This window comes from Stegostoma tigrinum, unplaced genomic scaffold, assembly GCF_030684315.1.
Source record: "Stegostoma tigrinum isolate sSteTig4 unplaced genomic scaffold, sSteTig4.hap1 scaffold_57, whole genome shotgun sequence".
Taxonomy (NCBI): domain Eukaryota; kingdom Metazoa; phylum Chordata; class Chondrichthyes; order Orectolobiformes; family Stegostomatidae; genus Stegostoma; species Stegostoma tigrinum.
Window position 1 is genome coordinate 2,186,401 of NW_026728505.1, and position 57,206 is coordinate 2,243,606.

The 57,206-nt window shown below is 43.2% G+C and overlaps 2 long non-coding RNA genes and 1 pseudogene across 4 annotated transcripts; 2 read left to right on the forward strand and 1 right to left on the reverse strand.

Moving 5' to 3' along the window:
- The first annotated feature begins 12,514 nt into the window (after positions 1–12,514).
- Positions 12,515–12,674, forward strand: LOC132208917 (U2 spliceosomal RNA; annotated as a pseudogene).
- A 1,662-nt stretch (positions 12,675–14,336) lies between these two features.
- On the reverse strand, positions 14,337–31,172 carry LOC132208910 (uncharacterized). Of its 3 annotated transcripts, none has more exons than XR_009445026.1 (4): positions 30,979–31,172; positions 27,301–27,342; positions 22,098–22,198; positions 14,337–16,518 (listed from the first exon to the last, which is right to left on the reverse strand). It is a non-coding gene; the product is annotated as an uncharacterized LOC132208910 (long non-coding RNA). The 3 variants fall into 3 exon arrangements; XR_009445025.1 differs by having other exon boundaries at positions 27,257–27,342; XR_009445024.1 differs by having other exon boundaries at positions 27,178–27,342.
- Positions 30,797–54,404, forward strand: LOC132208911 (uncharacterized). The gene is made up of 5 exons (XR_009445027.1): positions 30,797–31,521; positions 40,090–40,148; positions 43,008–43,081; positions 47,075–47,274; positions 50,473–54,404. It is a non-coding gene; the product is annotated as an uncharacterized LOC132208911 (long non-coding RNA).
- Positions 54,405–57,206: the final 2,802 nt, after the last annotated feature.

Sequence of the window (57,206 nt, forward strand, 5' to 3'; positions counted from 1 at the left end):
CATCATAGTTTGAGTAAATTTGTTTTGATCATAAATATGTTGTTTTCGCAGATTAAAGAAAACTGCCTGACTTGCTCCTTACACCGACCCTGACGCAGTCTGAGCCCTATATCATCGGCCACATCACCAACCTGGTTACATATAAAATTTGCTGTGACCAGTGGAGGAGTGGGACTGGAAAAGGAAACAGTGACCAGCCAAGCCAGGGAACCATAGACCAGAGAGGCTGACATGAGTACTGGGTAAGTTGTTGGAGGGGATTCTGAGGGATAGGGTTTACAAGCAGTTGGAAAAGTAAGTATTGATTAGGGATAGTAAGCATGGCTTTGTGCAGTGAAAATCGTGTCTCACTAACTTGATTATTTTGAAGAGGTGATAAAGAAGGTTGATGAAGGCTGTGTGGTAGACATTTTCTATATGGGCTTCAGGAAGGTGTTCGGTAACGTTCGGAATTGTAAACAGATTAGTAATGGTGGCTCACGTGGGATCCAGACGAGTAGCTAGCCAATTGAATTCAAAATTGGCTTGAATGCAGAGGATTGTTTCACAGACTGGAGACCAGTGACCAGCGGTGTGCCGCAAGTATCAGCTCTGAGTTCACTGCTTTCTATCATTATACAGTCAATGCTGGGGCCCTGGGGACTGTTGCTGAATAAAGAGACCTTTAGTGCACACACATAGTTCCTTGAATGTGGAGTAGCATGTGAGACAGGGTAGGGAAGGACACATTTGTCATGACTGCCCTAATCAGTCAGAGCATTGGGGATAGGGGTTGGGATGGCATGTTGCTCCTGTACAGGACATTGATGAGGCCACTTTAAGAATACTGTGCACATATCGGTTGGCTCTGCTAAAGGAAGGATATTGTTAACCTTGAGAGGCACAGAAAAAACAGATTTACAAGGATGTTCAAGGACAGGAGGGTTTGAACTGTCAGGAGAGGCTGAACAGTTTGAAGTGTTTTCCCCTGGAGTGCTGGAGGCTGAAGGGTGACATGACAGATGTTTATAAGATCATGAGGGACATGAATAGTCTGAATAACCAAGGTCTGTTTCCCAGGAGAGGGGAGGCCAAAATTAAAGTGCTAAGGTTGAATATGAGAGGGGAACGACCTAGAAGGGAACTTAGGGCAAAGTTTTCACGCAGAGAGAGATGTGTGATCAGAAAGTGCTGTCAGAAGTGGTGAAGGTGTGTGCAATTACACAGCTAAAAAAGTATCTGGATTGGTACATGAATAGGAAAAGTTGAGGGGGATATGGACCAAATATTTGCAAATGGGAATAGATCAGATTACATATCAAGTCAGTGGGGGAAAATAATCAGTTTCTGCGTTGTGTGACTTTCTGATTCCATCAGGTGGACGAGAAGAAATTCTAAAAGGGCATTTGGAGTGGGAAATCTCTTCCCCAGAGGTCTGTGGTGCCTTTCTGTTGACATTTATTCAGAGATACGTTAATGAAATAGTTGACAGATGTTAAACAAAACATGATTTATTTAAACACTGTAGTCAAAGTAGAACCAAAAAAGAGGAACTTAGAATAACCTCGCTCTGGTGGATAACCTAATAGTATAATAGCTACAGCAAATATTACTAATTAGCTGTTCCAGCATAGTAACAGCCCATAAACAGACACTTTGGTAAGAAATAAAATTCATTCACAGGTTCTCACATGCAGTTCTCCAATTCAGGATGAGGAACCAATCATCCAAAGAAAATTCTGCAGCCAGGAGACATTCACTGAAGCTTCCAACTCCATTGAGACACCAGTAGCTTCTGATGCAACTGAAAAGCAAAACTCAGAAATTCTGATCCGTGCGAGCTCGTCACACTCATTCAGGCTGCATTAAAACAAAAACCCAAAGCCTCTCAAGACTGTTTACTCAATGGTCTTAACTAGACAGCTTTGTGCCTCTCGTTCAATCCTTCTCTTAAAAGAAACCAAAATAAAATAATCTCTCACAGTTACAGCAATGTCACATGAGTTCACACATCCAACTGTTCCTTAGGAACCCAGGGTGGATCAATTCAGCATTTGGCCCTGCTCTACAGCCCCTTGAGCCCCTACATATTGAAAGGAAAAGGCCATTGAGACCCTACAGTCACTTACATGAAAACAGACTGAGGTAACATGACAAGCAAATGGAGCTAGGCTGTACAGATAGTCTGCTTCACGCTGTTCAACGTGCCTCCATTGTTCATGGTACACATGCAGTACTTTAATGCAGCTTTACAGTTGTGTGGTGGGAAGCCTAATGCTTTGTGCAAAATCACAAGTGGCATCCTCTGAAAAGACATGCTTGCGTTCTCTATGGAGATCAGAATCTGGTTGGTCTGGGTAATGTCACAAAGAGGGTATTATGGCTGCTGTCAGGATTGTGAACAACATGGCGTTCAGTGTAGGGTCACAGATTAATGTGGGGAGAGTTCATTCAGAGCCTGCGCTTCTCTCTGAATCACTGTGGGGCTCTATGTCATTTTACATGTAAAATCCACATGTATTTACATGGGTCACGTATGGGATTTCTCACCCTATCAATTTCTTTTGTGGATATAAGAGTTCATCACCAACTTTGTAATTTTAATGCAGTAATCTCTGATTCTCTCACAGCACAACATATTAAACACTCACTTTCTTCACTCGCTCCTCATGGTACCATCATCTCAGGGATTAGACTGGTGATGACCATTTGTACCGTGTCTGTGGCAAGGAGTTCTTTCATTACAAAAGAGATCAAGCCTGTGCACAGTGCCCATAAATACTCTTTCATCAAGGCTGTACATGTGCAGACATATGGTTCTATTCATGTACATGAATCATCTTACAATGAAGGACAACATACCATTTACTTCCCTCATGACTGATACCCCTGCATGTACTAATTTTGGTGACCTATGATCAAGGACATACAGGCCCTTTCGTGACCACAACACATCCCAACCTCACATCATCTAATCATTACAAAATGAGATGTATGCTGTTGCTGGCCACATTCAAATTGTTTGTATGCCTTTTAAATTACTGTGGTCCAAACACTGATTCATGTGATACCCTAAATGTAGCAGCATTCAGCCTGGAAAAGGGCTCCATTCTCTGTAATGTCTCAACTAAACAATTCTCAATCCATGTAGTATATTCCACCTTACCTCTCAACTCTAATTTTATTCACTCACCTCTGTGCAACCATATCAAAATTATTCTGTAAATTCAAATACACCACTCCCACTGGTTCTCATGTGTGGATGCTTCAACTGTTATATACATATTACTCAGTCGTACATGCACTGGGCAAAGGATCACAACACACAGGAATTGCCAAAACAAATAGGAAAGTACATCAACTTCAGTCGATAATCTAGTTTTCTCTATTTTTACATCTCATCACCCATATTCTCTCTCTCTCTTTCTCTCTATCTCATACATACATGACATAAATAAAGTTAATGAATACTCCAATCTTTCTCCATGTTTTATCTCTCAAAGCTCCCTCTTTCAGTTTAAATGTATTGTTTGCATTTGGATGTGACATGATGACAATTGAGTAATGAAACTAAAAAAAACATCATGAGGAAGGAACTGGCTAGAGTTAATAGGAATAGAATCTTAGGGAAGATGGTGGACTAGCAATGGAAGACATTTCCGGGGATAATTTGGACACACATCTGAAATTTTTGGATGTTTCAATTAACATAAACTGCACAGGTTTACCAAATATAACTTCCATTTCCTGAATCTAAGTTGACTCTGCCAAGTCATATCATGATTTCCCAAGTGTCTAGTTTTTAAAGCCCTCAAAAAAGGTTCCATATTTTCCTCATAACAGATACCAAGTTGTCCAAAATGTATTTTTATTTTGATTTCCCTCTCAGTCCAGTTTTTTTTATGTGCGTTACAACAGTTACTTCCAACTGGCAATTCCAGAATCTGAAGAATTCTGAATGGTAATCAATAATTCTTTCTCGTAGTTACAAGTTTCAAATGACATTTGGACAAGTTCATGAACAGGAAACAGTTGGAGAGATATGGGCCAAGCCCAGGCAGATGGGACTAGGATAGTTTGGGATTATGTTTGACATGGACTGGTTGGGCTGAAGAGCTGTCTGACCCTGTAACTCCTTCACAAGCTTTTTCCCCACCTCCATGTATTCTCTGGGACATACCAGAGCAAAGTACCAAACTTCAGTTCAATTAGTTTTGAGCAATTCCTCTTTATTAATTCTAATCTCCCACAGTTTCTCATTTTCACAGTCACTGTCCTGTAGAATTTCTGAAAGATTTCCTATATCTTATTCTGTGGAAACAGAATTAATGTATTCACTCAGCAGTGGGTCAGTGGGGGTTGGGGTGAAGAGAGATGGCCTCTGTCAACAAGTGAACACATCAGAGCACTGCACTTAGGAGATGATGGACATGGCACCACTGCTACTTGGAAAGTTCTAGAATCTAAACAGTTCAAGGAAACTGTCATTTGATGGCCATCGACGGGTTATGCTGAAACCATTGACACAAAGCTGTAACCTCCTCATTTTAGAATCAAACTGGCTCCACACTTTACAACTGACATAGTTCGAGGTAGAGATAAGAATAAGTACACAATCAAAATATTAGTAACTGCAAGTGTGGCCAGAAGAGAGCTGCAACTGGAAAGGAGCAGATTATGATTTATTCATAAACAGCACTGAGGCAGAAGTGAAGACTGGGAATATTATTGGTGATAAAGGGAATACTGTGATATAAATCAGCTCAGGACAAAATGGGCCAATGGTGGTTATGAACACTTTTATTCTTCCTCGGGGGTTTGTAAGTGAAGGTGAAAAAAACCCTCGAATAAGAATTGAGTTTGTAACTGAAAGTGAATACAATAGTTTCCTTCTTTGCCAAATACAGAGCTCAGAAATTGAGTCGCTGGTCACAAAGGCTTACAGAATAAATGAATGGACAGAGATAGAGAGACTTACCGGGAACACCAACAATAGCGAGGATGGGATAGTAACCCGCCTGAATAACCATCAGTACAGCTTCTATCGACAATGTTAATGGCGCCCAATTGATAGAAAGATAGTAAAGGCCAGAGGATAAACCCCTGTCCATTGTTGGAACATTCCAATCTATTCCTCTCAGATTCTTATACATTGTTGTCACATTCCCGGCTGTGGTTCTGAGATTCTGATCCATAATTTGGAACATCCCAATCTGCTGGTCACAGATTCTGATCTCTCCACATCTCTGGAGCTGCTGATCCCAATTGTGTTGAATATGCCACAGCCACAGATACTGTGGGATAACGCATTGGGAGAAACCCCTTATTAATAGAAGAGGAAAACCCTCCAGTGACACAGTTAGTATCCATGGAGACTGACATTAATTCAAGTCACTGAACAAACAGCTCCCGTTAACCCCTTCCACTCTGACACTTTTAATGTAACAACAATACCTGGTTTGGGTGACATTGCCTACTGTTGGACTCAATGCCCATCTCCAATTCATCTCACAATGATAGAGACAGAGGAGAAAGTTGATACTTTCTCTGCACAGGCTCGATGATTCTGCCGTGTTATCCACATGTGATGACGTATGTAACCATTTTCCTCAGAGCCAAATGAGAGGTTGTTATTTCACCGAAGTCTCCTCCACCACAACAACTGCCAATCCAAACACATCTCTGGCCACAACTGCCTGGAGAAAGGCAGGAAATGTGGGTTTTGCTGAACTTTCCTCTCACTGCACTAATAAATGAACATTTTATCCTTAACACAATATTTTCAATAATTTGCTTCTAAAGTTGCAAACAAATTTTTTGCAGTTTATACAGCCTTTCCTGACCAATTTTTTAGCCTGAGCCCAAAACTAAACATTACATTTCCAATTGCTTTGCTTATTGGGAGTAAAGGGTCAGAGACAATATCTATGTGAGTGATTAAGGAACAGTAAGGAAGAGGGGACAGTGGCTGTGCAGACTGGACAGGACTAACATGATATCGCCCATTAGGCAATTTCTTCTTCATAGATGGAATAAAATAAAATGCAGAGAAAGAGACAGAATAAATTTGGCTGAAGGAATGGCGACTGACAAGGTGAAAAAAACACGATAGGTTGCAACGGAACGGAGGAGAAATGATTTTATATACACTGTTTAATCAGCGTATGTGTGTAGACATATAAGATTGTTCACATATGCTCAACACATTCAGGGTTATTATTGGAGATATGATGAACACAATATGGCACAGACGATGTGACCTTGTCTTGTTTGTGTCTTGTTAACATTGCATTCAGTGGAGGGAACCCATCTCCCCCATTCACAACTTTATTTACTCTCATTGTACATCTGCTTCTCTTTCAACACAATTAAAAGCCCATTTGTATTTTGCACCGCATCCCAACACCCTCTGTTTTCTGTTAGCCCTCCTCCACCTCTGGTAAGGTATTAAAAAGGCCATTTTCTGAACCTGTTCAGTTCTGAAGAAGGGCCTCGCTGGACTTAAAGCCTTAACTCTGTTTCTCTGTCTCCAAAGATGCATCTAGACCTGCTGAGTTTCTCCAGAAATGAATCAGCACTGATTGGATTTTCAGCAAAACAAAGAACCATGCGTGCTGGAAATCTGAAAAATGAAAAATTGCTGGAGAAACTGGGAGCTTTGAAAAGGCATCACTGGATCCAACAGCTTAACTTTGCTTTCACTCTATAGACGCTGCCAGACCTGCTGAGTTTTTCAGCAAATTGTGTTTTTGAATAAATCCCAAAATCGTGTGTCAAAGTTGCTCAAACGCCCTGTCCAACATGGATCCCCAAACACTGAGAAGTGAGTGACAGCGCAAGGTGCACAAATGCATTGGTTCCAAACGACATAACGCTGGCATCACTGACACTACAGAGCTCTTAATCATGGTCAGGGAGAGAAACATTCACTTTAAAAACCTTCCAACAGAGTGGAAACAAGCCCACCAGCCTAACAAGTCCACACCGACCCTCAGAGCACCCCATCCAGACCCGGCCCCTATTACTCACCTAATCCACACAATGGGCAATTTAGCATGGCCAATTCACCTCGCCTGCACAGCTTAGGTCTGTGGGTGGAAAGTGGACCACCTGGAGGAAACCCACGCAAACACCAGAGAATATGCAAACACCACACAGACAGTCATCTGAGGGTAGAATTGAGCCGACATCACAGGGGCTGTGAGGCAGCAGTGTTAACCACTGAGCCACTGTGCCACCCAAAGATGTCCCTACTGGAAATGAAAAGGTTCAGATGAATATGTTAAAGGGTTTTGAGCAATGTGACAAATTGGAGACATGACACCATGAAGAGACTGTCAGAAGAATGTGAATATTAAAATGGAAGTGTTACCACATCAGAAAATAGAGTAGGTCACTGCATACAAGGGCAATGGGGACTCAGTCTGAACTGGGGAACATGACAATACACTTATTGCAGCTCAAAACTGGGCATCCATGTGGTGACGTAAACCACAGCAGCAGCAGCAGCAGCAGCAGAATTGTATTCCACCAGAATCTGTGACTCTTTGTCCCGGATAATCCCTCAGTCTATGATTCCCATGAAGCTGATCAATGGCTCAGTGACGAGTGCGGGCAAACATGCCGGGGTCAGAACCATGTGTACCTGAAACTGATGCCAACCCGTTATAGCTACTGCATTCAACTGCTTGCATTACAAACAGCAGAACTGAGACATTACAGACAGGGTGGAATGATTGCAAGATCAACAGACCAACTATCCTGCTACAGCCAGTCATAAATGGTGATGGGGACAGCAGGAACTGCTGATGCTGAAGGCTGAGATAACAAGCTGTGGAGTTGGATGAACGCAGCAGGCCAGGCAGCATCAAAGGAGCAGGAAAGCTGATGTTTCAGGTCTGGACCCGTCTTCAGAAAAAAAGTAGGGGAACAGAGCTCTGAAATAGAGAGGGGGGAGGCAGTGATAGAAGGTAGATAGTGGAGCAGATAGGTGGAGAGAGGATGGACAGGTCAAGGAGTTGGGGATGAAGCATAAAGGTGTGCTAGGTGGGGAGATTTGACGGGGGTTGGTCAGTGAGGAGGGAGTGTAGGTGCTCCACAAAGCAGTCTCCAAACATGCGAGATAACACAGTGTGAAGCTGGAGGAACACAGCAGGCCAAGCAGATTCAGGGGAGCAGGAAATTTTGACGTTTCAGGTCGGGACCCTGATTCAAAAATGGGTGAGGGGAAGGGGATTCTGAAATAAATAGGGAGACAGGGAGGCGGATAGAAGATGGATAAAGGAGAAGATAGGGTGAAAGGAGACAGACAGGTCAAAGAGTTGGGGTTAGAACCAGTGAAGGTGACTGTAGGTGTGGAGTTAAGGGGAGATAGGTCAGTCCAGGGAGGATGGATGGGTCGGCAGGGTGTTGGGTGAGGATAGTGGATAGGGGATGGGGAAGGGGCTTGAGATGGGAGGAATAGTTGGGGAGGCAGGGACTAGCTGGGCTGGTTTTGGCATGTGGTTGAGGGAGGGAAGATTTTGAAGCTTGTGAAATCCACATTGCTACCGTTGGGCTGCAGGGTTCCCAAGTGAAATATGAGATGCTGTTTCTGCATCTTTCGGGTGGCATCATTGTGGCAATGCAGGAGGCCCAGGATGGACATGCCATCCGAGGAGTTGGGGGGGGGTGGAAATTGAAATGGTTCGCGACTGGGAGGTGTAGTTGTTTGTTGCGAACAGAGCATAGGCGTTCCGCAAAGCATTCGCCAAGCCTCCGTTTGGTTTTCCCGATGTAGAGGAGGCCACAACGGGAATAGCGGATACAGTACATAACATTGACAGATGTGCAGTTGAACATCTGTTTGATGTGAAAAGTCTTCCTTGGGCCTGGGATGGGGGTGAAGGGGGAGATATAGGGGCAGGCATGGCACTTGCTTCGGTTGCAGGGAAACATGCCGGGGGTGGTGGGGCTGGAGGGCAGTGTGGACCGGACAAGGGAGTCACAGAGAGAGTGGTCCTTCCGGAAAGCAGATAAGGGTAGGAACAGAAAAATGTCTTTGGTGGTGGGGTCGGATTGCAGATGGCGGAAATGGCGGAGGATGATGCGTTGGATTTGGAGGTTGGTCATGTGGTATGTGAGGACGATGGGTATTCAGTTTTGGTTATTATTGCGAATATGGGTGTGAGGGATGAGTTGCGGGAAATGCGGGAGACATGGTCGAGGGTATTTTTGATCACTGTGGAGGGGAAGTTGCGGTTTTTGAAAAAAGAGGACATCTGGGATGTTTGGGAGTATCATAGACCGAGACATCTTTGTCAAAGATCATCAGTCTCCTTTGCTTTGTGCAGAACATCTTCAGTTTCTCCAACCTGACCTTACAACTAATATCCCTCAGTTCCTGAATCATTCTGATCCATCTCCTTTCAATCACTCCACAGACCCTCACATCCTTTGTGCACACCACCTGTTTGTGCAGACCCGAATGCTCTGTGTTCAAGTGGGTGATGTTGTCACACACGGGCAATTGCTCAGTGACATCACCCTGAATCCTGGGCATTTCATGAACTGTGGGTTTCTTCTGACCCCAGTGGTTCTGATATCTTTTGAGCTGCAGACTCCAGCATTTGATTTTAACGTTGAAGACAATGAAATTATTTCAGTATTTTTAACCAGTAATGTACACATTTTGTATCAGAGATAATAGGAACTGCAGATGCTGGAGAATCTGAGATAACAAAGTGTGGAGCTGGATGAACACAGAAGGCGAAGCATCATCTTAGGAGCACAAAAGCTGACGTTTCGGGCTTAGACCCTTCATCAGAAAAGCGGAATGGGGAGAGGGTTCTGATATAAATAGGTAGCGAGGGAGAGGCGGATCAAAGATGGATCGAGGAGAAGATAGCTGGAGAGGCAAAGGCGGCAGAAAAACTGCTCAATGTCCTAACGTGACTGCCATTCATGGATGTGTGGGTGAATGAGGACAAAGGTAATCCCCTTACTGAGGACTAACCGTTTGACCTCAGTCAGTGGGAGGTCTGGGGGGATGGTGAAAATTCGGCAGGGCTCAGCGTGGCTGTCTCCTCTGGGGCTGCTGACTGTGGACTGTTTGGCCTGCTGTGTTCATCCAGCTCCACACTTTGTTATCTCATGTACACATTTTGCTTCACATACTGTTCTCAGTCATCTGACTCTGGTGTTGGTGTGATGTAAATCATATCCCACTAACATGAGGATTTTGCAGAGGTGACAAAGAAGATTGATGAAAGCAGAGAGGGTAAACATTGTTTGGATGCACTTCGGAAAGGTGTTTGAAAAGGTTCCTCATGGTAGACTGGTTAGATCACATGGAATCCAGTGGAAGCTAGTGATTTGGATCCAAGACTGGCTTGAAGGCAGGATGCACAGAGTGACGGTAGAGTGTTATATTTCGGACTGGAGACCTGTGACCTGTGGTGTGTCACAAGAATCAGTGCTGGGACACTGCTTATCCATAACTTTATATAAATGATTTAGATGGAAGCACAGAAGGGATGGTTAGTAAGTTTGCAGATGGCCCCAAAATTCATGTTGTTGTGGATAGTGAAGAATGTTATCTCAGAGTACAACGGGACCTTGATCAGATGGGCCAATGGGCCAAGGAGTCTCTGATCGAGTTCAGATAAATGTGATGTGATGCGATTTGGTAAGGCAAACTAGGGCAGGACTTATAAGTTAATGGTAAGGTCTTGGGGAGTGTCACCAAACAAAGACATTGGGGTGCAGATGCATAGTTCCTTGAAAGCGGAGTCACAGTTAAGACAGGGTGGGGAAGAAGGCATTTGGCATGCTTGCTTTTATTGATCAATGTACTGAGTATCGGAGTTTGGACGTTATAATGCATGTGTACAGAACATTGCCACTTTTCGAATACTGCACTCAGTTATAATATTCCTGCTACAGGGAAGTTGTTTAACTGAAAGTTTTCAGAAAAAAAAACATTTACAAGAGTGGTGCTTGGATTGAATGGTTTGAGCTACAGGAAGAGGTGGCTGAATAGGCCGGAGCTGATTCCCTGGAACGTTATAGGCTGAGGCGTGACCTTACAGAGGTTTGTAAAATCATGAGAGGCTTGGATGGGGTGAATTGTCAATATCTTTTCCTCAAGGAAAGGAATCCAAACCTGACAGCATGGGTTTAAGTTGAGAGGCGAAGGGTTTAAAAGGGACCTGAGGGACAGTTTTCCACGTAGAGAATGCTGCATGTATGGAGGAGGTGGTACAATCACAGCTCTTAAACAGCATCAGGATTGGTAAATGAATAGGAAGGCGACAGAGGGATAGGGGCCAAATGTTGGCAAATGGGACTAAAATAACTTAGGATATCTGGTTCGAATAGACAAGTTGCAGCAATCAGTCTGTTTCCATCCTTTATATCTCTACAGCTCTTGGATCTTAATTTACAATTCTAAATTACCAGATTGTAATTGGAATGTTTGGAGTCGAAGCCAAACCATTTGTGACTTATTCAATGTACTGAACTTAATATCCAGCATCACGCTGCTCATTTCCATGAAGGGCGGGGAGTGACGTTAGGGATGTTGGAGTGGTTTGGGGACCAGATTTCATATATTCCAGGTCAGATGGATTAGTCTAAGAAATTCTGTTTTGTAACTGTGACCCAGTACTTCCTGACAGGGATATTACTTGATCAGAATTAGAATTTGTTTCAAGTATTTGATTTGATTTGGGAAGAGGCAGGCATTTTTACGCATTGCTAACAGTTCAGTTTGCTTAGTGCACAGAATAGAACGGCACAAAAATCAGACCCTTTTAGCAACTGCAGGCACATTGACACTGCAGACAGTTACACATTCCAAAGAAACAGACGGGGTGGGATGGGTTTGGAGGGCAGGGGATGGTGATTCGCCTTTTTTTTTGTAACAAAGAGTCACATTTATCAAGGGAGGTAGATCCACCATTTTCAGCGAGTGGTTCCTTCCTGCCGGCTGTACACTGCCTGAGAGGGTGCTGGAAGCAGAATCATTCATGGCCCTCAGGAGAGAGTTGAATGATGACAGATTTACAGGGCATCGGGAAGAGCATGGTGGGTGGGACTGGTGAAGTTACCCACACAGACAGCTGATGCAGAGAGTGACAGGCTGAAGCACCTTCCTCTGTGCTGGGACATTCTCTGAGTGTGCGGTTCTGCACCGATTGTTGCTGCAATCTCACTGACCCGCTGCTGGTCATGGAGCTGGCTGATGAGGCTTGTTGGTGACGTCAGCTCCGCCCTACCTCATCTGATTGGTACATTTCCGATGACCTACATTCACTACGAAGATTTTTTTCTAGAAAAGTGATGAAAAAGCACTGGTGCAAACTGACTTGTTTGCCCTGGTTAAGAAGTCCAGGAGTTTGGGAACAACAGTAAAAACTGTAAGCAGTGATTTACAAGTCTTTGCACACAGTCAGGCTGATGGAAAATAGGATCAAGTGTGTGTTATATCAAGTGTTCAGAGTTAGTGGCTATCACATGTGTGGAACCGTGGCCTGGGTTTCAATGTGGAGAGGACACTGCTGAAAAAGCATTTGTTTCTCTCAGCTGTAATATCTTATATGTCCTTTACCTAGGGACCCTATATTAAACTGATTTTTGGAGCAGGGAGTTGGAATATGAGCTTTCTCCATGCATTATTGTGGTATTGCAGTGTTCCCAGGAATGGTGCAGTCTTATTAAACCAATTTTAAAAGCGGACTGATCAAAACTTGAGAAATCCGAGGTGTAAACACCTTGTTATCTCAGATTCTCCAGCATTTGAAGTTCCTACAATCCTTGAAGAATGCTGGGATATGCTCAATGCTCTGGAACCGTAATCATGGAATTCCTACAGTGTGGAAACAGGCCCTTCAGCCCAACAAGTCCACACCATACCTCACAGCATCCCAGCCAGAACTATAACCTTCCTAATGTACCCCTCCCTGAATACAACAGGCAATTTAGCACAGCCAATCCAACTAACCTGCACATCTTTGGACTGTGGGAGGAAACTCACACAGACATGTGGAAAACGTGCAAACTCCACACAGGCAGTCACCCAAGGCTGGAATCGAACCCGGGTCCGAGTGCTGTGAGGCAGCAGTGCGAACCACTGAGCCACCGTGCCACTAAAATGCTTTCTCTCAGTACTTTCACCCAACTTTCTCTAAATATGCTTGTTTCAAGGTAAACGTTAATCTCTCCTTTTCTGCATGTTCAGCACTTGCTCTGAAAGTTATCACCTCATCCCTGGTACATGCTGCACCTTCCCACCAACACCCTCCCTGAATATTCACACATGACATCAGAAGTAAAAGAAAATCACCTGCCAACACTACCTCACTACAAATAGCATTTCAGAAAAAAATGCTATCAAAGTGTTCACTAGTTTTGAATTTGATGTTGATGACTTGGATGTATTGAACGAGAGATTTTGGGAACACTGTGAGCCAGGAAAGGATATGGTGTATACAACGCACGTTTTTCAAGTGAGTGCAAGAGCAACCAATCAAACAGGTGTGCATGTGACTGCTTCATTTTTCTCAAGTCGAGGCCTGTGAGTTTCATCAGATTACTGACTCACTGATGTGGAACACAACTGCGAATGACCAAGTCAGGTGGCATATTACACCGAAAGCCAATTCTCAAATTAGCCAGACCAATAGATATTTGCAGATCTAGCAAAATGAGCCAGAGTGAAATAAAAATGTTACATCAAGATGCAGAATTGCCTGTCCACAAAGTACATTCTTGCTGTCAGAACTCTACATGCTTTTCAGCACCTGAGGCATGTTCTGCTTAGGGCCTGCCACAATATCTCTGCCTTTCCCTGGCATTTTAGCACTTTGATGTCTCAACTAGAACCTAATGTCTCACAGTGCTCCTGTCTTGCCTGGCTGTTTACTGCAGGCATAAGCCATGCAGCTTATCACTGTTATTACCAGCAGTCAGTCAAGGGCGAGTCAGCAGATGGTCACCAGTTACATCTTCAAAATGCTCCAGCAGATTTGTTGAGCCTGAATTATGATCATCAATCCAAGCTGACCCTGTCCATTCCTGCCATTGGAGGTCAGTTTGATGAAATTCTCAAAAAGTGTTCGGGAGTTTGGGAGGTTCAAGTCCATAGCTCTCTGAAATTGCAACACAAGTAGATAAGATGGTGAAGAATTTTGCTTTCGTGGTACACAGCATCAGGATATGGTCAACGTGGATGTCTGGTTCATAAGTGGCATGTCAGAGCATGCACTGTTTGTACGAGAATAACTATGGTTTCAACTATGAAATGGCCACAACTTGCTCAAAAGAGAAAGTGACCATCAAGCAGTTTGAACTGTCAGCTGTCAAATAAATTAAGACAGTTTAACGTATTTGCAGGAGTTTTTAATTTTTTTTAAAAATTCATTCATGGGATGATCACATCACTGGATAAGAATGGCAGTTTCCTTCCCTGTAGGCCATCGGTGAACAGATGGGTTTTTCCAACAAAGACAATGGATTGACAGTCATCATCACATTCTTATTTCCAGATGGATTCACACCTAGGTCCCCAGACCAGTATCTCAGCCTCTAGGGAAGTGATGGACAGAAGACTAAATAGAAAATATGTACTAGAAATCACACAATGTTTTGGTTTATGTTTCCGTCATGAGATCCATCACTGCTATGGACACCAGGTAAAGAGCTGAAGAGACTGCAATGCTCCCAGGCAGAATCACAGCGGTCACCAGGTTTCATAGCCGACGGGGAAAATGCAAATCAGGGATTATAGGACATGACTCAACCCAATCCTATGTTTGGATTTAAAACATTCCTTTGATTTTTATCCACAAACTGAAAGATTACATTGTTTCCAATAAACAAATGTCTGTGGGAGAGCAACAGAATCTGTCATTGTAAAGGTGTGCAGACCTATCTAACAAATAAAGGGCCATCGAGATCATCACAGAATTCCTACAGTGTGGAAGATGGCCATTCAGTCAATATCAACCCTGCAAAGAGCATCCCAACCAGTCTCACACCCTACCCTATCCCTGCATTTTGCACACAAGATACTATGGGCAATTTAGCATAGTGAATCTACATAATTTGCACATTTTTGGACTGTGGGAGGAAACCAGAGCATCTGGAGGAAACTCACGCAGACAGTGTCTGGGTAAGACAATCTTCGTCAGGTCAGTGCGGACTTGATGGGCTAAGTGGTCTGCTCCCACAGTGGAGGGATTCTATGATCTCCAGAAACAAGCCCAAAACACACGGTTTTTGAATCGACTATAACAAAGTGTGGAGCTGGATGAACACAGCAGGCCAAGCAGCATCTCAGGAGCACAAAAGCTGACGTTTCAGGCCTTGACCCTTCTCTAGGCCCGAAAAGTCAGCTTTTGTGCTCCTGAGATGCTGCTTGGCCTGCTGTGTTCATCCAGCTCCACACTTTTTGTTATCTTGGATTCTCCAGCATCTGCAGTTCCCATTATCACTGATACTATTTTTGATTCTACTGTTAGCTATATTCAAACCAATCAACTTATTCAGAAATTTGCTGGTCATTAACCAGGAACCAGGAATGTACCAGGAAATCCCTTTTCACATATCATGCAGGTGGATAGGCTTTAGTCAGTGTGAATGTGTCGATGTGTTGTGACAACGTGACTATTTCCAAGCTCTACCTTACACAACTGTTAGTGTGACATTTTATTCACAATACCAGCACCTTTAATTGAGCAGGTATCGGTAACATCTGTACAAACAGCCCAACACCATGGTTTATTTGATAGTGAGAGTGACAGCAATGTTCTTCAACTGTGGTTGTCTGCGAACTCGCTGGTGTGTTAACAGTTTGGATGACAATGAATCCCTTCCCACACAGAGCTCATGAAAGGTCTCTCCCCAGAGTGAACTCGCTGGTGTATCAGCGGGGAATTCGAGTCAGCAAAGCCTTTCCCTCACGCAGAACAGGTCAATGGTCTCTCTCCAGTGTGACTCTGGTGGTCAGTTTCTAGCTGGGATGGATGAAGAAATTCCTTCCTGCAATCTGCACATTTCCACACTGTCTCCCAGTGTCACTGCACTGGTGTTTGGACATTTCAGATGAATCTTCACAGACTCTTCAACACACACACCATGTGCATTTCTCCCCAATGTGAGTGCTGCTTTTTCCTTCAATGTTCAAAATCCTGAGAAAATTGGGTTGTGATAAACAAAGTGACCGTCAGACCTGGATGTGGGCCTGTTTAAATTCTCCAACTGCAGACTATACTTTCAAAGAGAAAGTAAGTAAGAAACCAGAAGGACACAGATTGTGAAACTGAGAAATTCTCTGGACATGTGTGCAGCAACACTTGGGGAATATGCTGGATCACCATTAGAACAAATTCATTCATAAATATCCTCCAGGTAAGGGATCCAGTCAGTGTTTGCATCAAACTACCAAAAGAGAGAATTGGGAGAGCCAGCGAGGAAGGACAGTCATTGTATAGATCTGTAACTCCACCTTTCAATCCCTCTGAAAGAGTAAGAGCAGTGCAGAAGTAAAATTGTGGAAATCTGAAATGAAAACAAAAAAAATGCTTCATCAGCGTTGTACAGCACAAAACAATCCCTTTGGTCCCAGTTGTCCACGCTGACCAGATATCCCAAATTAATCTAATCCCATTTGCAAGCATTTGACCTATATTCTGCTACACGCTTCCTATTCACATACCTTTTAAATGTTGTAACTGTACCAGCTTCCTCTGGCACCTCATTCTGCACAGGCACCACCCACTTTCCCTTTAAAAAAAGGAAATTTGCTGGAAAAGCTCAGCAAGCCTGGTGGCATCTGTGGAGGAGGGGGAAAAAAGTTAACATTTCGGGACCGGTGACCCTTCCTCAGAACCCGAAACTCTTCTCTCCTCCACAGATGCTGCCAAACCTGCTGAGCTTTTCCAGCAACTTTGTTTTCTTTTCAGATTTACAGCATCTGCAGTTCTTTTGGCTCCCTTTTAAAGACTTTCCCTCTCAGCTTAAGCCAATGTTATTAGTTCTAGTCTCTAATTCAGGTTAGTTCTTCCCTAACCTGGGAAAACAATCTTGGCCATTCACCCTACACCCACCATAATTTTATTAACCTCTAATAAGGTCACCCCTCAGCCTTCAATGCTCCAGGTAAAATAGCCCCAGCATATTCAACCTCTCCCTACATCTCAAAACTTCCACCTCCTGCAACATCCTTATAAATCTTTTCTGCACCCTGCCAAGTTTAACAGCATCATTCCTATAGCAGGGAGACCAGAACTGAACACAATATTCCAAAAGCAGCATAATCAATGTCTTGTTCAGCCTATAACATGACCTCCCAACTCCTACACTCAATGCACTGACCAATAAATGCCAGCACAGCAAATATCATCTTCACTACCTTCTGTACCTGCAATCCACCTTCAAGGAACTGTGCACCTGCACCCCAAGGAGTCTCTGTTGCATAACAGCCCCGAGGGCCTCATCAGTAACTGTTTAAGTCCTGCCCTGATTTGTCATTGCCATAATGCAAATCGCTCACATTTATCTGAACTAAGTGTATTTCTATCACTCCTTGGCCCATCAACCCATTGATTACGTTCCCATTGTACTTGGGAAGTAAACTCCTTTGCTGTCTACTACAACAACAATAATTTTAGTGTCATCTGCAAACTTACTAACCATTCCTCCAATATTCATTCCACATGATTTGCATCAATGATAAAAAAAGCAGTGGACCCAGCACCAATCCTTGCAGCACACTGCTGTTCATAGTCTTCCAGACTGAACCCGCTCCCCGCCCCCCACCATGATCCTGTTTCCTACCTTCAAGCCAATTTTGTTTCAAATAGCTAACTCTCCCTGGGTTCCATTTGATCTAATCTTGCTAACCAGTCTGTCATGTGGAGCTTTGGTGAATGCCTTGCTGAAGTCCATAATAGACAGTGTCCACTGCTTTGCCTTCTTCAATCTTCTTTGTCACTTCTTCAAAAAACTCAATCAAGTTAGTGAGACAAGATTTCCTACTCACAAAGCCATGTCTACCATCCCTAATCAGTCTTTGCTTCTCTAACCACATGCAAATCCTGTCCCTCAGAATCCCCTCCAGCAATTTACCCACCACTGACATCAGGCTCAACGGTCGATGGTCCTCTGGCTTTTCCTTAAAGAATGGCACCACATTAGCCACCCGGCCTTCTGGCACTTCACTAGTGTCAGTGATACAAATACCTCAGCAAGGGGCCAGCAATTACTTCCCCAGCTTCTCCCAGAGTTTGTGGGTAACACCTGATCAGGTGCCAGGAACCTATCCACCTTTATGCATTTTAAGACATCCAGCACCTAGATCTCTGTAATATAGACACTTCTCACGACTCATTATTTATGATTCCAAGCTCTCGCACTGCCATATCCTTCTCTGCAGTAAATACTAATGCGAATACTCATTCACTATCTCAGCCTGCAGTTCCACACAGACAGCCTTGTTGATCTTTAAAGGGGCCCCTATTTTTTCCCTTGTTGTTTTTTTGTCCCAAATGAAGTTTCAGAATCTCTTGGGATTCCCCTTAACTCAATTTGCCAAAGATAGCTCATGTCTCCTTTTTGCCGTCCTGATTTCCCTCAAGTATACTCCTACTGCCCCTATACTTTGAAGGATTGACCCAAATCCTGATGTCAGTACCCAACATGTGCTGCCTTCTTTTTCTTGACCAGAGCCTCAATTTCTCCAGTCAGCCAGTATCCCCTACATTTACCAGCCTTGCCCTTCACGTGAACAGGAACATGTGCCTGGCTCTCCTTATTTTAGTTTTGAGGGCCTCCCACTTTCCAAGCATTCCTTGACCTACATATTACCTCTCCCGATCATCTTTTGGAAGTTCTTGCCCAATAATGTCAAAGTTGGCCTTACTTCAATTTAATGCATATTTAGAATTTTGAAATGTATAAGTTTTATATGTAAACTGATCACATCTGCCTGCATCTGGCATATACTCCTCTAAAGCTCTCTTATCTATGTCCCTATTCAAGTGTCTTTTAAACAATGTGACTGTACCTGTATCTGCCACTTCCTCTGAGTTTGTTCCACACGTGGACAAGTTCGTAAAAATAAAAAAATCCATGTCTTTTTAAATATGTATTTCTCCTCTCACCTTACATACATGTCCCCTTGTCTTGAAATCACCCAACCTTGGGAATAAACCCTTGCTATTCGCATAATCTGTGCCCTCATGATTTTATCAACCTCTAAGGTCACTCCTTAACCCATTATACTCCAGTGAGAAAAGTCCTAGCTTTGTCTGTCTATTTGATAATCAAGCTCTCCAATCCTGGCAACATCCCAGCAAGTCTGTTCTGAACTGTCTCCAGTTCAATAATAATGTCCTTCCTGTAACAGGGCAACCAGAGCTGCACACAATACCTCAAATGAAGCCTCAATGTCCTATACAACCTCAACATAACATCCCAACTCTGAGACTCAGAGGTCTGAGCAATGAAAGCAAGTGTGCTAAACAACATATTAACCACCCTGACTACTTGTCTACATAAACTTCAAAGAATTATGTACCTGAATCTCAGCATTTCTCTGTTTCACAACTCTACCCTGGGTGCAACCATCAATTGTTGGTCCTACCCTGTTCATTTTACCAAAATACAATATCTCACATTTATTCAAATTGAACTTCATCCTCCACTTCTCAACCCATTGACATAATTGATCAAGATCTCACTGTCATCTTAGATAACCTTCACTAACCACTAATTCTCGTATCGTCTGCAAACTTACTGATCTTGTCCCTTAAATTCGCATCCAAATCATTAATATAAATGAGAAACAAAAGTGGCCCCTGCACAGATTGCTGTGGAACACACTGGTCACAGAACTCCACTCTGAAAAATCCCCCAACACCACATTCTCTCCGACAACTAAGCCAATTCCGCTTCCAATAAGCGAGCTCTTCCTGAATCTCGTGTGATCTAACTTTACTCATTAGTCTACCACGTGGAACCCGGTCAAAGGCTTCACTCTCACTCTGGGAGGTGCTGCAAATCTGACCCAATTCCCCCGCTATTTGTCCATCATTCCTTGAAAAGTCAAATCCCAACTCTCTTCTGAGAATAACTGCTAAATCTGCATCCAGCTACCATTCAGACTGTTCCAGATCCTGGGAACTTGCTGAGTCAAACAAACAATCTTCACATTTTCACCCTGCATTATTTGCCAATTAGCTGAATGTTGTATTCTACGGTTACCAAACATTGCTACAATGGAGAATTATCTCGGCTTCTGTTAGCTCTCTCCAAGCCAGAGACCCACCATAATTTTAATTGACTTATGGGATGTGGTCTTTCCTGCACAAACTAATATTGATTGCCCATTTTTATTGGATTTGGAGAAAGTGGTACTTTCTATGACTGCTGCACTCCATGTGCTGTAAGTACACCACTGTGTTGTTATGATGATAATCCACCCTGGAGCCTCACTACCCTCCCGATTGCAGGAATCATACCTCAAACTTCACTACCCACCTGATCATGCCCTCGAGCCTCACTACCTGCATTACTGCAGGCATTACCATCGAGCCTCAACACGCTTCACATCTCTGGAATCCCTCCCCAGCCTCACTACCTGCCTATCGTTGGAATCCCCCACTAGCCACATAACTCACACCATCTATTCAGATTCCTCCAGTCTCACAAACCACCTCATCTCTAATCTCCTCCAGCCCACAAACTTCTTTAGCTCTATAATTGTCTTCAGCCTCACAAACCTCCCTTTGTCTGAGGTCTCCTCCAGCCTCACAATCTTCCCCATTTCTGTAATCTCATCCAAGCTCACTTTTCCCTATTTTTGGAATCTTCTCCGGTCTCAGAACCCTTCCTGTCTCTAATATCGTCCAGCCTCACAAATGGATGATACAAGAATGATATTTCTTTCCTCTAATACAATCCTTATTTTTATACATCCACTTGATGGCGGTACTTTCAATTTCCTGGGCTTCAGGCCCCTGAATTTCGAGGTAAACCGCATTACGTCTATACCTCACTTTTCTCCCGAAAATACTGACCAATCATGAGTCATTTGTTCTAATATCTCATATTCTGAAATGACTTGACATATTGCTGGGTATCCTCCTATGTGAAGAGTCTCGGAGGTCTACAGCACAGAAAAAGTCTTTGTGGCCCATCCAGCCTGTGCCAGTTAAAAACCACCACCTAACTATTCTAATCTAATTTTCCAGAACTTGGCCCATAGACTCTGCATTGGCATCACAAGTGTGCATCTATATATATCTTAAACGCTATGAGGATCTCTGTGCCTACCACCCTCACAGACAGTGAGGTTCAGTGCCATTGTCACAGCATGATGACATTACAGACAGGAAAAGAGACGAGCTGAGTCTGTGCAAACCAAAGATCCCCCACACACTGTGAAAGACGGGAGGGTGCCTGATCGGAGGCAGAGGAGATTTAACAGAATGGTTTGTAGGGAGAGGGTTTTTAGTTGCATGGTTAGGGCTGTTTTTATTATAATTTTGTGTGACTTAGACATTTCTGGTACATATTGAGAATATCCATCTACAATAGATGGACTTCCTCTCAATCTCTCTCCTCGCCTGGGGTGCAGTAATCTTCAGGTTAAACCAGCCCTATGGTCAGGTAGGACAATGGTGACTTTACCTTAGGCATAGTGATGCCACTGTGCCTCGGTGGTGTAGAGGGGAATGTTGCATGTGGTGGATGGGACACCACTCTGACACTGCTTCATCTGGAGGATGTTACCTTTCTTTAATATTGTTGGGGCTGTACTCATGCAGGGAAGTGGAAAATGTTCCAACACAATCCGGATGAGTTCCTTACACACAGGAAACAAACTGTCATTGGGTAATCAGGTGCTTGGGGAAACTAAGATTGATCTCCTTGTAACAAAGGATTTTGAGGGGACCTTTGATAGGAGGTGTTTACAAAAGATAAACATTAGGACGGCAAAATGTACACTCAACTGGCCATAAAAAAGGGCTACAGGACATATATTAAAAGTCGTAGGAAAGATCTATTGAGAGAATGGGGTAATAAGAAAGAAATTTTACATGGCAAATGGGAATGAGCAGGAACACAATACTCACACACAATGCGAATATCCAGGTCCTGATTGAATTGAGTAATTCTGTCAGAGTTTGGTGTTACAATTATTGAGCTTCCTACCTGAAAGTCCACTTGTAATATCCTGTAACACAAATTCATAAAATCCATCACTGTCAGAGTAGGAATCCACAACATCCCCTCCTCCTGGCCGAGGGTAACTGTGCATTGTTCCTGCTGCACATTATTCCTTGTGGGAGTCAGCAGCTGATTCGAGGGATTTCTATTTGGGTTTCTAGGAATTTCCACATTGGGGCTTCATGTCACTGAACAGAACAACAGGTGTTTGACACAAGGCAAAGAATGGCCAAGATTTAGTGAGATGCAGGCAGCAGGATTTGCTTCCTTTTCTTTCCTTCTGTGCTGCTGCACTGCCACAATGAGACATCAGCTTTTCCGGCCCAATGCAACTTGATGAACAAGTTGTCTCGATTCTGAGAAATGGGCAGTAAGCTTCTCCCAGTCATTTGAAAAAACGCCCCTTAAAAAGGCAGCAATTACGTATGTGTCATGTTGCCCAGTGCTCCCAACAAAAAGATGAGAAGAATGAGGAAGGATCTCATAAAAAGGGATAACAGTCAAGTTCCATGAGGGTTAGAGTTTATGGAGAGATATTGATAAATGGGCGACAAGTCGGCAAATGGAGTATAATTTGGGAAAACGTGAAGTTGCTAATTTTTGAGATGACCAAAGAACAGTGTTATTTAAAAATGTAAAAACTGTGGAAAACTGCAACACAAAAGGGATTCAGGAATAATTGTGCAGGAAGCATGAAGCGAGCATACAGTTGCAACAGGTAATCGGGAAGGGTCATGGGATGTTATCCTTATGTCAAGGTGTTTGCAGTAGAAGAGTTTGGAATACATGTCTTAGGACAAATGTACAACTTGCTGGCAAGACCACATCTGGAAGAATGTGAGCAGCTTTTTTGGTCCACTTATTTGAGCAAGTATATAACTTCACTGGAGGCATTTCAAAGAAGATGAACTAAGATGATCATTGGTTTGGAGGGATTATGTTTTAAGCTAAGACGAAACAGGTCTGGAATATACTAACTAGATTTTTTTGAAGAATGAGAGATGTTCTAATTAAAAATAGAGGATTCTCAAGGGAGTTGACAGGATAAATGCTGAGGAAATATTTCTCATCGTGGGAGCAGATTCTCGATAAGGCAGAGAAGAGAGGGTTCTCTTTTGGAATTGTCAAGCTTAAGGCAACACAGACATGGGAAAGGGGTTTCAGTCGCGAATGAGCTGGAGTGAGGTGGAGAGAAGGAGCATTTTAGAGATTGAAATTTCTGGCATTTGTGATTGAAATGTACGGTAAGATGTTCATCTTGAGACCAGATATGACAGCATTATTGAGAAGGGTGCAGTTCAGCCTCAGACAGTTCCCAATGAGAGGGATGGATTCAGTACAATAGTAAGGAAAAATAATTTGTAATAATAACTGAAGGCAATGTGTTTTACTATCACAAAGTGTTATTGGAGGAAATTTCAACTAATCAAGTAGTGGAAGCATGATAAGCAGTTTTATAACTGAGTAACAGTGGAGCAAAGTGATGGAGACGAGTTAGATCTGAACATTGTAGAATACATGTGAAAGTTAACACAGTGCTTGTGGAAGATCTCACCTCCTGGAAGTATGTTGGTGAGAAACAGCATGGGCCAAGGATAGATCCTGGAGGGACATTTACGACATGGATTTCAGACAGGAAAGAGAGATGGAGTGGGATTTTCCAATGACGGTGAGGTCGAACATTGGTTTTAAACAGAATGGGTGAGAAGGACATAACCGGAAAAGAGAAACAGACAGAACAAGTAACAATATCTGTGAATTGGCATGGGGGAAGAGGCAGGGAGGAGGAGGAGGAGGAGAAATAAGAGTTGGAATATTTGTAGTTTAGTGAGAATAGGGCAAAGTGTTAAGATGAGCTCTGATAAGGCTTGACATGAAACTGGACAAAGATGCAAGTTTAAGCCTAAAACGAGGAGCAACATGCTAAGCAATTTGGTTTGGTGGGCTTGTGGAAGAGAGGGAAGCAGCAGAGGCAGCTGATTGGATTGTCTCAATCTTAGTGACATAGAAACTGCATGTGTCTCCTTCACTTGCTGTTGGAGCGGAGGATGGAGGAGACAGGATGATGGACAGTGTTTTGCAAAGAAACAATGCCTGTGTTAGTGATATTTAAAAATGAGTGAACAAACCTGATGACTAACTTTTATCCAGAATGTTAAAATGTACAACAGAAGTCCAGGTTCAAATCCTATCTCAGCAGATGGTGGAATTTGAATTCAATAAAAAAAAACTGGAAGAATCAACTGGTTGCCATGGCAACAATTGCTGATGACAGAGTGAAAAAAAAATCTAATGTCCTTCGGGGAAAGAAATTTGCCAACCTCAGCAAGCCACTCAGTTGCAAATCACTGCAAAGTTTCAACAAAGGAATGAAGCTGGGTGGCCCATTTGGCATCTACCAGGGAACTAGGAAAGACAACTGCAGAATCAGCCCTATCGGCCCCCCAAACTCCTGCTTAATAATATCTGGGGGCTAGTGGCAAAATTTGGAGAGCCGCTTCAAAGACGAGTCAAGGAACAGTGTCAGACTCATGGAAACATACCTGGCAAACAATGACACACACCACTATCATTGTCCTTAGTGAAGCCCTGTCCCAGCAGACGTGACAGCACAGTGCTATTCTGACCAGATTATTTGACCTGGGAGTACTCAACATTGACTCTGACGCCTGGAAGTCTCATGGCTCCTGCTGATTACCATGTACCATCCTCCCTTGGTTGATAAATCAGCAGTAGTATTATCGCTAGATTATTAATCCAGAGACCCAGATAACATTCTGGGGACCTGGGTTCGCATCCTGCCATGGCAGATGGTGAAACATGAATTAAATAATGATCTGGAACTAAGATTCTCATGATGACCATGAAACCATTGCCAATTATCAGGAAAGACCCATCTGGTTCACTTATGCCCTTTCCGGAAATGTGCCATCCTTACCTGGTCTGGATGACATGTGACTCCAAACCCATAGTGATGTGCTTGACTCTTAACTGCCTTCCAGGTAATAAACGCTGGTCCAGCCAGCGATTTCCACATCCCAAGAGGGAATTTTAAGAAACAAAAAACTCCATCATGTTGAACAGCACTTGGAGAAAGCACTGCGAGTGTGAATAGCACTAAATGTACTCAATGTCCACATCAGGAGTAGTTTGCAGGAGGATTACCAATCAGGCTGGTCGGGTCCTGAAGGACAAAGCTGCTTGGCTGGGACTGCAGCAGGTGCTGACGCACCAAACGGGGAAAATATAGCTGATCTCATCACCACCAATTTCCCAGCTGCAGAGGCATCTGTCCATGACAGGATTGTTAACAGCAACCACCGCACAGTCCTGTGGAGACAAAGCCTCATCTTAAACTTGAGAATACCCCCCATTGCGTTGGGTGGCACTAACTTCGGCTAAAAGGGACAGACTTGGAACAGACACAGGAGCTCAAAACCAGATATCTATGAGGCTTTGAGAGAGACTGCAACAGTAGCAGACCTTCTCCAGCACAATCTGTAACCTCATGGCCCAGCATATCCTACAGACAGCCATTGCCATTGATCCAGGGGACCAACACTGGTTGAACGGAGAGTATTGGAGGGCACGCCAAGGGCAGCACCAGGCATACCTAAAAAATAAGGTGCCAACCTGGTAAAACCAAACAGGACTATCTGCATGCCAAATAGCATAAGCAGCAAGAGTTAGAGCTAAGCCACCCCATAACCAATAGATCAGATGCAAGCTCTGCAGTTCTGCCACACCCAGTCGTGAACAGTGATGGACAATTAAACAACTCACTGGAGGAAGAATGCCAAAAATCCCCATCTTTACCCGACACAGGAGCCCAACCTATCCATGCAAAAGACAAGTCTGCAGCAATCTTCAGCCAGAAGTGCCAACTGGATGATCCAACTCAGCCTTCTCCAGAGGTCCCCAACATCAGAGATGTGAGTTTTCATCCAATTTGATTCATTTCACATAATATTAAAGAAATGAATGAACAGTGCAAAGGTTATGGGCCCTGGCAACACTCTGACTAGTGCTCTACAGCTTGCTAGCATCCAAGCCAAACTATTTCAGTCCTGCTACAGCGCTGGCATCTACTAACAATTTGGGAAACTGCCCAGGTCTGTTCAGCACAAAAACATTGAAAATCGAACCCGACCAATTTCCCCTCAAGCAATCTACTCTCTATCATCAGTAAAGTGATAGAAGGTGTTGTCACAGCAGTATTAAGCAGCACTTACTCAGCAGTAACCTGCTCAGTGACACCCAGTTTGGGCCATGGTGGGCACTCGGTTCCTGATCTTATTACAGACTTGATCCGCAAATTCACAAACAGCTGAATTCCTGAGGTGAGGTGAGGGTAAACAGCAGAGCCCTGCACAAAAACCACTTATTTCCACTTCAGTGACAATGACTGACAGTGACACCTTAGTTTCAGCTCATCTGCTGAACCTCTCATCTATTCCTGTGTTATCTCTAGACTTAACTACCCAAATTCACTGCCAGTTGGCCTCCCACATTCAACATCCCTGCAATCTCAAGAATACCTAAAATTCTGCTGCACACAAGTTCATTTGTACCAAGACCTGTTCACCATCACTACTGTGCTCCCTGAACCACAAAGGCTCCTATTTATAAGCAACAATTTAAAATTCTCACCCGTGATTTAATTCCTGGCTGTGATGAGCCCTATCTCCCTGCACCAAACAACCTTCAAGACTTCGATAACTCATTTAGTTCCAGACTCCAACAATGCGTTTAATCATCCCTTCACTATTGGAGGCTGTTTCTAAAGTTGCCAGAAAACGTGATCTGGAATTCCCCTGATAAACCTCTTAGGTTTGCTTTCCTTGAGAGAGTCAGGAAAACCTGTAGATTTGGTAACTTTTTGGTCACCTGACCTAATATGGCCTTACGTCAAAAGTTTGTTGATAATATTTTTGTGAAATTATAAAACATGATAAAAATACAAATAGTTTGTTGATTTGGACATACACCATTAGCTCTTCAGTAGCTCTTCAGTATCGCTAGATGAATGATCTGTAACTTCTCAAATGGAGCATTGTGAGAGCACCTTTATCATACAAACTGCAGTAGCACACGAAAGTTAAACATCACCTTCTCCACAGGTGACAGGGCTTTGGCAACGATCGCTGGTATCTGTGGAAGGAGAAACACACAGTAAATGCTGCAGAAGTGCAAAATGAATGACACAGATAAAAACGCTGTAGAATTTGGTGGTCTGAAATGGAAGAAAAATACACTCTCTTTCTGGGAAAATATTTCCTGACTGTGAAAGATACCATTCAAAAATTAATCTGGTAAGAGAGCAGCACATGGTCAGGGGGTGGGCAGCAGTGGAAAATTTATTTACAAAAAAGGTACAAGGAAATTACAGTAAAATACTACAGAGATCAAATCTATCCATCATTAGAGACTGAAGAGATTAGACACCGACAAAGGTGATCAGGGAGCACAGAAGTGAGTAAGAGCAGTGTGAGCTGCTATGATCCAACAGTCTGGGAAAAAAAATCCATAAGAAACAAACATTTCTCTTGGATAAGAGATAATAGGAACTGCAGATGCTGGAGAATCCAAGATAACAAGGTGTGGAGCTGGATGAACACAGCAGGCCAAGGAGCATCTTCGGAGCAGGAAAGCTGACGTTTTGGGCCTGGACACTTCATCAGAAATGGGGGAGGGGAAGAGGATTCTGAACGAAATAGGGAGAGAGGGGGAGACAGATCAAAGATGGAGAGAAAAGATATTTGGAGAGGAGACAGACAAGTTAAAGAGGCGGGCATGGAGCAGGTAAAGATGAGGAGAGGTGGGGAGGTAGGGAGGTGATAGGTCAGTCCAGGGAGGACAGACAGGTCAAGGGGGTGGGATGAAGTTAGTAAGCAGGAAATAGGGGTGCAGCTTGAGGTGGGAGGAGGCGATAGGAGAGAGGAAGAACAGGTTAGGGAGGGAGGGACAAGCTGGGCTAGTTTTGGGATGCAGTTGGGGGAGGGGAGATTGAGGCTTCTGAAATCCACATGGACACCATTGGGCTGCAGGGTTCCCAGGCAGAATATGTGTTGCTGTTCCTGCAACCCTTGGGTGGCATCATTGTGGCACTGCAGGTGGCCCAGGATGGACATGTCATCTGAGGAATGGGATGGGGAGTTGAAATGGTTCGTGACTGGGAGATGCAGTTGTTTCTTGGAAACTGAGCGTAGGTGTTCTGCAAAGCAGTCCCCAAGCCTCCGCTTGGTTTCCGCAATGTAGAGGAGGCCACAACGGGTAGAGGGGATGCAGTATACCACATTGGCAGATGTGAAGGTGAACATCTGCTCGATGTAGAAAGTCTTCTTGGGGCCTGGGATGGGGGGGGGGGGGAAAAGAGGGAGGAGGTGTGGAGGCAAGTGTAGCACTTCCTTTGGTTGCAGGGGAAGGTGCTGGGAGTAGTGGGGTTGGAGGGCAGTGTGGAGCGGACAAGGGAGTCACGGAGAGACTGGTCTCTCCGGAAGGCAAGCAAGGGTGGGGAGGGAAAAATGTCTTTGATGGTGAGGTCGGATTGCTGATGGCGGAAGTGTCAGAGGATGACGTGTTCGATCCGGAGATTGGTGGAGTGGTATGTGAGGATGAGGGGGATTCTTTTTCAGTTGTTATTGCAGGGACAGGGTGCGAGGGAGGAGTTGTAGAAAAATGCAGGAGACACGGTCAAGGGTGTTCTTGACCACTCTGGTGGGGAGGTGGGGAGTGGAGTTGCGGTCCTTGAAAAACAAGGGCATCATAGATGTACGGGAGTGGAATCCTGGGAGCAGATGCGGCAGAGGTGAAGCAATTGGGAATAGGAGATGGCATTTTTGCAGGACGGTGGGTGGGTGTGAGATGTTAATGTGATAACATCCCATTAATTTAAAGAAGTATAGAAATCAAAGTCTTTCATCTGCATTTGATTCCTATACAGAGACTTTGATTTATAGAAGTAAAGTCTTTTATCTACTCACATCGGTATGCAGACACTGCCCTGAAGCTTCCTGCCCAGCTAGGAATTCAGTGTAAAGCTTTTGTAACTCCTTATCTTCTCACACATCGGCATGCAGACACTGTCTTAAGTTTCCTGACTGAACTGAAATTAGAATCAATCTGTATCAAATAGGGTTAGTTGGGGAAATTTTGTAAAGGTGTGAAACCTCTAAAGCATGTAACTTCTGTCGCTGACTAAGGGGCCAGGGCACTGACTTTGTCCTAGCCAGACATACTGGCAACTTGAAATCACAATCTGTCCCGGACAACAACTCAAAATCACCTCCTGCCATGAGCAGCTACTTCACAAGCAATCGATACTATATCCTGGTCTTTTATGTTATCGATGTAATAATTGCTTGGTATCCTGTTTTTGTCTGTTGTAGTAATTGTTTTATGTATCATGTCATTGGAGGTTGTGAAATCGTTTTCTGTATCATGTCTTTTGTAAAGTATAAAAAGCAGGGACTGTCCGGAGAGAACTCCTTGTGAGACTTTGCACTGTGTGCCGGGTTGAGTACAGTGATTCTTCACAGCTTGTACTTGCTTGGTAAGAAAATGATTGGTGTTTTTCTAAACAGGTCAGTGTCTTGTTATTGCAGCACGTCCGTGAGGGTCTCCGAAAACAAACTTGACAGGTGGGAGGTGGTGTATTCTAGGTAGCTGTGGGAGTCAGTGGGCTTGAAATATATATCGGTTTTGAGATTGTTCCCCAAGATGGAAATAGAGGACCAGGAAGGTGAGAGAGGTGGTTAGAGATGGTCCAGGTGAACTTAAGGTTGGGGTGGAAGGTGTTGGTGAAGTGGGCGAACTGTTCGAGCTCCTCATAGGAGCACGAGGCAGCGCCGATACAGTCATCCATGTACTGGAGGAAGAGGTACGGAAGAGGGATTGTTCCAACAAAGAGGCAGGCAAAGCTTGGGCCCATGCAGGTACCCATGGCCACCCCCTTTGTCTGTAGGCAGTGGGACGAGTTCACCGAAGCACATAATGGCGTCAGTGGAGGGGAACTGGTCAGACCTGCAGGACAGGAAATAGCGTAGGGCTTTGAGGCCATCTGTATGGGGTATGCAGGTGCTAATGTGGTATACTGCACCGCTGCACCCGTTCTGGCCTCCTCTACATCAGGGAAACCAAGCAGAGGCTTGGGGACCGCTTTACAGAACACCTACACTCAGTTCGCAATAAACAATTGCTCATCCCCACCTCCCTAACCTGCTCTTCCTCTCACCTATCCCCTCCTCCCATCTCAAGCCACACCCCCATTTCCTACTTGCTAACCTCATCCCACCCCTTTGACTTGTTGGTCCTCCATAGACTGACCCATCCCCTCCCCACCTACACTCACCTTTACCTGCTCCATCCCCACCTCTAACTTGTCTGTCTCCTCTCCACTTGTCTCCCACTCTCTCCCTGTTTGTTTCAGCATCCCCTTCCCCTCCCCCATTTCTGAAGGGTGTGGGCCCGAATACGTCAGTTTTCCTGTTTCTCTGATGCTGCCTGTCCTGTTGTGTTCCTCCAGCTTCACCCCCGGCCCTTTTAAAGTTTCAAAGCTGTCGCGCATGCGCCCCGCGGATCACTGCCCCCAATAAAGATGGTGACGATCACACGGGCCTATCGCCATCGGAGGCGTTGATTTGTTTTCTGCAAACGTGAGTCTGGGAGTTTCAAATGGGTGTGTTTTCCGACGTGCACTAACTGTTTGTAAAACTTCCAAACCCATACGAATATCACTTCCCTCCAGCTTTCTACCGTTTTGCTTTCTTTACTGTGGCCTGCTCTTACCTCAATTGCACAAATCTTGGTCTCAGCGAGGGATCTAGGCCCGAAACGTCAGCTTTCCTGCTCCTCTGATGCTGCTTGACCTGCTGTGTACATCCAGCTGCACACCGTGTTATCTCGGATTCTCCAGCATCTGCCGTTCCGGTTATCTCAGCGACTCTGCACCGCACTCGTGGATGATCACGTGGTTTTCACTGATCCCGCCCTCCCTTCATTCTGATTGGGCGACATCCGTCCGGTCATGCACGGCACACCTGTGCTCCTATTGGTCGCGCACTGACATCAATCAGCCAGACTTCACTGTGAGCTGGAGCATGCGCAGTGCTTTGTGTTATTGTTCGAAGCAAATGAACGTCGTCGCAATGTTTCATTTTGAGACGAATGAGACTGAAAACTGGATCTGTCTTTTTACCTTCACAGATGCTGCCAGATCTGCTGAGCTTTTCCAGCAACTTTGCTTTTGTTCCTGATTGACAACATCCCAGTTCTTTTGTTATTTTTTAATAAGTCGCGATTGAAAAGGCTTCCTGCAGCTCAAAGCTAAAGGTACTCTTGATACCGCTCTGTCAGCCAATAGAGAAATAGCGGTGAAATAAGGGTAATAAATACAGGTCTAGCAGTCCTCAGGTAAGATGTAAAGGGAATAATTATGAATATGAAGAACATCACGTGGTGAAGTGAGGTGAGTGTTGTTCATATGAACTGTGATTGGGCAGAGAGGGAGGTTAATCAAAAAAGAACAAGCAGAAAAGAGATTCTCAAGAAAGGTCTGTGCAATGGAAAGCAACGAGAATCAGAAGATAAAAGCCCAACACAAGAAAAAGTTTGAAGACCGCGGCTGCAGAAACTCCAATAAGTTGTTTCACTGCTCTACTGCCTAGTTATTGACTTAAGCAGTATAATCCACATTCAACTGTAAGTAGCTATCTGAGTTTGTCACTGTAGTTTACTTCATAACAGATAAACTCCACACTTTGTCTCAATAAAGCTGACAGTTGGTTCACCAATTAGTTCTGCTGCCAAGTCCGTTCTTGTTTGAAAAGGGGTATAGATCACATTTAAATAGACAATGAAAAATGTCAATCCAGGCTGGGAGCAAAATTCTACTCCCTCGCCACTGACTCCATCCCTGCCCCTGGTAACTGGCAGGTAACACACTGGTCACAGTCAGGGTGCAATATTTCACCCCAAGATGAGCTTCTAACCACATTACTCACCCCCACACTCATTATCACAAAGACCACATACAATTTCAACCTCAACAGCATCTCAGGTCATCTGCTGCTGAAACTCTCATCCATTCCTTTGCTACCTCTCGACTTAACTCCCCAAACACACTCCCGGCCGGCTTCTTAATACTACTTCCCTGAAATCTTGAACTGATCCAAAAATCTGCTGCCCATGTGTTTATTTTCACCGATTTTAACATCTTCAAGTTTTGCCATTCTGTGCTCACTAACATAAACATTTTCTGAGTGGCAAAGCACCAAGGTTTTGAAATTCATATCCTTATTTTGAAATTTTGGCATCACACCACTTTCGTTTGATAGTCCGTCCAGCTGCAAACCCCTCTGAGATATATCTGAAGAAGGGTCACTGGACACAAAACAGTAATGCTGCTCTCTCTCTCCACAAGCACTGCCAGATAAGCTGAGTTTTACATCAATTTCTGCTTGTGTTACAACTTTCAAGCATCTACTGTCCTTTTGCTTTTTCCTTCAAGACATTTGTTCTCCCTGACTTCCAACCTCCTGTGGATTTCTGGTTTTAACTCCCACCTTTTTCATGTTTTCAGTTCCTAAGGCCATAAGCTCTTGAATTTACTCCCTAAACATCCGTGGTTTTCAAAGTCCCCTTGTTTGTTCAGGATATTCCTTGAAACCTACTTCTTTGGCCAGTTTTGGGTCACTTGTCCTAATAAGTACCTGGTATCAAATATTGTTTTGTGACAACCTTGTGTAATATGTCAGACCATTGGATTGAATCAAATATGTGAAAACATTTAAATTGTTCTTTTGGAAAACATCACTAATCCTTCACGATCATTTGGTAACTCCTTACCTAATAGCATTGCAAGTGCGACTTCACCACATGACCTGCACTGGTTCAGAAAGGTCAAACATCAAGTTCTCCAGATGTAACTGAGGATTGGCAATAGTACTGATACCTTTGGAGAGTGATCCAACGTTCATGTATCTGGATATGGTGAATGAATAGACAATAGGTGCTGGAGTAGGCCATTCGACCCTTCGAGCCAGCACCACCATTCATTACGATCATGGCTGATCATCCACAATCAGTATCCTGTTCCTGCCTTATCCTCATAACCCTTGATTCCACTATCTTTAAGTGCTCTATCTATCTCTTTCTTGAAAGTATCCAGAGAGTTGGCCTCCACTGCCTTCTGGGGCAGTGCATTCCATATATCCATCGCTCTCTGGGTGAAGAAGTTTTTCCTCAACTCTGCTCTAAATGGCCTACCCCTTATTTTTAAACTGTGTCTTCTGTTCTGGACTCACCCATCAGCGGAAACATGCTTCCTGCCTCCAGAGTGTCCAATCCCTTAATAATCTTATACGCCTCAATCAGATCCCCTCTCATCCTTGTAAACTCAAGTGTATACAAGCCCAGTCGCTCCAATCTTTCAACATATGATAGTCCCGGACGCCATTCCAGGAGTTGAGCTCGTGAACCTACGCTGCACTCCCTGAATAGCCAGAATGTCCTTCCTCAAATTTGGAGACCAAAGCAGCACACAATACTCCAGGTGCGGTCTCACCAGGGCCCTGTACAGCTGCAGAAGGTCCTCTTTGCTCCTGTACTCAATTCCTTTTGTTATGAGGCCAGCATGCTATTAGCTTTCTTCACTGCTTGCTGTACGTGCATGCTTGCTTTCATTGACTGATGTACAAGAACACCTAGATCTCGTTGTACTTCCCTTTTACCGAACTTGACTGCATTGAGATAGTAATCTGCCTTCCTGTTCTTGCCACCAAAGTGTATAACCACACGTTTATCCACATTAAACTGCATCTGCCACGTATCCGTCCACTCACCTAGCTTGTCCAACTCACCCTGTATTCTCATAACATCCTCCTCACATTTCACACTGCCACCCAATTTTGTGTCATCAGCAAATTTGCTGATATTACTTCTAATGCCTTCGTCTATATCATTAATATATATCGTAAACAGCTGCGGTCCCAGCACTGAACCTTGTGGTACCCCATTGGTCACTGCCTGCCATTCTGAAAGGGACCCATTTATCACTACATTTTGCTTCCTGTCAGCCAGCCAATTTTCAATCCAACTCAGTATTTTGCCCCCAGTACCATGTGCCCTAATTTTATTCACCAATCTCCTATGTGGGACTTTATCAAAGGCTTTCTGAAAGTCCAGGTACACTACATCCACTGGTTCTCCCTTATCCATCTTCATATGGACATGTTGCAGAACCTGTTGGGTAAGAGAAGTTCAGAAACAGAACAGCGATGGCTTCCTTCTGACTCGAGAGGGTCTAACTTTACTTTTTAATTGAAAAATCTTCAGGTTCATTTATAGTTCTTCACGGAGTATGAATTGTTGAACTTATTCAGCTGCATGTGTACAATAAATTTCTTCAGATGTGAGGTCAAAGAAATTCAAAACTATTCCTCATCCTCCCTCAGACTTTCTCTCACTGTTAAGGTGCCTACTCATGGACTTAGGGGATCCAGGTACATGATTATTTGAAGTTTCCATCCCATTTAGACAGTGGTTAAACAGTCTTTTGGCACGGCAGCCTTCATTGCTCAATTGTTTCAGTTTAGGAGTTGGGAAGTCATATTGAGGTTGCACAGGATGTTGATGAGACCTCTTCTGGAATACAATGTGCGGTTTCTGTCACACAATTACAGGAGGCATATCATGAAGCTGGCGAGCGTTAAGAAGAGGTTTACCAGGATGTTGCCTGGTATGGAAGCTTTGATTTATAAAGAAAGGTTGGATAGACTTTGACTTTTCTTGCTGGTGCTTAGGAGGTTGAGAGGCGGCCTGTTAGAAGTTCATAAAATAATGAGACATGTAGATAGTATGAATTGTGGTCGTCATTTCCCAAGGATGGGAGATTTCAAGACTAGGGAATGTTTTTAAGTTGGGAGGAGATAATTTAATAAAAAAAAATGCAAGGCAGAACTTTGCAGTGACTGTGAACAAAGCAATGGCAAGTTCCAGCAGAGAAACAGGTGGCAAAGAAACAGGTGACAGCCAGGCATGTGAGGGCTAATGTGTTTCGTTTGCCAGTGACATTCACCGCTTCACAAAGTGGAGAACGTTGAAGTGCGGCAGCGACAGTGATTATTTTGCAGGATATTCACCTTGCAAATGGGTTTTCCGCCAGTATCCCTGATTACATCGCAATCGACAGGATGAAAGCTGCAGCAAGACGTGTGGAGCCAGTGGTGTAATTGATACGGCATCTGATTTTGAATTGGAAGTTTGGAATATTGTATCCTCTCTCACTCGAGTGAAGTTGACAGCTTTTCTACCCTTGCAAATTGACAGACACTCCCGAAGAGGAATGTCTGGCCAACGCTGTTTTTGTCAGGTTCCCAGCAGCTTAAGTGAATGGATTGCTGGGTTTTGGAAATTGAAAATTGAAAGTAAAAGGTAAATGAGTAACTTGAGTGTGGGGCTACTTCAGCTCATTGTATATTTCATATCCCAGCTCATGGCAACAGTACCTATTGTCAGGAGAAACTGCATGTGTTCCACACAAAGCTGCCTTTTGCTGGGAAACCTTGTGTACAGCAGGAGAAGCGGGTAGAACACTGTGTGTATAAGACTGACACTGAGCCACACATTAAACGGTAAAGATAACAAGTAAAGTTGTAAACTTGCTCGCCCAGCTGGCTTGTTTTCGTTCAGACTTTTCGTCACCACGCAAGGTAACGTCATGAGTGAGACTTCCGAAGAAGCGATGTTGTTCTCCTCCACTTGAAATTTATACTGCCCGGTCTGTTCCGGCAACTTGTGTCATTTCGCATTCTGTTCTGTATGGGTTGCATATGGGGTCCAATTCTATTTGTATGCCGACTGCATTATGGATTGAGAACCATGCCTCTAGGAATTCCCATGTGTGGCTATGTTTGGATTGCACTACTACGGTTATGTTGTCCCAGTTAAACTGATGGCCTTCATTATCCGGGTGTACTGATATTAGGGAAAGTTTGTCATGTCATTTTGCTGCCGGCTGATGTTCAAAATTAAAATTATCCGAGCCCCTCAAGGCACTGACCCGAGTTGTGATGTGCAAAGGACAACACACAAAGGAGGATCCTTGTGTGATTGATCCAATGTGATCTGTATGCCAGGGTAACAGTGAAGACTGGTCTTCAACACCCACATTGAACCTGGCTCCACTTGGCCTCCAGTCACCTCTCACAAACTACCATGGCACTTCACTTTTCCTGACCTCCCCTCTATTCTTGTTTTAAACTGATTGCATGCCAGGCAGTTTCAGCTGGCATTGCTGCTGTGGAACTGTAACATGGAGTGAATCGATTTTGACTGATCAATGACATAATTCTCCTTCTCAAGATCAGTCAGTATTTCAGATTTATTACTTTAAATGATAACCATGAACAGGCTACGACAGTGAAGGCACTGAATCGTAATCACTGGACCAGCAGGAAAGATCAGTTTATGGCACTCAGGACACTGTCTGATTCGGCCTTGCATTCTCCCAACCTTCTGCACATGATGCCCCTCTGCTCTGTTTCGGTTTTGTTACGTCTTGATATATAATAGTCTCCAGTTATCTATTCTTTTGTTATTTCCAATACATGAGACCCTCTTTCCATGTCTTGTGCCTGGCTGCACAGCTCAGTGGTCAGAGCACTGGTCTCAGAAACAAGTGGTTGTGAGTTCGAGCCTGTGATAGTGTTTGTACACCCCCTGCTTCAAAGGTCAAAAAGAGCCCTTTAAAAATTATCTGAAATTATAACAGTATCATTTCCTCCACAGGTCGGAAATGTGTTTGAATTTCCACATTGCTGTTTGTCCTTCCACTTGAGGAGGAGCATTTGGAATGGCAGGAAGCAGCTGACATCAGTGATGTTTGGCTGGAAGTACAAGGTGAAGCAGGAAAACTGTAGGTGAGCAATGGGGGAGGAGCACAAACCCAGGGCATCCATCAAATACTTCCATTTGTTGCTGTAAATAGGTTCTAGTTTTGGAGTCTGGAATGGGACAGTAGAGCCAAGTGAGTGACGTTCTGCTTTCTGGGGGTTGCTCTCTCCGAAAGCCTCTGGCACTCTCGGTGGAAGGTGTCCTTGTTAGTTTCCTTCTGTGGGTGAAAATGAGGTTCACTTCCCCGAGGGGGCATGAGCACAGTCTTCCCACCTCAAACTTCAGTTTTGCTTGTTGGTTCCTCAAAGTGTTGACCCAGAAACCCGCACAGCACACACTTCATTGGGGAGACAATGGCCTGAGGTTGTTATCACTGGACACTTAATCCAGAGACCCAGATACTATGTTGGGGACTTGTGTTTGAATCCAGTTGCAGCAGACGGCAGAATTTGAATTCAATACAAACCTGGAATTAAGCGTCTAATGATGAGCATGAATCTGTTGTCCTTTAAGGGAAGTAAACTGCCATTCTTGCTTACATGTAACTCCTGACCCACAGCAATGTGGTTGACTCTTAACTGCTCTCTGGACATTTAGGAATGTGTAATAAATGTTACCCTGGCCAGTGATGCCCTCATCCCGTGAATGAATTTAAAAAGTACGTCAGGAATTCCTCCTGTATGCAATGATAACTGATTTGCTTTGCCCAATCTTTATGCCAACTGAAGTCACCTGACTCTTGAAGTCAGTGACCTTTCATCGTAGTAGAGCTCTCCCTTTCTGCTGGTGTCTTCAATTTCCTTTTTAGTGCCTTCTGCTAAAAGTACCACGCGAGTTGACTGGGGTGTATATACATCGACCACTGTCAATTTCTGTCCCTTGATGTTTCTAAACTGTACCCAGACTCCATTTCACCAGAACTAATATCCATTGTCATTACCATATTAATTTTATTCCGTAACCAGCAAAGCTGACCTACCTCCTCCTTCTTGTCAGTCCTTCCAAGAAACTGAATACCCCTGGAGCCCAGCTTCAGACATCGCAGATATTTTGGTTTCTGGTTTTCCAAAACATCCTGGATTCTGGAAAAGTCTGAGTTCAGTAGAAATTAGCAGTTGTAACACTGCTATGTAAGAAAGAAGGAGGAGCAAAAATAAGGAATAAAGCCAGTTAACATGATTTCAATCAGTTGGGAAAGTGCTTAATAATGTCTCTTCATTAAGTATGTTTTAGCAATGCTTTTAAAACAAAAATCGTATCATCTGATTAAATCAACGTGGTCAATCCAGAAGAAGACTTTCCATGATGGAGACAGGGCAGTTGCAGGTAAGTTCAAGGTCACCCTGGGGCCAGGCATGTTTGACAATTTCATTCCTTTTTGATAGTCAAACAAGTGAGGTCGCAAAGAGGAAACCAACAGCTGCATAGCACTTGGATTCCCAAGAGGCACTTTGTAGGGTGTCACACTGGTGGCTAATAGATAAGGGAAGGGCTCTGGAACTGAAGGTAATGTATGAGCATGAATAGAGAGTTGGTGAACATGCAGGACATAACAGTAAGTGTTGTTGTGACTGTGATGAGAGGAGTGCAAAGGATTCGAAGGTCAATGTAAACATTGAATTAACCTCCAGGATGTTTTTAATGGACTTTCAGGACAGATGAGACCATCCTTCCTCTTGACAGCTGACCAGCCAGTCTGGCCACCAAATAAATTAATAGACGGATTGGTCACATGTGGGCAGGCCTCCTGGTGCCTTCACCTCCATGGGCAATATACCAGGAAGGCTGTTCAGGGAAGATGGTGAAGATGGGAAACTGCATCCATGACATGATGCCCACGTTTACAAACAAGCCCTCCCCACATGACAACCGCGTACACGGAGATGAAGTGGAAAACAGCAGGTAACTGCTCGAACAGGTTTTGTGTTCTTTCTCAGGAAGGTTTTCTTTTAAAAAAGAATAAGCCCAGTGACATCACAATGGTTTGCCTGTGATGTCATAAACACAAACAAGAATAAACAGTAACTGCTGTGTGTCTTCACTTCATGTTGAGACAACGTGAGGTGAACATTGCAGACTTGTAGCTCTGCAGTTTCAAGTGCGAATCGCTTATTTCTTTTCTCTCCCTCATCAGTGTAATTAGAACTAACACGAATTGAAGCGGAGGGAAAGGAGCAATACCTTCGTGGTATCACTCTTGGTTGTGAGAAGAGTTTTGAGGTAATTTGAATTCAATATATACTGGACACTATTTGTAAAGAAATTAGATTTTAGTACGAATTTCAAAGACGGGAAAACTGGAAAAATGATGTGAATGTGGGGTAACCCGATTGAATTGATGCGTGTATGTTGTGGGTCACAATGGTTCCAGTACTTGCCAAAACCAAAATTATATTGGCCACATTTTTGTGTCCACTCTTTGATGGAGCAAAATGTTTCTTCTGGTCTTTGCTGAAGGTGATATTAGCAGGGAAAATGTTCATCTCGGATGACCACAAGATCCCATTATCACAACAATTCGCAAAAAAAACAAGAATGGAATTCTCCCGTATAAATCATCTACGATTTATCCCTCAGTGAATGTTGTTTCAATGGAGAAACTAGTCATTACCAATTGTTATTCATGAAAACGTGCTTTCTGCACATTAACCAGTGCCTTTCCTACATTACAGCAGCCAAAAAATAGTATTTGGATGAAAAAGGCCCTTTGGGAAATCATTCCCGATGTTCAAGGAGTTGAATTAGAGCAAAGCTTCGTTGAGTTTCATTTTGAACTGAAGTATCTGAAGGGTGATGTCCTGGCTGCTCAGTTGACAAGTTAAAATGTTAAATTGTTGAAGGAAGACCAAGTAGACAGTGAAGGCGCAAATGAATATTTGACATATATAATGAGGCTGAAGTCAGCAGTTGATATTTTTTGGTCTAGTATTTAAGTGTGATCGTACTCTTTCTCTTTTCATGTTGAATTTGGCTTTTACTTTTATGGTGTTTTCATTTGTCTTTTAGGTTTGACGATACTTCACCTTTCTCATTCCTCAGACTCCAACCCACTTTGATTCTGAAAGGTATGAGTTATCATTAATTTTTCACAAAGCACAAGCTTCAATCCAGTTCCTTGTCTCCCTGTGTTCAGTCAGGCATCGACTCACTTATTCCAGACCTCACATGGAAATTTGCCTTTCGAAACAATGGGAACTGCAGATGCTGGAGAATCCAAGATAACAAAGTGTGGAGCTGGATGAACACAGCAGGGAACTGCAGCAGAGATAATGGGAACTGCAGATGCTGGAGATTCCAAGATAATAAAATGTGAGGCTGGATGAACACAGCAGGCCAAGCAGCATCTCAGGAGCACAAAAGCTGACGTTTCGGGCCTAGACCCTTCATCAGAGAGGGGGATGGGGGGAGGGAACTGGAATAAATAGGGAGAGAGGGGGAGGCGGACCGAAGATGGAGAGCAAAGAAGATAGGTGGAGAGGGTGTAGGTGGGGAGGTAGGGAGGGGATAGGTCAGTCCAGGGAAGACGGACAGGTCAAGGAGGTGGGATGAGGTTAGTAGGTAGCTGGGGGTGCGGCTGGGGGTGGGAGGAAGGGATGGGTGAGAGGAAGAACCGGTTAGGGAGGCAGAGACAGGTTGGACTGGTTTTGGGATGCAGTGGGTGGGGGGGAAGAGCTGGGCTGGTTGTGTGGTGCAGTGGGGGGAGGGGATGAACTGGGCTGGTTTAGGGATGCAGTGGGGGAAGGGGAGATTTTGAAACTGGTGAAGTCCACATTGATACCATATGGCTGCAGGGTTCCCAGGCGGAATATGAGTTGCTGTTCCTGCAACCTTCGGGTGGCATCATTGTGGCAGTGCAGGAGGCCCATGATGGACATGTCATCAAGAGAATGGGAGGGGGAGTGGAAATGGTTTGCGACTGGGAGGTGCAGTTGTTTGTTGCTTGGCCTGCTGTGTTCATCCAGCCTCACATTTTATTATCTTGGAATCTCCAGCATCTGCAGTTCCCATTATCTCTGCTGCAGTTCCCTGCTGTGTTCATCCAGCTCCACACTTTGTTATCTTGGATTCTCCAGCATCTGCAGTTCCCATTGTCTCGAAAGGCAAATTTCCATGTGAGGTCTGGAATAAGTGAGTCGATGCCTGACTGAACACAGGGAGACAAGGAACTGGATTGAAGCTTGTGCTTTGTGAAAAATTAATGATAACTCATACCTTTCAGAATCAAAGTGGGTTGGAGTCTGAGGAATGAGAAAGGTGAAGTATCATCAAACCTAAAAGACAAATGAAAACACCATAAAAGTAAAAGCCAAATTCACTGCATCCCTAAACCAGCCCAGTTCATCCCCTCCCCCCACTGCACCACACAACCAGCCCAGCTCTTCCCCCCCACCCACTGCATCCCAAAACCAGTCCAACCTGTCTCTGCCTCCCTAACCGGTTCTTCCTCTCACCCATCCCTTCCTCCCACCCCCAGCCGCACCCCCAGCTACCTACTAACCTCATCCCACCTCCTTGACCTGTCCGTCTTCCCTGGACTGACCTATCCCCTCCCTACCTCCCCACCTACACCCTCTCCACCTATCTTCTTTGCTCTCCATCTTCGGTCCGCCTCCCCCTCTCTCCCTATTTATTCCAGTTCCCTCCCCCCATCCCCCTCTCTGATGAAGGGTCTAGGCCCGAAACGTCAGCTTTTGTGCTCCTGAGATGCTGCTTGGCCTGCTGTGTTCATCCAGCCTCACATTTTATTATCAGGGAACTGCAGCAGCTTGGCCTGCTGTGTTCATCCAGCCCCACACTTTGTTATCTTGGAAATATTCCTGCTCCTTTGTTCCATTTGCTCATACTCATCTGTGACATATTAAATTAGATTAGATTCCCTACGGTGTGGAAACAGGCCCTTCAGCCCAACAAGTCCAAACCGCCCCTTGAAGCATCCCACCCAGACCCATCTTCCTTTCACCCACACACCCTTCAACACTACGGGCAAATTAGCATGGCCGATCCACCTAGCCTACACATCTTTGGACTGTGGGAGCACCCAGGGGAAACCCATGCAGACACGGGGAGAATATGCAAACTCCACACAGTCAGCCTGAGCCTGGAATCGAGCCCGGGTTCCTGGCACTGTGAGGCTGCAGTGCTAATCACTGAGCCACCGTGCCTCCCATATCCGACGAGATTAAAACAGCAGCGGTCCATTGACACCTCTGAAAAGTAGTAGTTGTCAGCCTTGCATCAATGACAGCACCCTGACCCTGGAGTCAGACAGTTCTCAGTGTAATATCACTGAGCACAATGAGGACTGATGTGGCAGCCCCCTTGAGCGACCTTGACAGACTGAGCAATAGGTGACCCGACATCTAACTGATGTCTCTACAGTTTCCCAGCTGTTTTCTCCCCACTCCCCACACTGGGTTCAGTCTCCCACTGGGCTGACTGAGTCCCACTCACTGGACTGCAGAGGTGTGGACTCTGAGAAGCTGACTGCCTCGGGTGTCCATCTGGCAGTGCCCATTACCCTGTATTAATGCCAGAGACTGCTCTTGGTGAACCTATCCTGCATGAAGGCAGCCTACCTTGCCTCGACTGTGGGTTACTCCCTTTAGATTCTGAGACAGTGCTTCCAGGGTGTGTAGAGTGATTTTTATTTATATATTGATGTGAAAGCTTTGTTGATTTTTATTTTGAGTGGCCTAAAAAGTCTGAAACCTGACGTCCGTGTTGGCTTAGTTAGGATTTTAGAGTTGTGTTTTCTAAGCAAGAGCAATGTGATATCAGAAGAGCAAACAGATCATGGACAGATGTAACTACACTGAAGTCAGCATTTTATCTTTTTTGGTCTAGTATTTAATTTTTATGGCAGTCTTTCTCTTTACATGTTTAATTTTGTTTTGTCTGTCATGATGTTTTCATTTATCTTATAGATTTGACTGTTATTTCCGGTCAGTCAGCTTGCCGAAGCAGTCAGATTTCCGTCATACTACTCTGAATAAAAATGGTTTGTACTATCCTTGGTTTTTTACACATGACAAATTCCAATCCCCGATTACTTATTCTTCATATTCCAATATACCATCCAACACTCACTCACTCGCACGTTCTTCCACGATGTGCAAGATGTTTTATATATTTGGTCACAGGTTTGTCCCATTTCATTCTGAGGGAGCTGAAATATTTGAAGGCTGATGCTCTCGTCTGCTCACTTGGCCTTTTAAAGTTTCAATTGTTCTAAGGAAGAGCAAGATGATATTGAAAGAGTAAACAACATTTGTGTTGACCATGAGGGATTGTCCTTCTCAACTTCTCCCCGTGCCTGACATGCTGGTTAAACAACCACCAGCTGTCTCTCTCTCTCACTCATGTGAGCACAGCCCTATGATGTGGTGTGATAATGGTGACTTTTTTTTTCGAAAGGTGGGTCACTTTGAAACAGACAAGCGGGTTTTTCTTGTGATAATCACTGACTGTTTATGTCAGGAAATATCTATTGCTGCACTTTTCAAATCCAAGCTATGTCCGTTGGGTGTGAAATCTGGCGACAGACGTTTTTCCAAAAATGTTGTCCGTTGGAGCTTCTGAAGTTGGAGTCTGTTGGGTTCATTCAGAACTTCAAGACTGCCATTTATGTTATGCCAGTGTATTCACGGTAAATGGATAAATGGTGGATAAATGGAGTTAAGAGAGAAACACATCATGATGTGATACAATGGAGCAAGCTCAAGAGACCTTATTCCTATGAATTCAGAAAATATCGTTTAAGTTCTGAGATATTCAGCAAGCAAACTGTAAGACAAATGGAGTAACAAAAGTATGCTGTGTACTAGGATAGAGATCTGTTCAACTTTTCTAATTGGTATTAATTAAGTAAGCGACGTGCAAATTCTTCTTTTCAATTTAAGACTGAGATAGAATAGTCACCCAATTTACATTCATGATGAACATAGAACAACGACATAATCATGAAGAGGAATTGTGTCCCTTGATGTCGTGTAGTGGGGGTGGTGAAAATAACTGTCATGTTTTTCGTAAATTTTTGACAATCATCATGACTAGAACTAACTTATAGCCACAAACTGGAGTGTGTTAATAGGAGTTAAGTGTGGACATTAGATGGTGTTTCAATCACTGCCCACATTCCACTGCTCTGCCACATGCTGTGCCTGGCAACCTTCAGTTAACAAAGTCCAAATTTGAACCAGATTTGCAAACCAGTTCCTGAATTTGAAACAAGAAGAGAACATGTCATCTGTCAGGCAAGCTAGTGTGTTGTGGCATTTTGACTACGAGAGGTAAATAAAACAATGTTCATGTGGAACTCTACTTAATATTTGAAACCTGAATGTGCACACTTCAGTTGATTTTCTCCACTGCATAATTAACTTCAACTCTTCCATCCTGCTTTTATTGACATGTTAATATCTGCTTGAGAGATTTCCTCCATGCCTGTTGATTGCTTACTAATTGCATATGTTCAATATGCTGTGAAAATGCACCAGTTTTGAATTATCGCCGCAAAAACTGTGCGTTGAGGGACTGTGATTTACTGTGCTCGATTATTTTTTTTTCCTTTTTGCTGGCATTGTGAAAACTTAGAACACTGAAGGGCACATCCTTCCATAGATATCCTGCCCTTTCTTCTGTTACACCGTGCGATGAATGGGAAGGAAAGGAGCGGGAAGAATGATTATGAAGTAAATTTGAGTAGGGGAGCTGATAGCCTGGTACCACAACAACAGAACAGATGGAAGGAATGAGAAGTAGGGTGAGAGAGGAAGGAACAGAGATTTCACCATTAAAAATGGTGAAAGCAATGTATTGACAGCTGGTAGCCTTTATTTTAGTAACGTATTGCAACCATTCAATAGTTTTGCTCTTGTAATATTTAAACATGGACATTACGTAATTTCTCTTGCTGAGATTGTCAGCATGGTCATAAAACATCAATTTATTTTTAATGTTATTTGTCTTACTGGATCAAAATATGGTGACACATAAACAATTTGAGCTTCAAAATCTCCCCTTCCCCTACCGCATCCCAATACCAGCCCAACTCGTCCCCGCTTCCCTAATCTGTTCTTCCTCTCACCTATCCCCTCCTCCCACCCCAAGCCACACACCCATTTCCTTCTGTCTAACCTCATCCCGCCCCCTTGACCTATCCGACCTCCCCAGCCTGACCTATCCCCCCCACCTCCCCACCTACACTCACCTTTACTGGCTCCATTCCTGCCTCGAAACTTGTCTGTCTCCTCCCCACCGAACTTCTCCTCTATCCATCTTCGATCTGCCTCCCCCTCTCTCCCCATTTATTTCAGAACCCTCTCCCCCTCCCCTTTTTCTGATGGAGGGTCTAGGCCCGAAACATCAGCTTTTGTGCTCCTAAGATGCTGCATGGCCTCCTGTGTTCACCCAGCTCCACACTTTGTTAGAGATAATGGGAACTGCAGATGCTGGAGAATTCCAAGATAGTAAAATGTGAGGCTGGATGAACACAGCAGGCCAAGCAGCATCTTGTGCTCCTAAGATGCTGCTTGGCCTGCTGTGTTCATCCAGCCTCACATTTTATTATCCACACTTTGTTATCTTTGTTTGAAGGTTATGCTTTTCTTCAGTCATGCTTTTTTATACTTGTGTGGGGTAAAGTTCTTAAAACGACAACTTCATTTAATTGAAACACATTTTGTACAATTTTCTATTACTTGGAACAAGTCTTGGAAATACATTTCCTGTGATTACAGACAATTCATCATTCTGACTGAACCGGCCAGCTACTCTGGCAAAGTTGAGAGGTTCACATTGGATTTCAAATTTCAAATCAGGCTCCTTAAAGAGTGCTCCAATTCCCTCCTTTGCTGACATGCTCCACCCTGACCCCTGCCCAATCCCAAAGGTATATTCATCTGCTGACATGAAGGAAACTGAATTTGATATAGGGGTGCTTGATGCGATTTGAACTATGAAGTTCTTTGTGAGAGTTCTTAATTTCTTTTGCACACTCCACAGCATCAAGTATGATAACCCTTAGGCAGCACATTGGAAGAAACCTTGCATGGCATGAGTTGTGGAACAAAAAAAAACAGAGGTTTCCTTTTTCTTCAGTTTCTCCCTCCTTCTATTTTCCGCCAAGTCAGCAAACATTTTACACCTCTCTGTTTTCCTACCAGTTATGTAAGCTTGCTTTCAAGAGTAATTAGATTCCTAAAAACAATATTGTTCAGAAATGTGAAGTCAGTGATATTGTTAGCAGAGAATTCAAACAGGATTGAAGCCAGACTGTCTAATTTCCGGTAGCTTGCTGTGGCCTCGAGCTGTAGACAGAAGTTGCTGTACATAATTCCACATTTACTCTGTTGTGGAAACTTGCTGGCCCATCTGATGACTGGATTGAAGTAGAAATTGAGAAATAGTGGGTGGTCAGCTGAAGGGATTTAATATTAAATGTTTATTTACTTAAAATGATGGTTTAATATTCTTGAGATCGATACAAAATAACTCCAAGGCTCAAATTTCTGTTTTATATGAATCTAGCTGGCCATGTTTCTGTGATGTTTTGACTTTAACTTTGTATTTTCTTTGAATGGTTCAAGTAATACATGAAGTGACCAGCTGCTTTATCATTGGATTGAACATATTGTATCTCCTCATCAATGGTATTCCCCTCCAGCCCTTCAATGCTCATATCTTTGCACTTCTAATTCTGGCCACTTTGATTTTCCCTGCATGCTTGATCTTCTTTATTCTGTCATTGGTGTGTTCAGCTACCCAGTTCTGCGACACTCTTCCAAAACATCTCCTCTTTGTCCTCAAAACCAATCTTTCTGACCAAGCTTTTGGTGGCCTGTCCTAGTTTTAGCTTCATGAATCTTGGAGTGATTTTTAAATGATTATGTAAATGTGAAGCATTTTGAAATGTTTCTACCATGTCAGAGATCTGTACAAATAAACGTTGTTCCTGCATCACATTTACTTTTTAAATTCGTACTCTCTGTAGGCATCAGGAGATGAGCTTCCATCACATCTCACTGTCGATACCTCCAACGTTCAAATTCTTAACTCTGAGACCTCAAAAAGACTCGTCGAAAATTTTGTAATCGCTCTCATGAACAAGGAGCGTTTCTACATCTGCACATTCTTTTCGACATACCAAGCATATACCACTGCTGAAAGTGTGTTGTACATCCTCCTGGACAAGTGAGCATAAATCTAATGAGCATCTCCTTTGTTTAATGGTAATGATCGAAAAGTATGTTCTTTCGAGTAATTTTTGTTATTAATCCTTCTGGCAATGAATCGCTGAAACTAGCCATATGGAAACAACTCTCAGGAAACTGAGAATCTCCATCCAACCCTCAGTCAGGGAGACGATTTTTTGTTCATTGAAGACATGAACTTACCTGCACCCAAATCCCTCGGACGTTAAGCTCTGCAAATTTGGGCTTTAACTTTCATCCAGTTTCATCAGAAAAGTCCACATTTTTTAAAGTATTCTGGAGGATTTTATCCTCCACACAGATGGTTTTATCCTACACCTTCTGCCCAAAAGGTCCAGATTCAAATTCTATCTCCTATGTCATGTGCCATAATAAGTTTGAATAACTTGATTAAAAGTAATTAGACTTGAAGTCCTTCATAAAGAGAGACTGCAGTGGGACTGATGAGCTTGTTTGTTTACAACAAGGCAAAGCAGTCCTTCAGCTCTCCTGTTTTGTGCCCCCATCGCTTTCCAATATCCCTGATCCCAAATGGTGGCACAAATCATGTTTAAGCACCCGGCTAGTGATTTGGGACAGAAGTGAATAAAACATACTCACAAAACATAATGCTGAGACAGGTGCCAATGTATTTTTGATTATTTTTTCGCAATAATGAAGCGATCGAGAACCAGTACAATACAACGATTAAAAAGTGTGGTGAATGTATTAGGACAATGTCTAGACCTTGGTATTAAAGATAAACAGTGACGTTGACTTCCTTCAATGCTTTTTATGTAGTTTGGCGCTTCCTACAACTATGTTTGGAATGTTTAAGTTTCTGCATGTAGTGAATGGAAAAATGTTACTTTAATTGAAAGAAGCCTATCAATTGTCTGTAATAACAAAGTGTGGAGCTGGATGAACACAGCAGGCTCTGCAGCATCTTAGGAGCACACACGCTGACGTGTCAGGCCTAGAGCCAGCTTTTGTGCTCCAAAGATGCTGCTTGGCCTGCTGTGTTCATCCAGCTCCACACTTTGTTAATTCGATTCTCCAGCATCTGCAGTTCCCATTATCTCTGATCAATTGTCTGTAAGTCTGTGTTGGGCATAACAATCAAAGTTTGGAAGCTGAGTCCAGGGTGAGGAACCTTCATTGCAAAACTAAAATGTTGGTCAAATGAATGTCTGCTTCCAACTGAAATATGCAGGAATACCGCAATTCTGTAATAATGGGTGAAATGTTTTTCAAATGACATCAGTGATGGTTTCTCTCGTCACCTCAGTTTTTATACATTAGTTTTTTGCACGTTGGGTGAGCATTGAACAGTTTATGTACTTCACAAATGATGTTTTGGGGTAACTTATCAAAGCTCAGTTCGGGTACAAAGCGATTCTCACCACTGCTGACCTTCAATTGATGTACCTCTGACATTAGAGGGATATCCCTGGGTAGGAGAAGTTTCCCAAATGTGCTATGGTTATAAAATTTGAGAAAATCAGCAAATAACCAGAGATGATTAGATTTTTCTTCAAAGCAGTAAGCTAATGAGCTGGCTTTCATGAACCCAATGGGTTGCAGAAATCGATCCAGCTGGACCTTTCAAAAGTGAATTTGGGTTTCTCTTTTTGCCTGTTGCCAAAATATTCTCTTTCTTTGCCCAACTAAATAAATGTTCCAGCAGAATAATTCCAGCAATAAGCTTCTGAGTTTTTAAAAAAGGGTGACCCATTCTTGCCGTAGAATTTGAAACATCACAGCTCACTCATGTGTCTCATGTTATCTCTCAGAGGTGAGATAGTGGACAACGATTCTTCGCAGGTTATTACTTTCTTATTTGCTTTTGTGTTAGGCCGGTGGTCATTCTTAGATGATGGTATTCTTTGAAAGGTAAAACGAAAATTTCGTAAAACCAAGGAATCTCAGCAAACTGTGGTTTGTTGAAATTTGAGGAGTTTGGTTCTCATTAAACTCTAAGGTAGCTGTGGTTAAGACAGTCATCTGTTATATTTACTGTCTCCTCCTTTCACAATGTAGCTGTTTATTACTTTGGCTGCTTTGATCTCTAACTTGTCCATTGTCTTTTGGTGAAAGTCTCCATCTGCAGGGAGATTCTTGGAGTTTTTAAAAAGTCAACAACAAAATGGCTTCCATGCCATTCAAATTTCAAACCCATTTTACCAATTGGACAGATTTTGTGTTTAAGATTAGTGTTTGAGTCAACCATTTTAATTCGGCTAAAAGATCATCATAATTCAACGGATGTTTATAGCATCCGTTCACCTTACACGCACCCTACATTTCAAAATTTTCCTTTATCCGTGGTGAAAGGGAGAAACAGTCTGACTAGATGCTACAGTTATTTTGGTGTTCTGTAATTAGATCCAGGGAATTCATCTCTTTTTACTTAAGTGTTCTCATTTACTGAGGTTTTTATTTGAGACAGAGAATTAACTTGAGTTCAAAATGGTTAGGATCGTATAGTATGACTATAATTTTAAAAATCTGTTCCTGCCCAAGTTTTCCAAGTGTTGACGATCAGTCCATGACTTCTGAAGGAATGAATTTGTGACTGACAGATTTGGTGACGTGACAAAGATGCGCTAAAAAATTAACCTTAGAGGACTTCGGAATACTGCAGAGAAATATAGGTTTAGCAAGTCGTCAACGATCTGACAAATAGAGTTGTATATGGTAAATTTGAAGTCCATTTTGGCAGAAAGAATAGCAGTTTTGTTTTTATTGAGGGAGATTGCATTGCTCTGAGATACAGTGGAATCTGGGTATCCTCGTGCATGAATCACAAAATGATCGTGTACAGACATGTTAAGTAATTTGGAAAGCAATTAAATGCAGAGCAGAGCTCTGGAATATTGTAAATGCAAAGATAAACAGATACTTGTTGAGGGAGAGGAGGTGAAAGGTCATTAGGAGAGGCAGGAATGTAGATTTGAAGTTACGATCAGATGAGACAGAACCACATTGAATGCTTTACTCTTCCCTCCTTGTATGGGAAGTGGCAGGTATGCTGTAAAATGCCAAATTGGAGTTTCAATGCAAAGTATTAACAAACTCGGTAATCAAGGCTTCAAATGCCGAAATCCTGAACCTTCAGATGTTTTTCAGTGGCTGAATGCAAATTGTAGATTCAAGCTTGTTTAAAATCACTTAGTTTGTGCTGTCTGACCAATTGCAGATATGGAAGCTTTGACACCTCAGAGGCAGAAGAGATTCCAGTAATCGATTCAGTGAGCACAAAGTAAGATTTAATCTTATGTGTGACTTAATTAAGTTTCATCCAAAATACAACAATGTTAAAAAACCTGCTGGCACTTCCTGTAAGATCTATGGAGGGCCTTCCTCCCACAGCAATGCAGCAAACACGAGACAGCAGCAGTCACATTAACAAAGTTGCTTGATTGTATCAAAAATCTACACAGATTTTGTTTGTTTAAAAAGAAAAGTTGTATCAACAGAAAAGATCCAAAAGTGTTCAGTGAAAAATTGCTCATCCATTCACTATTCAGATCTCCATTTGTCGCCAAACATTTAGATAGCTGAGCTCTGAATTAAGGATACAACATGAAGAATTGAGGTTCCCACCTTCTCCCCTCCCCTCAGTCTGCCTGTGGTGTCTTTCAAATCTCCTGTGAAGGTTTTGAAGAAAAACCTACTCGCAGTACATCTGGAGGGTGATCTATTTTATAAAAACAGTTGACCAAGAATGAAATAGAGGCAGAGCTGCAATCTTTTCTTTGCTGTCATTACGGTTGGTATTGCTGAGCTTATACAAAGGAGATCTGCAGGCCAATGTCCACTGTAGGAGTTGAGGAGCTCCAATATTTGCCAGAGAGACAGACATGTGCAGCTCTCAGCTGGTGACTTAATTCATGCCCAGTGCGTCGTTAAGCCGGCTACTTTGCCCACCACTGACAATACAGTATAATGGTGCAGAAGAGAGTTCAGCTTTCCTCCTGAACTCCCCTCCACTTTGCCAAGAATGTCATGTCTCAGGCCAAGGCCAGTTGACTTGGGACATTCAGCCCTGTATGTACAGACAGTATCTGAAGTTCTTCATTGGAAAGTTGGTTGCCCTTCTATATTTGGGCCAGGAGCTCTTTGTTTGAGATATTTTTAGACTTTGCAACAAATATAAAATGTTGAATATATGAATCTGTTACATCCTTCTGTCCCTCTCTCTGTCTTTACAACCACACTCCAGTCTCACGGTCTTATCCTGTAAACTATTGTTCAGGGTTTTGGGGAGACCAATCACCATATTCTGTAGTTGCGTCTTGACCCGTTGTTAGAAAATTAGCTCTCAATGGCACGAAATGCCGACTCAATGTCTTTCAGGTGTATGGAGATAATTTTCTTGTGGATGTGGATGTTTCCTCAAATTTACTTGATAACACTTTTCGGACCATTTGCAGATCACCTGACGGTGCAAACTACAAGGTAGATGGGAAACCATGCTCTCTAAAATCTGTCATGAAAGAGTAAATTTGAATACAATATGTGGTTAAGGTTTGCTTTATTCAGAGCACAAGGAATACAAAGGAAACTACCGATGAGCTAAGAATTACTGGGTACAAGTGTTTGTTTAAAATGACATTCTTCACAACTAATTTCAGCAGCGGAAACAATGCTAACATTCCGAGCTGTGAGGAGCTTGAAAATCCAATTCCTCTAGAGACAGTTGCTGAGATCAGAAAGTAAGTATTGATCCAATGTGTGAGGAAATGATGCTTTAATCAGAATACAACTATGTGAAGGGCAACCTCTGGAGGCCGCCATTTTCAGGAACATTATTTAGAGACTTTCTCCTGAAACTTAGCAGCATCTGTGGTGAGAAAGCAGAGTGGGCATTTTGAGTTGAGGTTCCCATGTTCAGAACTTCGCATCTCTGAAGACGTGTCGCTTGGCTCAACTTGAACTCTGTTTTCTGTCTGTAGATGCTGCAAAACCTGTTGAGTTTCTCCAGCAATGCCTGCTTTTCTTTCAGCTTGTCGGCTTCTGTAGTTTGTTCTTTTACATTAAAGAAACAGTTGGCTGTTGTTCTAATATTTGCTCTGTTCTTAGTGTTGTAAAAAGAAATTTTAGATGGAAGATTGTGGTTCATGCTGCAGGCCTTCTGCTGGAACTGCAACCTGGAGGCCTTGGCCGATTCCAGCGGTGACCAACAAAGAGATCATTGCCGGGTTACTCACCAGTTGACGGTTTGGCTCAGTTTTGACAGCTGCTAGTCCAGTGAAAGGGATGGCAGATCAGCACCTTTCTCAGCCCTACTGTTAATGCTGATTGTCACTGAGGTTGTGTAAGTGGGCGCCATCAGGAAAGTGAGGGAGGCAGTCCTTAGATGTCAGGGAGAGCCCAGGTGAAAAAGAGAACTGGCCCATGTCACATAGCTTTGCAATGTGTAGGTGGTAAACTCCCTCCCTGCCATTTTCCTAATCCTCCCACCTCCAATTTAATTGTCAGCGAATGATTGGCCATGCATTAACACACAGTCTTTAATGGAATATTTCTTTTCCAAACATTGGACTGTGCACTGCCAGTAAATATATTGAAAAACTTGACTCTCTAACTCTGTTTGCAGTGTTATTACATGTCCCACCTCCCCGCATCGCCCAAAAAAATCCAGACCATTGTGCTTTGAGAACTTGTGTGAAAGTTGAAATCCCTTCTTCCTTGCAACTCCCCCAGCTCCTCTTCCAGACTCAACTCCTGTCACTTGCAAACCACCTGTTAGAGCTTGGAAGGGAAAAACAAATCTCGATCTATTGTAGTTACATACATCAGAAATGTTGCCTGTTTAACAAATCCAGTTGAATAGGACTTGACAACTTGAGAGGGCTTGTCATCTGAAGAGTGGTTGAGGGTTTTGGTTCAGTTTAGGATGGAGTTTAGAAGGATGGGAGGGAATTTTATTGGCACTTACAGAATACTGAGAGGCCTGGAAGGATTGTACATGGAACAGAGAAGATGTTTCCACTAGGAGGAGAGATTAGGACATGCGGGCACAGTCGCGGAGTGAAGAGGCCAACCTTTAGAACTAAGGTAAGAAAGAATTTCTTCAGACAGGGAGTGGTTAATCTGAGGAAAACATTGCAGGAAGCCGACGTCATTCGGACTGTTTAAGATAGAGAGAGAGATGGGTTCTTGATTAATAAGGGGATCAAGGGTTTCAGAAGAAGGCTGGCGATTGGGCTTCAGAAACATCACAGCCAGAATTGAATGGCAAAGCAGACTGAGGAGGTCGAATGAGCTAATTCTGCCCCTATATCTTATGGTCTTATGGATTTGACACTAAATATTTCATTGGTTCTTTTGTGATGAAGCCACTTCTGGGTGCAAGTGTTTTTTTAAAATGTCTTTAGTTTTTGCCTTATATAGTCAGGAAGGCAAATGCAATGTTGGCATTTATTGTGAAAAGATATGAATCTAAAAACAGGGCTGTACCTCTGAGGCTTTATAAGGCTCTGGTCTGGCCGTACTTGGAGTACTGCGTGCAGACTTGGGCCCATATCTCAGGAAGGATGTACTGTCCCTGGAACGTGTTCAGAGGAGGTTCACGAGAATGGTCCAGGGAATTGAAACCTTAAAATATGAGGAACGGTTGATGACTCTGAGACTCTACTCATTTGGGGTTTAGAAGGATGAGGGGTGATCTAATTGAAACTTTCAGAACACTGAATGGCCTCGACAGAATGGTTGTTGGGAAGATGCTTCCATCGGTAGGAGAGACGAGGCCCCGAGGGCACAGCCTTAGAATGAAGACAAGACCTTTTAAATTGGAGATTTGCAGAAACTTCTTCAGCCAGAGAGTTTTAAGTCTGTGAAATTCACTGCCACAGAATGCTGTGGAGGCCAGGAAATTTAAAACTGAGACAGATAGGTGCCTGATTATCAAGGGGATCAAGGGCTATGGGGAGAGAGCAGGAGAATGGGGTTGAGGAACTTATCAGCCATGACGAAATGGCAGAACAGACTCAATGGGCCGAATGGCCTAATTTCTGCACCTATGTCTTACGGTTTTGTGGTCTTAAATAATTGCAGGTCTAAAACCTTTGACAGCCCAAACTCTGAGAAAGATGAAGAACCAAGTTCACCAAAAGAGACAGCAACAATTTCAAAGTAAGTTTCATCCTTCTGTGCTTCATTCATAATACATAACATGAAAAGAAATTGCTGTGAATATAGTAGCTCTTGAAAGATTATATCGCCGTTCGAGACAATAAAAATCACATTAAAGAAACAGCTTTATTCCCTCCGAGGCCATTGCCAGTAATTAAATCAATGACACATTTCAGCCTTTGATCGATAGAAAACATTCAAAAATGTTCAGTGAAAATTTGATTGGCCCTCAACATCCAGACCTTGGTGGTCTAACTTGCAACAATGCTAAACTGCGAAACCTCCCACCTCCCCTCAAATGCACAAGCCGATGTAACTGGAGTGTCCTACATATTTTCTCTGAAAATTTGGAAAGCAAACCATCTAGTGTAGTCATTCATCTGGACTTTGACCAAATGAGGACTTGAAATACAGAGCATTTTGGGATTCAAAATTTATTTTCAATGTTTACAAGTCATTTGTAGATGCAAATCCTTTCCTTAATTTGTGCTTCATGAGCACTTGCAGCTGCAGATATTTTGGCCGTATAGATTGTCGGGTGGGTGGGAATCAAAGTTTGCCAGGCATCTGTGTAACCATGAGGAAGCAAGTTTGATCAGAAGTACTTTTGATGTGTTTTAATTCTGCAATTTGGAATGCAGCAGTGTGAAAAGGGAATGATGGAGTATCATTGATTTCAAAACTTTTTGTGCAATGTAATGAATGCCACTCCAGACTATGGCAGTTACATTAAAGTGTCTGCTGGACTGCTTTCCTAGAAAATTCATGGTAGAGATATTTACCTGAAATGATAGCATCACCATTGAAGCATCCAAAACACTTAGATGGGAAATTGTTTTCAGATCAATATTGAGGTTATATTTCTGGACAATGTGGCTCTGGTAAAAATACTAAAGCAATGGGTTAATCTCCTCTACCCCACCTCAGCACTTCTCTGTGTTCCTCCTTCCTGCTTCAGCTGCACCCTCCCCACAAACTTCCTCCAAGTTCATTGAAGTGTCCTTCAAACGTCTGTGACATTTGAAGAAATATGTTATCAATTAAGAATGTGACCTGCTCCCCGTGTCCGAGCCTTGGTATTTCTCCCATACAATATTGCCATTGAATAATTTGCATTTTGAATTATCTAAGTTGGCCATTTGCCATGTGTATCCATGGAGTCAGGCAGAGACCTGGAATTAATCCTGAGTTTATTCTGTCCAGGTCTTTAAGGAAACTCAGAACTGTTAAAAGAGCAGGAAAGAAAAATGATTTTTTTTCAGCAAAACAGCCACTGGTGACTAATCTGACCTTAAGCTTCAGTGAATTTGAGCAATGACAAATTCCTACATCAGTGCTCCGAATCAAACTATGAGTTACAAGCTGTGCTTGTGAGGGTTGAATTGTCAATAGTCTGTAAAGAGCTTGAGTTTCTTTGCCAGAGATGAGGAAGTTAAACTTAAATCCTCTCTTTTGGGATGTTTATTGTCTGTCCCAGTGTAGAGGTTCTTTATTTGACCTCTTTACTCCTCATCTACCCACTGGCTCCCCCTCACAGCCAAAATAAGATAAGAGTGCCAGAAATTAAAAATGTGATCATGTGCACAAGTAAAATGATTTATTTGGTGTTTTGTGACCAGTTGCAGCTGTGAAAATGTTGACATGTCACACTGTGTAGTGGGTGGAAACCTAAGTTTGTCAGAAACTGAAGGAGTAATTGACAAGTAAATTTGATGTGATGACAGATTAAACCTGTTGTTCAGTATTTGGGATCTAATACTGTGAAAGGAAACTGTTGGGATTTGCTGTAGGATTATGTCAGGGTTGCCTCAGGAAGATACCCCAACTGGCAGTGCAGTGAGCACCAATCCAGACAACAGCAATCACATGAAGCAACTGCTTCACTGCTTCTGCAATGTTTGGCTTATTTTAAGAGATGGGATAATGTTGAATTAGCATAAAGCATTCAAAGCTTTTCAATGGTAGACTGAATTTTGCTTGTCTTTCAGTATCAAGTTCTTGCACAGCGCAGGAACGGCTTTCAACAAGGGTGAAATACTGAAGAAATGGTTTTCTCTCCTTATTGCCCTGCTCTGTCTCTTCCAACCCACACCCCAGCACTGCCTCAGTATGAAGGCCTGTGGGCATCCTGTGGAAGTCAAAAGGATCCCTCTCTCAACACTGTGATTTTTTGTTGTTGAATTGGGTTGGATTTAATTCTGGACGTGTTTGCCTGTTCTAAATGACTTAATTTGTTCTCTTCGATCAATTGCAGTTCTGGAAATGTTGACAGTGCAAATGGTGAGGAAAATGGAAGTTGTGTTTCTTCAGGATCCAGCGAAATAATTGCTGAGTAAGTTTAATTGCATGCATGACAAAGTGAATCATTATTCAGAATATGACAAAGCGGTAGGATATAGCTGGGGAGCTAGCAGTTTGTGCAATGTTATACAGCCATCAAATGGTAATAGCCCAGAGACAATGATTTGATGTTTGTACCAGCTCTCAAAGAGGGACTTGCCTACGTTCACTCCTAAGTCCTTTTACTGTGTAATACTGCGAAACCTCTCCTTTCGAAAATTGTAGTTCACTTTTGAAGACCGCAATTGAAGCTGCATCCACCACACTATTCGGCAGAGCTTTCCAGTTCCTGAATAGGCTATTGAAAAAAAAAATTCCTTGTCACCATTGGTTCTTTTTGCTGATCATCTTAAATCAGTGTCCGTTTCTCCTTAAGCCTTCTGTCACAAGGCACCGATTGTTCTTATCCATTCTAACCAAATCCCTTATGATTTTGAACACTTTTAAAATCAC